Consider the following 72,089-nt stretch of genomic DNA (forward strand, 5'->3'; position numbering starts at 1 on the left):
AATTAATTAAGCTAATCAGAACCACATACTGAGTAAGTAAAACACCATGGTTCCATTAAAATATTTCTTGTGAAATGTCAAAAGTTTTCGCAAATACATTCACTTGTGTTGCTCATGTTTTGAACATACCTTAGAACCACTTAAATAATTATAGAAATAATATACAAATAGTGGCTCAGTTAAAAGTAACTCAGTAAAAAAGTTTTATGTAAAAACATTTTGTTTTAAAAAAAAATCTAATAGTGTAAAACAGTATGTAAATACCACCATCTAGTGGCCAAAAGATATACCACATCCAAAAAATACATAAAGTGTAAATTTACAATAGACTAAATGAATGTCAATATAAAACATAAAAAAGCATAAAATGCTGTAACCATATAGCACCAATACCTAACTATTGTAATGAATCTGCATAAAAGCACAATAAATAATTTTTACAGTGCAATATAAATTTAGCATAATTTGATGTTGATACACATTTTAACCAATAGGTTATAAAATCACAGTTTAGCTGCTCTAAGTTTTAAAAGAGAGGCAATGCTAATATACTCATTGAGCCCAGATGGCCTCCCAGAATCAAGGATAACCTGCCAAAAAAGTTCCCGGTACTCAAGGAGAGCCTCCCAAAGGACACCCCTGATGTCCATAGGAACTTGCTCAACCACAGAGAATACAAAATTAGCACCAGCACAAGTCAAGGTGTGCTTATACAAGGCATTTTTCTCATTAGATGTCCAGATGTCATAGTAGTGCTCATATATACGCTTGTTATGGTTATGGTTAGGGTTATTAGGGTTATTGCATTTGGGCAATGTACTGTTTAGGGGATGGAATAATAAATTGTAAGTTATAGGCATAACATTGTTAATTGTGGACATTAGAGTCAAGAGGTGTTAGTCTAAGAATAGAGAATTTGACAGTAGTTAGATATATACATTTTATTTGCAATTTATTCTTCAGTGTTTATTACTAAGGGTCAAGTGTTTTGCGGAGTGAGAAAAGGATGGGAAAGTGGTGATAACCGAGAGGGCTGTTTGTGTTAGAATTATTCTTATAAGGAGTAAGACTATAACCAGGATTCCTAGAGATGGTATTGTAGTAGACATGTTATTGAGTTCAGTGTTAGAGATAGTGAGTTCCCTAGTTTGGGGATGTGAATAGAATAAAGGGCTACTACTGTTGTCATTGGATTTGTGATGGCTTTGTTTGGTGAGCAGAGACTTCTTGGTGGAATGTAGTCTTTGTGAATACTTTTTAGGCTGGGATAGCTGTTAGCTTTATATACATGGTTGTGCATGTTGATAACGTGAATGTACATTCTCAAGGTTACTGCTAAAACTAATTGACATGACGGAAACCATATTTATAGTTATTTGCTGGTGTTTATAGTCAAATAGTATGACTGGGTGCTGATAACTCTCACATAGCTTAGTCCCAAAACAGCCAAAGATCTTCATGCTGTTTTTCTTACTCGTTACATGCTGTAACCCCCCCTTTTTTACTTCTGCATTTATTCACTACAGCTGCCTAGTGTGAAACACATTTGCGAGGTTCCCCTTATCTTGGATCTCACAAACTTGACTTACATAGCCAAGGATTCCTCCTCACAGGAACCCCCCCCCCCAGTCACCTGAAGTGCCTTCAACTGAATAAGTTGTAAATCAGTAATGTAGATTATTGTTATATTATTACCTCTCAATCTATATCTCCTTTACTACAGTTCAACAGTGGTGTGCACACTACCTGGGAAGCAACACTTAAATACCCACCCAGCTTATCAGTCCAACTGTTATTTCAGGAACGCTTTCCCACTAATAGTCTATATACAAACTAAGTGTTAGCAGCCCAACCCTCATTACAGGGACATTTGTCTCCTCTTAGTTCTATACAAATATTAAATACCATTCCCTGAACAACTGCAAAGAGGGCAACTGTAGTCAGATACTGTTTGTTGTACCTAAGACCGCATTTTATTTTGTTGTACTTGAGGCCACATTTTACCACTGAAGACGATACCAGAACCTAATACCTACCTGAAACTCTGAATCTGTCCTGTGGCTCCTTAATTTAACGGGCTGGCTGATTGTTTTTCTGGTCAGATGCAGGCTGCCCGTGTCTCTGCCTGCTCCATTCCCCAACCCTGCCCCCAAATATCACCTGCCCCCACTACTCCCACATTTATCTAGACATAGCCACACCCTGCATCCTAAACCAGCCAATCAATGAAGGAATACCCTCCCCACCTCAGCCAACACTCTGCCACACACCCACAACAACAAAACAACCACCCCTCCCCGTCACACCCAGCAACTCACTCTAACTACAAGCACTCAGTCTCACTCATAACTAACTTATTCTATTCAAACTCTGCACACTCTCAAGTCGCATAATATTCCATCCACAAAAATATCACTCACTGACAATCTCATGTCTCCACATAACTCACCTACTCACACTAACCTTACTCTACCATCTAACTGAACCACAGATCCCCATCTTCTATGAATACCACCCCAACTCCATCACCCTCGGTCCACCCCCCCAAACAACCCTCTGATTGCACCCAGACTTTATAATAGCACACAAATAGACTGCATCCCACTCAAATACCTCCAAACCAATTACAAAACTGAATCCTTTCTTAGACAGCACATACTAGCTACAAAACTTAGAAAAACCTTATTTAGCATACTATCAAAGCTAAAACTAAGCGGCGAAATCCACCCCAACCCTGGCCCACAACATAGAGATATACCAGTCAACACAAGCCCTTCACATAACTCCATTATACCACCCTACCCCATTGAAAACTCCCATCTGCTCCTCAATACAAATCTAAGAAGTATTTTAAATAAAGTCCATGACCTCCATACATTAACAGATTTATACTCCCCTGACATTACCATTATTACAGAAACATGGCTAAAACCACACATCAAAAACAATGAAATCCTCCCCACAGGCTAAAACCTATACAGGCTCACTCACCAAAATAAACATGAAGGTGGCATAGGTATAGTGTACAAACAAAACCTAGAACTAGAATTCGTCAATACCTCCCAACCTAAATTTAATAATGGTGAAATGCTCCTCAATAAAAACAAAAGTCTACTCATAGTGGCTATTTATATTCCTCCAGGAGAAAACACTAACACAGCTGAAGAAATACTTCACTGGCTATCTACAACCTTCCACCAAGAAACCATCATTATGGGCGATGTCAATACTAACTGGTCTGTCTATAATTCTAACAATCCATCCAATTTTATTAAGCTACAAGGTTTCTCCCAGCTCATACAAAAGCCCACAAGAATAGATAAAAGCTCTAACAAACAGTCCATACTAGACTGGACTCTTATAACACATCCCTACTAACAGTATGCCTCCCCAATACCATGAGTGACCACCTACCCACATACCTAATCAGAAACAATTTCACTGTGCCCAAACAAGCACCGTATAGGACAATCCTCAACAACAAAAATATTTAACACCCACACCTTTAACTGCCTCCTCCAACAAATTAACTGGTCCCTCTCATGACTCTACCACTAGATGATGCCGTGCAATACTTTAACACCACCTTCCTTAATGTACTAAACAGTCTAGCCCCCTGCAGAATCACTAGAATAAAACATTATCACACTCCCTGGCTAACAAGAAACACCAAAGACCTGCTAAAAGACAGAGACAAAGCATGGGCTCACTGGTTAACTAATAAAAACAATGACAACCTACTACTATTTAAGCAACTTAAGAACAAAGCCAAATCCCAACTAAAAGCTGACAAAAAAACTACTACACCACCATTCAACAAAAAATAAAAATAACCCCAAAAAGTTCTGGGCTACCATAAATACACTCCTACAACCTGGCAATGCTTCCACTCCCAGTCCCCCTACACCCCCCTCAAATGACAGCATTGCAACACAATTCAACTCCTTTTTCATAAACACAATTCACTCACTCATTAACTATGACCAAAACATCACTACCACTATCCCAATAACCAACAGTGAGAGTACATACTCCTTCTCCTTTAACCCTGTCCCAACCCACACCATCAAAAAACTACTCAGCAAGCTCTAGCCCACCAGCCTAGCTGCTGACAAGCTCCCATCAGAATTCTTTAAATCTTCCTCCAAAGTCATAGCCTACCCCATCTCCATCCTCATCAACCAGGCTATATCTGAAAACTATGTCCTGCTACTCTGGAAAGTTTCCTACATCACTCCCTTGCATAAAGGAGGTAACTGTACCGAACTTACAGACTGCAGACCCATCACAATTCTTTCACCCCTATCAAAAATACTAGAAAAACGTATCCATTTCCAGCTCCTAAACTACCTTTTCTCTAACAACCTCCTATCTAACACACAACATGGTTTCCACCCCCACCATAGCACCACAACTCCTAAGCTTTACCAACACAATAAATCAACTCATTAATCATAATAAATTTGTCCCATCCATCTTTTTAGATTTCTCAAAGGCCTTCAACACAGTTTCATACCAAAAACTACTGTCAGAACTGGCCACACTAAATCTCAGTCATTCTTCCCTAGCCTGATTCCACAGCTATCTAACCAAATGTCAACAAGAAGTTAGATAGCAACATGAGCTATCATCTCTGCTCCCCATCAATATAAGAGTTCCACAAGGCTCAATACTAGGCCCCTGCTCTTCAGAATTTTTACAAACCAGCTCCATGAAGCCCTCTCTCTCGCCCCAGACATCCAATATGCAGATGACTTAACCCTCATATGCACTGCTCCCTTGTTATCACAACTATAGGCCCCAACACAACAATGCTTCCTAGAAGTAGAAGCTTGGCTATCTAACACTAACATTATATTGAACCCAAATAAGACCAAACTGATGCTTTTTCTCCCCAACAAGACACCCAACCCCCACCCTCTATTCATATTCACTCCTCCAATGACACTACCATAACCCCCACCTTACAAACCAAATTACTAGGTGTTACAATTGACAGCAAGTTAAAACTTGACCTACACCTATCTCAAACTATAAAAAAAACACATAACAGACTAGGTTTTCTCTACCAAATCAAACCTTTTCTAACAAGACAATCTAGAATAAACATTGCTAGGACTCACCTGCTATAAACTCTTCTCTACGTTGCACCAGTCTTTACCAACCTAAACAAAAAAGACCTTGCTAAACTTGAATCAGGCTAGAACAAAATAGCCAAGTTTGACACAAGCTCCCCACATAGATCTCACCACTGCTCTGCCCTAAGTCAAATAAACTGGGTAGAGCTCCCACAACAAATAACCTATACCCAACTCAGTTTCACCCACCAACTAATATACAAACCAAATAGAACCCCAGTTCTTCAACAAATACTCCAAACCTACACCAACACATGCCAACTCCGGTCGTCAGACAAAACACTCCTCCAAGTATACAAAAGCAACAACAAAGCTGGTGACGCCCTCCTCTCCCACCACATTTCCAAACTCTAGAAATCAATTCCCCAACATATCCTTAACACTATCAACCTACATCAATTCAAAAATTGCTCAAACACCACCTCACTAGCAAATGGCTCTGCTGCTGTATCAGCCCAGGCTAACAGCAGACAATCTCACAACAGCCTGCCCCCTCTCTGATAATAGAAACCACCCAGACTCCTCTCCCACTTTTTTACCCTCACCCACATATCTCCCCTTCTCACTAACTTATAGTAACAAAGCTACCAGCACCTACCAGCTATTTTGACTAAGAAAACTACAACTACTGTGCTTAGTATCTACTGCTCCATGTTGTCACCACACACATGCTAAAATTAAGAACAACTCCTGCCATGAAAGAAAGAAGAAAAAAAATCCCATATAAATTTATGTAAAAACAACTGCCTTTTACCTTTGTAAAGTTCTTATTGTATAATCTGATGTATAATTATTTTATTTGTCTTACAACTGCATAATTATTTTATTCCTCATAAAAACTCTTGTAAACCCTTTGGAAATATACACTGAAACTTTTTTGGAGCTTTTCTCCCCGGGCCACCACTGAAAATGGGGTTCCACCCAATCAGACTTTCCCAGTCAACAAATGTAAAATAAAATAAATAAATAAATTGCAGGCTATACCTAGCTGTGATTACATGAGCCGATGAGATAATTCTAGCCAGATATTTTTTAAAGTCAATGCAATCATGAGCCCCGGGATTCAGTAAACTCCGTTTAGGCTCTATGTGAAGCCTACAGGGAGATTACATGTGTGCATATTCATTCCACCTGCTGAGTCTAAGTGAGGTTTCACTGCTGGAAACATTGTTGCTGGCCAGGAAAACATGTAAGCGAATGAGGATAGAAATTCTGTTTAAAGAAGAGCACCGACAGTCTGCGGTTTTGTGCAGAATGCCACAATGATCACCAGGGCTTCACAGATAGCTCTCAATCTGTTAGTTCAACACATCTGCACAATGAAACTGAAACATACCTCTCAACCTCTTAGAGCAAGAAATCTGGACAAAGCCATAAATAATGGGGGGGGCAAAGGGCCAAAAATAGGCACAGATTCTAATATTGCTCTTACTAATCTAGAAAGGTGATAGAAGAATGAATTTTCTGAAAAGCATGAAGTTTGAAACTGAAATGTCTGTCATTATTTCTAACATCAGTCAACAATGACTTGCCAATATTAGCCAAAAAAATAAAAATGTTATGAGGAAATTATCAAAAAAATGAGACAAAAACTGGACATTCTGCACAAAGTATGAACTCAAATGTATGTAATACTGAGTCACATCAGTCTTGATATCATCTCAGTGATATGGCAGAAAGCCTCAAATTGTCTAAGGAACACATCTGGACATCCTGGAAATATCTGGACAGTTGAGAGGTATGAATGTGAAGTATATGGTCTAAACACAGTACAGGACATTGTATCTACAGTGCAGAGTATTATGATATCCAATTCCTGGCTATCTGTACTGAAGCTGTGTAAATGATCTGTAACAGGACATGGACTGCCACATAAAATGAACACAGGGGAAGTGTGTGCATTGATTAGGGACATGCAGATGAATTGTAGGAATGAACACAGGGAAAGAGGACAGCTGAAACAACCTAATGTCCACCAGGTGAGGGCATGTCAATGCAAGATGATTGTAGCAGCAACACCAATCACATATCTATATTGTACACTTGTGTGATTCTCACACAAGGTGACATAACAGTGGGGAGGCTGTCTGTGTGAGATAATCATCCTTACATGAATAATGCAGAGGACATCTATCAGGAATCTTCCATACAACTGGGGTAGGGTGCATATTGTGAAGCTGTGCAAACTGATATGCTTGAACTGAGTGTACTCTCAGCCAAGGTCTCCAGCAAGGTCGGCACAGGTAAAGGATAATGGAAAACATTAAAAGAACCAACCACAATCATGAACAATACCAGAATAATACCACCAGTAATCCTATGCCTCTGAAACAACATATGGGATTTAGAGTGATAACAGATGAGTCTGCACACACATGCTTGAACAACTATTATGATACATCCCACTCTATGAGGGTAACTTTACACACTGTCCTGGCACTGTAACATCCGCAGGAGGTGTTGGGAGGGACACTGTTATACATGTATGTGAAAGTATGAGCAATACAGCCTAGTTGACTGATGTGCATGGCATATATATATATATATATATATATATATATATATATATATATATATATATATATATATATATATATATATATATATATATATATATATATATATATATATATATATATATATATATATATATTTAAAACACGTTTCTTTGAAGAACAGAAGTGCAAACCCATTTCAGTGAAAGTGCACTCAAACAAAAGTGCACTTTCATGAATTACACTCTAGCGAACACTGCTTCATCCAACAGGAAATAAAAGAAAACAAAACACTGCACCACCAAATCACAGTACAGTGGTGATAAGGAAATATTTCCTTCTCCCACTGTAGTGTGATCTTGGAGTTAGTATATATAAATACCCCATGTGGGAGGCTGCTCCCCACACTCCCGCTACTTATATATACTAACTCTGAGATCGCACTACAGTGAGGGAAAAGGATATATTTCCTTATCCCCACTGTACTGTGATTCGATTAACTGATTTTCTCAAAAGTGCACTTTCAGTTAAGTGCACTTTCTCTGAAATGGGTGTGTACTTCTGTTCTTCAAAGAAACATGTTTTCGTTGAATGGAAGTAGACCCATATATATATATATATATATATATATATATATATATATATACATATATATATATATATATATATATATACAATGTGTGTGTGTGTGTGTGTGTGTGTGTGTGTGTGTGTGTGTGTGTGTGTGTGTGTGTGTGTGTGTGTGTGTGTGTGTGTGTAGAAATATATATATATATATATATATATATATATAGATAGCAGAACAGGTAGCACACATGCATCTGGTGTAACAACTTGATTGGTGTTCTGCAACATCAGACAGTCATGTATATTTCACAAAAAGAATACCTAGGTATCACCAATAAGCTGTGTGACAGCTCACTGTGACAAAGGTGGTACACTTCAGTTATACATCACTGGAAGATATGTAGAGAGGTACATGAAAAAGAGAGAAAGGGTGCATTGTACTCAGTTATTGGTGTGATGGAGTCTGGGAACCATGAAGGTATTATGGCCTCTGATGTGGATATCCTTCACATACCTAGTACTTGTGTTGCATTCAAGGGAGTAGTCAGCAATGTGACCACATGCTGGTGAATGTCAAATTTACCATGTACCCCAGGACATGGGTCACATACCTATTGATCTGATTATAGAGTGTGATGTCCACATTACACTTGAGTTGTGTGTTTGTGTACCTGACTTAACAACTCTCCCCCATGTTTTCTTGTCATTGCAGGTATTGTCATGGCTGTGGCAGCAATATTTAGTGTGTGTTGATATTGTCTGTATTATATTAATATCACAGTTGGAGTCAATGATTGCCAAAAATCTGTAGGCCTTCAGTCAGCTGTTTGGACACAGGATGTGTATGCTATCTGTAATGTCCATCACTTAAATAATAGACAGGAAAGGGCCTAACAGACAGCCCTAATGTATGGGCCTGACCACCGGACCTGAGATATACATCACTTCACACATTTCAACATAGTGAGATGCCACGTATGTCATACACTGGTCTACCCATTTGGTGATATCGCTGTTTATGGCCACATATGACAGCGCTGATTGACTACCTCAGTGTGGATTTGTGTCAAATGTCTTGACCTGGTCAAGTTCTACAGGATGATAGTGCTGTCATCATGCGTGATCTCGATGGCCTTTCTGAGGACATCTTTCAGATGTAATAGACATGATTTAGCATTAATGACTCACACAGGTCTGTTACACACAGCTGAAATATTACTAGTGTCCATTTAGAATGATGATATGTTGGTCTACCTCACAGCTGAGGACAGTCAGGATGTCTCTGTACATGCATGCATCAGGTGCTGTCCCCCCAGCTCAGATGGTTGCATGTTGATGTACACCCTTCTACGGGAACATAGCCCATGTGGAGATGCTAAGTGTGTATTCAACCATATCTGGAAGGTGTATGTCCTGAGCCATGCCATAGGTGATCTGTGATGGTGTCACAGCCCATTGATTCTGTGTGATAGGCCTGGATGAAGGGAAGACAGTGCATACTGCTTATCCTGATCTGACCTAGGGTTTGAACACAATCCCCTGCACAAGTATCATTCAGAAACAATCCCAACTGGGGATAAACCATTACGTCACTAGATGGGTAACCAATTGGCTCACTGATAGAACACATACTGTGAAAGCTGGTTACTCAACCTGTACCAGTAGAGCTGTTACCATTGGCAAGTTCCAGGGACCTGTGCTTGACCCTTCACTGTTTGGACTCTATTTCTCGATAGTTCAGGCTAAAATATATGGCCTTTGGCTTATCAGGTTTGCTGATTCTTGCATATTGCCTGCAATCATTGAGCCCACCAATAATGATAACATAGTACAGGAGGAGGTAACACAGACAAATGATTACTGAAAAAGGCACACGATCTACAAATAAATACAGAAATTTATCTTTTATATGTTGTCCATCTGAAAAGTGGAATTCCATGTTAATCACAGCATTGACAACAGTCCTGCTATACTGAAACCCAGTGATACAAGCACTGGGAATACATGTTGATAGAAATCTGAACTTTAACCACCAAGTGTCCATACTGATATTAAAAGCCTGTGTTGTGCACATCATAAGTCATGCCATCACATTCAGCTGTTAGGACTGTATGACAGCAATATACTCAAATGTTATCAGAACACTAACAGAGTATAATGCCCTCTTTTGCATGTACCTCACCAGACACATGCAGCACCTCTAGAGACCACAGATCTTAGTTTCTCATCAAGAAAACACAGGAACTACAAACCATGGCATGATGTATGTGGATAGATTAAAAGCCATGTCATTGTAATCTGTCTTGCATAGGATGAGGTGACATCTACCTGGCCTCCAGACCAGTCTCTGACCCTGCCCTTTTGGGAGTACTGCATATCCACAAATCTGATATAGCTGATGACATCAGCAGTGTCTGTTGAGGAGAATATGCTAATAACAGTGTCCTACATGATGGTGTAAATGTAGAATGCTCTCTGTAATGTTAAGCAAGAGTGTACACACACACACACACACACACACACACACACACACACACACACACACACACACACACACACACACACACACACACACACACACACACTCACACACACACACCAAGTTGACTACAGTGAGAACAGAACCCCTGCCTATCTACGTACACAGACTACAGAACACAGTACTTTATGCAAGTGGCACAGTACAAGTCTTATTTTTACAAGAGTGCAGGTCATCTTATAGTAGATGACATCAGCAGGTCATGTGGGAGGCAAGAGGTTGGGAGGCCTGCATGAAATGGATGTTTAGGCATGTGCAAGTATCAAAATACTGTCAATCCATGGCATTGGATCAGTAAAAATAGGATACACACTTCTGCTCTTCTGTCTACACACACACACACACACACACACACACACACACACACACACACACACACACACACACACACACACACACACACACAGACACACACACCACAAACTGACTGCAGTGAGAAAAGAACCCCTATACTGCTATAATGCTGGTCAACTTATAACATATGATATCAGCAGACCATGTGGGAGGCAAGAGGTTGGGAGGCCTGTATAAATTCATAGTTTCATAGGAGGCTACTAGCCTAATGGCCCTAGTGTGTTTACAAGTCTAGTTGTGTAAAAACATAAGTACCCTTATTGACCATAATTAGATGGTCATTATTAGCAGAGTGACCTTGTGAGCAGCATCAACTGGTCCTGTACATGAGGGACATGGGTGCCACCCAAGAGATGACTTTACAATCACCCATCCAGTTGTCAAGGTTGGGCTTGAACATGGTCATTGAGGAGCACTGTTCCACATGCAGAGGAACCTATTACAGAGAAGTGTCTATCACTGGGCTATATATCTGTGTGCCCAGCATGTTCTGTTTATGTCACAGGCTAGGTTTAGAACACTGGAGCAAGTTATTCTTTTCCCATTTGATTTGCAGATGTCCAGCATTTCCAGTAGGGAAGGGTGTGAGGCTGCTCTGTAGGCCAGGCATAGGTCACCTCTCAGCAGCCTGTATGAGTCTGAGTACAGTAACAGGTCTTTCAGTCTTGCCTTGTAGGTAATGTTTGGAGACCCTGGATTCTCCCAGTCACAAAAGTCTGTGTTTCCTCTAATTGCTGCATGTGTCTTGTGAGGTACAGACAGAGGGGATCATTGTATTCAATCAGTGGTCTGATGAGGGTGAAGTACAGCAGAGCTATGACCTCCATGGTTTTTGATGTGATGTATGATATCCATATGTATAAACTACACAATGCTGAATGTGTGTCTCACCATTATGGACACATAGTGATGAAAGTGTAGATTGCTATCAACATGTATTCTTATGTCTCAAAACACTGTATTTGAGCTTAGAGGGTTGCTATGTATATCATAATTAGCAGGGGTGCTTCACTGACAAAGGAGACAATGAGGCATTGCTCACTTCAAGGTTCAGTTTGTGAGTTTGGCACCAATAATTTGTCTGTATCAGCCCTTTCTATAATATGTTAACATCATTAGGGGACTCTGTATGAGTGTGTCCTGTTCCCAGTCATCTGCAAAGTTGGTAAACCAACTCTACTGTTGCCTGTGCTTCAGGGAAGTAGTTTCCAAAGAGTTGAGGTCCCAGCACAGATCATTGTGGCATTCCACTGGTAAGTGGGCTAGTGGTGGAGATGCAGTCCCCAACTTTGAGAGTGTGTGTTCTATCGGTCAACCAGTTGGCTATCCATCAAGTATTGTATGGCCTAATTCCCAGATGGGAGATCTTCACTATGAGACATGAATGGGCAATAGCATCAAAGGCCTTGGATAACTCAACATAGGCATTATGTCCTGTTATCCTGTTAGGTCTTTGGGGTCAGTATCAGAGATGTCCACAAGGTTCAATAGGCAAGATCTACCCTTGACAGAAACAGAATGGGTTGGGTTAAATGTGTTGAAGGTCACCTATGTCCCCTGTGGATATGGTCCATGCTGATTCCTTCCCTTGCCTTGCAGATAAGGTTTTTTAGATTGTAGTTCTGCATGTTACCAGATTGATGTACATTGCATATCACACAACACTTGATATTACCTTTTGTAATGTAGGTGATATATGTGTGGAAAAAGTACTGAGACACCACTGTTAGTGCTTGAGGTGGGTAGCAGCACATGGATGTATTGTAAATATGTGACATATTGGTAGATAGGGCCTTCAATTTGTAATGTTTCTAAATGTAGTTTCATGTCATAGACAAGAAATGGACAGTAAACAGCAGTAATACATAATAATATTTACTTTTTCATACCGGGACAAACAGTGGGTTTGCATGACAATTAGCAAAATATATACGCATGTTTGCACATAGCTAAGCAGTGCATACACGCAAGATGCAGTGCTAAATTCTGACACAGTATTGAGTCTGTGCAATACATGCTTTTGAACTGACTCTGTGACAGCATGTGTTAATACAGTGATACATTCCTTTTTGGGCCCAGATGGTACTGTGTTTGATTCCAGATCTATCTTTTACTTAAACATTGATAATGCAATAACATGAATTCTATATAGTATATGTGTAGCTGTGTGTTGGAATAGTGCAATGTCGTTAAGCAACACTACATGGAGGTAACCACATCATTTTGCTGCCACATACCATTGTTGTGCTTTGGTGCATGATGTGCACCTCTGTGCAAACATGGAGCCCAAAAAGTGAAAGGATCTATTGTTTTTGCAGCAATTTATTTGCGTTGTGTGATTCTATTTTTTGAAAAGATTATAGTGGTGAAAATGGGATAGATAGGAAAGTGGTGAAATGGGGAGAAAGCAGGGGCAAGAATAAAGGGAATGTAGGACAGGAATGTGCAGGAGCAAGGTAGGAAAGAACCATAGCTATCCATTTCTTTAATAGTGTAAACTGAAAATATGTGCAGAATATTAACTGAATTTGGACTATCACCTCAAGAGAGAGAGAGAGGTGACCAGTATGCAATCATTGAACCAAATCAAATGTGTCAAGAAGGCACGTGCAAAATGTAGAGTGATGTATGGGATGATTTTTTTTTTCTGTGGGACAGGTGCCAATTTATTTTTTAATTTGAGAGAGCGAGGAATGTTGGGGAATGGATGTAGGTATGTCTGTATCAGATAAGCTGGGTAGGTGAGAAAGCAATTGCAGACAGATAAGACAAACAAAAACAAGACACAGTGATGGTGATGGACACAAAAGGTTGGGGAACACCATGACAGAGTGAGGGCAGGAGCAACCTGAGCCCACAGCTATCAAGCTTGGAGATAGTGAGAATCGAGTTCTCACTCACTGGACTAACATCACTGTCATCTTACTCCACAGGTGACTGGAGTGCTTGATGTTCTCCTTCACCTCCTCATAGTATGGAATATGAGGGAGATTAGCCTCTCCAGCTAGTGTAGGCATGTACCAGTGTGTGGTGAACCACCCTATTCACCATCCCTGCCAACTCACTGAGGATGATGAAATCACCACCTCTACCACTGCTCCCAGAGGGTACCTCTGGACTAGCCTCTGAGGCAGGGCTACCTGAGGGTGGAGGTAGTGTAGGGGTAGCAGAGGTAGTGTTGCCAGATTGGCTCCAAGATGTGCTGGGCATTGATGCTGCAGCTGATGGAGCAGGGGCAGGCTGATCCAATGGGGCTGGCCTTCCCTGCTGTGCTGTAGAGCATTTAGTAATGTAGTACACATGGATGACATGGACACATTTTTATGACACATAATAAAAATAAAAAAATAAATTGAATAAAATAAAAATAAAATACAAAAATAATAAAATTAAATAAAAATTAAATAAAAAATATTTATAAAATACAATAAAATAAAATAATAAAATAAAAAAATTCTAAAAATAACATAAAAATAAATAAAATAAAAAAAGAAAGATAAGTGTTGGGGTGAGAGAAAAAAGAGATAAGATTATTGCCATCATATATGACATAAATGCATTAATGCAATTATACAACTCTTATTATCTTTTACATTTCAAGTCTGCCTACTAACAGATGCACACTATACTACAGATTGCTGCAAGTAATTCTTGAAATGCACATATATTGCACATATGCATGATCTAATTATACAGATTACAGTTTACAGCAGGGCATTTGTGCCACTGGCATAGAGATTTTAATTTAATACAAATATTATTGAAGAAATAACATTATGGCGTAGTTGGAATTGTGGTATTTGAACCCACAACTTCTGACTAAAGTCTAATATTGGACTCTTACAACTGGTTTGTGCTACAGACTGATGCACGCATGCTTGCATTTATAGTTGGGATATGCATGCTGAATTTGATACAACTCTATAAAATACCAAAGAAAGCTATCTTTAACTTTTAATAATACAACAACATGTTTCTTCTGCTGCATACATACCAGTTGCTTCCTTCAGTCTTCTCTCCAATCTAGCCCCCTGGGCCCAGACATTGAACTCCTGATCACTGCCAGCTGGGGAAAAACAAAGAACAGAAGACCATTGTGCATACCAGTCTTGTTTGTATTCAACTTTCTAAGTCTTACAAGTACTCTCTTTAGTTGATAGTTACACAGATGTGGGATGTCCTCAGTCCTAAATTCCTCCAGCCAATGGTCAAGAGTATCCTTATTCCTCCTTTGTAGGTCATTACAATGATGCCCACATTGATGTCCAGTGTGTGGAATACCAGTGGCACTGAATACAACCTGGGCTAACCTACCCCATACATCAGACTTGTACTGGGAGCCAGAATAGTCCTCCTGCAGAAGCCTTTGGCTGTAGTGCTTTACCAAGAGTTAAATAAATATCCTAGACTCCTGGGCACCCCAACTCTGTGCCCTGAACCTGGAACCTTTCCAACTATTGCCAACCATACCTATCAGCAGAACTAGAGAAATGGAAACTGATGCTTCCCACCAATTCCTATTATTGCTTTTACTGGAGTGCATACAACAGCAGCAGTGCCAAGCAGTGAGGGATGAAATAATTGCAAATGGAAGATTAATCAGATAACATAATAATAGTGTGTCATCCCTCGTGCATATAATTAAGTTCAGCTCCACTATCTAAAGTGTTAGAACTGATAGTGAATATGATGGGAAGGGCAACATTAGTAAAAGTGTATGAATATCCTGCATTAGAGCCCAGGGACATGTCTATGGGAGTCCTACACTTACGCTTATTACCACAAGAAAGTTGAAATAATAGTTGTTCATGTTTCAGTTCACTGCTATCACTTGCAATATCACAACAGTAAAATAAAATTGCACACCCTGTACTAGAAACCAGGACAATCTGTATTCAAACCCTTCATTTACACCTGCTGCCACAGGACTAGTTACATGACATTCCATAACTTAATAATCATTTTTAAGGTCTCTTTGTTAAGCACCACGCAACACTGCTTAGCGGGTTTGAATGGTGCCTAATAGAATTAATTGAATGTATCTGTTTTCTATTTTTAGCTGTCTAGGTCCCGTCTCCTTCCTGGGTGCTCCTGTTGTCCCATTTGCACAATACAGTGCTTACCACAAATGAGATAAGAACAGACAAACCTGGATTGGATGTTAAAGATACAACCTTTTTGAATAGTCTATGCTACTTTCATTTACAAGTCTTACATTCGGACACTTTGTAGATCTAACCTGAACCCACCACTGGTATGACCCTGAGCCATATTGTTGTTTTTTCCTTCTCCCAACCAGTTATCATTCATTCCACAAATTTTAAAACAAAAACTGAAACACTGAGGCACTATGTTTGCCTGCTACATGCCTGCATGGATCCCATGTTTTTGTGGGCAGGAGTTCTGGGTGAGTTCACAACTCATTTGCATCTTCGCTGTCGCCAGTCTTGAGCATATACCATAATAAATTAAAAAGGTGGCTTCGAGCAGTGGGGCAAGGAGTGTTGAGGGAGACTTGTTTATATGTGGATAAAACTTAACACATATTTTGGGGACAGGATTACTGAACATCAGAAGGTATGCTTGCATTTATGCTTTACATTTTACAGCTACATACTCATATAATGGAATGTGTATGAAAAAAGTGTGAAGCTTAAAGGCTGCAGCTACTTTTATAGATAAAGCATTATTTAGAAATGTTTACTATGGGTACATGTGTGTTTGTCATATTTGTTCAAACATTGCTGAATATACCATTAAATGATAATGGTCTGGATAAAGTAGTGTGGATGTTTCAGGGAAAGTTCCTTTGATAACACCTTCAGCATTTCTAAGATGGCTTGTTAGCAAAATGTGCAATTTGTCTGTTCTTTTTTGGGGGTTGAATGAGAGCAAAGCTGGTTTGTAATTTATGGGCACTTAACATTTTTATTTTCACATCTCTAGACTGTTTTACGTTTCTCCAGTGGGTAATACTGGAGGCTACCCTTACTGTTCAATCTGGGAACAGTTATTTTATAGTTATGTGATACTTATGTGTATTATTCTTCTGTTGTCTTTTAAGACAACTAGTAGTATGCCACCCAGGCATGTCAAGCCTTGGAGAACCCCTTCACTGATGCTGAGAATCAGGTGATAGTGGATGCTCTTAGGCAACATGGTGCCTTCCTGCTTGAAAAGGGACAGGGAGATATGGCAAGCAGAATGCAAATTTGGTGCCAGATTGTGGATGATGTGAATGATGTGGGTGGCCATGGCAGAACTCATGAGCATGTGCACCACAGGGCCACTGACATGATCCCATCTGCATGGAGGAAAGCAGCTGCAGTGGGCCATGACCCGATATTTACCATGGGAGGGCCTTCCATGGAGCCACCACTAACACTGCATGAAGACTTCCTGGCCAGTGTCAGGGGCTGCAAGCATGTCCCAAGAGGAGATTCCAGGAAGGCTTTGTTATCTCAACAGTTGAATACTATTGCATTGTAAAACAATTGAAATCAATGCATTAGTTCTGTGTCACAAGACTTTTTTGTGGGAGGGGATTGAAGATTGCTACAGTTAATAACACATGCTGATTGATTAGCTTAGGTTGGAGTTGTCAGCCAAGTTCTTGTTGAAAGTATAGTTAACAGACATATAAAGGGGTGAAAGTATTACCCCCTGTGTTATTGTTAATTATGATGATGTTTCCCTTAACTTTTCTTAATGTCTTCAAGGACCATCTGGCTTGAAAAGGAGAATACCATCTGCAGATGGTAAGCCAAACATTTTTATGTCAGTACTGTTGAGCAATTTAAAGAAATATTTTAGTGTGTGATGTTGATATCAGTCCTGTTGTGTGTATTGTTGTACTATCTGCAATGGTGGTGCCACTGTTAATTTGTTAGCACTTACCAGACTATAATTGTGTAAATATTAATTTTTTCCTGTGTTTGTTGCTTTTCATCACAAAAGATTATGACAGTGGATGCATGGGACCTCTGCCACCTGATGTCAGTGTATTAGGAGACTCTGATGATGATGGTGGCCAAACAGAGGCACAGCCAGGGGGGTTCAGAGGTTGAATCTGACACTGAGGTTGACATACAGCCATACCCTCCAGTTCTATTGGACACAGCCAGAGCCTACCTATTCCAATGAGCCCACAGATATTGAACAGATGGAGGATGAGACACAATCAGGGAAGTGTGGTTACTGCGGCTTCAGTGCCTGTTGACTGTGGCTGTAGCCAAAGTGTGGGTGAGATGCCAAGCAGGAGGGTTGTTAGAGGTACTCAGAGGATGCCTGCTGTCCCTCCTCCACCTGCAGGTGTCTCTTCCTGTGTAACTCAAAATATGTTTAGGGCTGTCGTGGAGGCACAGGCATGTTCTCGTAGGTGCTCCTGACAAATGCTCAGGGTTGTAGATGTGGCACAGGCAAGCATGTGACTGCCTCCACCATGTTGCCAATTCAATGGATCATATGAATGACAAATTGGAACATGGGGTATCTGTGAAGGAGTGAGGGGTCTCTGTCATGGAATGAGCATTGTCTGTGATGGAATGTCTGATGAGAGGGGAACAGCATCCTTGTGGGCATAGGTCAGCCACATCATTTGCTGTTAGTCAATGTGGCCATGCCTGATCACATCCCAATAGTGGCAGTACTTCCACTGCTCCATCAGTGGGTGAACTATCTACACCTATATGTGGCAGGTCATGGGGTCATGGTCCTGGGCATCCCTGTGAAGGGAGCTCATCCAGCAGATATCAGTCGCATTCATGTAGCAACAGTGCATCTGACCATGGGCATGGATGTGCCAGTGCAACTCCTGGCAGAGCCAGTTCTTGTGGTTGGGGATGACAATGATGAAATGCCACCTCTGTCATGCACAGCTCACATCTGTCCAACATACCAAGATGTAGAGCTAGCACAGGGCTTGGCTGTGTTCATGCAGACACTCACATATTTTACCTGGGGACCCCTACAGACACATACACAATAGTTACATGGTTCAACAGTGCAGCTTAAAACTTATTTTGTCTCACTGGCCATTTGTTGGTTTAGCCAAATGTCTGCCTACTTCTCTTTCTTACTCACACACAATCACCAACCTTTTGCATCAGCCTAGGTTTTCTGTCCCCCCACACAGCATCCTGTGCAAGTGATGATAACTCATATCCCTGTTTATCTTTCAGATGTAGGGATACATAAGCTTTGTGTCTGATGCTCAGGGTCCATAGTTGACCTAGTGCTTGGTATATCTGCATCTGTGGTGTTGAACTACCTTTCACTTATATTCACCTTGGAAAGTTAGACAGTTGATAGCATCAAAATTTCCCAACTTTATTGTGAATGATCTTGTGAGGGTTGTGAAGTCAGAAACTGCAATGTGTATCATTACTTTCTAACTTCTGTGTTTAATGATTTTCCAGTACAGATGTATGGTGCTAAACTGAGGGCATGCAGTGATCATCAGTACTTTTGAGAGGTATGATTGTGTGACTCTTTAATGCCTGAGGTCTACTGCTTAATAATGGACACATATAAGGAGCTCTCTGAGCATGTAGTCCAGGCCGGTATGACCCTGACCTTGAGTAGCATCTTACCCTCACCAAGAATGATGCCACAGTATGAAGACAAGATTATCAATTTCAACAATTGGCTTAAGTATTGGTGTCATTCAAAGGGGATCCAATGCCTGTCAGCCTGGGATGACATGCTCGACAAGCCACGATGCTTAGCTAGGGACGGTTTGCACCTGTCACCCCTGGGCTTTCGGATATTGGCAAAGGCTCTTGCTACCCCCATAGTGCCTTTTTTAGGCAAGGCTCAAAAGACAAACCCACCTCCATAGGTATCACAAAGGATACGAAACTAAGAGTAATGCTACTCAACGCCAGAAGTCTAAACCTCAAGATGTATGCACTCAAACTCTCCTTAGCATGGAGAACATTGATATCTGTGCAGTAACAGAAACCTGGTTCAAGGTCTCGAGAGCACCCCAGCAATACCAGGTTATACCTCATACCATGCTTTTCAGCCCCAAAACTTGGACCGAACCACAAAAGGAGGGGAGTATCAATATTCATCAAAGATACCCACACCTCCAGGTTGGTGGCACAGCACGAAGCATCAGAGACTATCCATGTGCAACTAACAGTGGGTAAAACTGCCTTCCAGTTTATAGCCTGCTACAGACCACCCTCCCAAACCCAGGAACCCCACTCAGCCTTCCTGAGAACACTGGAAAATATGAAGGTCTCTCCAAACACCATTATATTGGGTGACTTCAACTACCCAACCATAGACTAGGAGCATTACTCTAGCTCCAACACCCTAGCCCAAAGGTTCCTAGAATTTATAAACTCAAATGCTATGGAACAACTTGTTACCACTCCCACAAGAGGGGAAAACATACTGGACCTGATCATCACCAACATGGGGACTCTATGCTCCAGACCATAAGTGTATCCCTCACTGGTAAGATCAGACCATAAACTAATCTAGCCAAAGAAAATCTACTATGTCGCTTAGAATAGGAGAAAAAGAAGAATACTTATTGACTAAAAATTCTATTCTCTTCATTCAAATGAATTTATTCTCCCCTAAAGTCATAGGCTTTCGTCCGTCTTCTGACAGACCAGGAATCAGGATTAAGCAATTACTCACTACCATCTTTATGGAGACCTCAGAATAGCCTCTTTTCAAGAGCCTGTTCCTAAATTCAAAAAATTCAAAGTCTAGAGAATTAATCTCAGAAAAGTGCTCCAAGGTGCGCTTAAACTCACCATAAGGTAGTGCTTTTGGGTGCGACTAGTGGCACAACAATATACCACATGTTCCAAGAAAGCCACCGAACAGGAAACTATAGGGGCTGCCAGGAGGTCAGCAAGGTTTTTATGTATCTTCGTAGCGCCAGAAAAATCCGGGTTAGCTGGGTTAGTATGAATTTTTTTAACTAATCTGCTAGTTAAGAAACCCAGTCTCTCTCCAATAACTCTGAATCGAAGAACTTGATAAGTCATCAGAAAACGTATAGGTATCAGTAAGTAAGTATTTGATTTCCAAACATTCAAAGAACTCAATGTGTTAATGGGGGTGAAACATTTTTTATTTTCTAAAAAGTGCTTTCAAAATACAGAAGCAGAAACGCTCTTTTAAATAATAACCTGTCTGAAAGAGTATTTTTTGGTGGCACAAACTTGCTTCCCCAAACAATACCTGCTCCATATCAGAAGTGACCACAAGGTCACTTAAATTCATTACTGCGCTTCTTCAGACTGTATGAGACATTTGAGAAAACAAACAAACAAAACCAAAAAGTCTCTCTGCACTGGAGCAAAATGCTCCCTTCAACGCCGCCGCCGCACGAATTCTACTTCTTGATTTTTTGATTTTCACTACCCTGGCTTAAAAATTCCACTTACTACTTGTTCTTCCATCTCCTGACCACTGGTACTTCAGTATTATCCACTCTTCAATCTACGAACTTTCCTTTTCCTACTAGTACCCGTGAAGATGAGACAGAAAGAAGAACTTTAACGAATCTCTCCTCCATTTTCCGGGTTCCGATGTACCACTTTTTTACTGCCACAAATATACTACAATATAGTACTAAAATCATTGATATCCCTATTCAGTTTGTTCTTCTTTCTCTCTTTCTGGAAACAATTTCATTTTCAAATTTACTAGTTACCTACCATGGTATCATCATCTAAAAACCCTCACTTGGAATTTCAGTGAGCAAACTTTCTCCTCCTCTCCTGAGATTTGGGAGCTGGATCAGTTCCCAAATTCTTCCAGTTACGCTCTAATAAGTATTTTGAGCCAGCTTAAAGAACACTGTAATGAGGCAGCCTCCATTCCTTCAAGAAATTCAGTCTCATCATCAGTAGTAAATTGTGTAGGCAGTTTGTCCACCAAGTCCCCCTGGGTGTGATCGAAAAACTAACATATTTTTCTAACAAGCGAGTGTCATAAAATAAGGAGGTTTCTTTGAACCTTAACTTTTTAAGTTCATCAAACCTCTTATCACGATCAGTACATACTGGAACTCCCCATGGATCAGATGCCGCCAATTTATCGTCCCTTTCCTTGCACAAATCGGCAAAACGGAAACCTTCATCACTGCAGGCTAAATTTGCCATGATGAATAAATAAAGACCTGCTCTCCACAAAAGGAAAACAACACGCCTCAGAAATTATAAAAACCAAACATAAATTGTTCACTTAAAAAGAAGGTCAAGAGAGAGAGAGAAGGTTAGATGCACACAGGTCACCATTTCAATAAATGCTCCAGCCAGTTCTTAATTACCACTGGATATTAAACAAAAATCTCAATTTACCACAATTTTTCTTAATTAATTAATTGGTTTAAATTTAGAAAACAACTTGACTATTTGAGATATGGTGTAGAATTATTGTTTTTAATTTAAATTTAGAAAACCATATACTTTATTTTCTATGGTAATATGATTATAATACTGTTTGGTACTATGCACCATATATACCCTTTTATTTTGTGAATGATGCATATCTGTGTTTTAGTTTTAATTAATTAAGAAAATTTGTTTTGTGAATTGCATTTGTTGAAATTATTATTCCTTTCTTGAAGGCTGTGGAAAATGAAGCTACCAATGATTGTTGGTGTGCATCTAGTTCCTGCTTTCTCTTCTTTGGTGGTTTTCGTGAACAATTTATGTTTGGTTTTCATAAACTAATCTCACTGGGTATTCACATCCCAACCCCACCCTATGCCCAGAAAACCACAGTGAAAAACTTCTCTGAAGCAAATTTTACACTCCTCAAAACCGAGGTGGAATCCTTCAAAGCCCCCGGGCCTGTGGATAATATGGCCCAGACCACAAAATCCTTTATAAACGCATTCTATGAACACCTTCAGGAATGCATGGATCATGCAATCCCAAATAAAACCAAGACCCAATCCTCCAAAGGCAGACATCCTGCCTGGTGGACCCCAGCCATAAACAAACTATACAATAGAAGGAGGAAGCTACTACATGTCAGAGCAAAATCCCAAAAGGGAAGGCATCTCTGATCAGTATTAGCAAAAACGTACAGGCACTCATAAAATCGTCTAAGGCCAGCTTCAAGAGAAAAATTGCACAGGACACTAAGGATAATCACAAGGCTTTCTTTAGTTATGTTAGGAACCTGGCTGGGAATTCCCAGATATGCTCAGAATTAGTCCAAAATGACAAAAAATACACCGAACCCACAGACATTGCCAACATCCTAGCTGACAGGTTCAGCAAACTCCCCAACCAAAAGGGCTAATATCTAGCCCAGCAGAGTGCTGCCCCCCTGACATCTCAGATGCTCAGGTAAGAGCTGCCCTCTCCAAAGCAAGAAACACAGCATCAATGGGACCAGACGGTGTCCCGGCTGCCCTACATGAACTCCAAGAAGAGCTAAACCAAAACCTAAAACTACTATTCAATCTCAGCCTTACTACAGGATATGTACCCAAAGAGTGGCGTACAGCAACAGTGGTCCCTCTCCACAAAGGTGGTGCCTCAACGGATCCTGGAAACTATCGCCCATAAGTCTCACTAGCTTGGTCTGCAAAGCTATGGAAAGGATCATCATGGACCTTATAAATAAAGATATTGGGGACCTACAGACACTGGATCCTACCCAGTTTGACTTTGTTAAGGGCAGATCCTGCCTCTTAAACCTGGTCGATTTCTTTGAAACAGTCACCAAGGCCATTGACAAGGGGAAGGTGGTCCACACAGCCTACCTGGACCTCGCAAAAGCCTTCGATACAATACCCCACTCGGGCATTATAGATAAGCTCACCAGCTTAAATATAAACTCCTATGTCACTAGATGGGTTGCAAACTGGCTCAAGGACAGAACCCACATGGTTAGAATAGCTGGAGCCATGTCAGAGTCCAAACCAGTTACAAGTGGCATCCCACAAGGCTCAGTCTTGGGACCTCTCTTGTTCGGTATATATTTATCAGAGGTACAGGCCAACATGGAAGGACTGTGGCTGACCAAGTTCGCAGATGACTGCAAACTGGGCGCCATAATAGACTCTCCAGCCAACACAAGCATCCTCCAAAAGGGCCTCATAGAAACAGACAACTGGTGCCAGAGCCATGGCCTCAAGCTAAACGCCAAAAAGTGTATAGTCATCCCTTTGGCAAAACAAAGTGCCACAAATTACCACATAGGTGGTAATCCATTAAGTACAGAAGAAGTAATTAGGGACCTGGGGACCCAAGTTGATAGCAATCTCTCATTTGAAAACCACGTGGCCAAAGTGGTTAGAAAAACATTTTATATAACCCACCTAATCATGAAGGGATTCACATCTAGATCAGGGAGGTCATCGTGCCTCTTTACTCATCCCTCATCAGGCCCATAATTGAGTACAATGTCCCTTTGGGATGTACCTTACCAGACACCTGCAGCAACTGGAAAGACCCCAAAAGTACCTCACCAAGAGGATCAAGGCTCAAACAGATGCCGTATGCTGCCCGGTTAAAGAAACTCCAGCTCTACTCAGTGGCATACCGCCTGCTCAGAGGCAATCTGTGCCTGACATATAAAGCCATGTCCAACCTGGAATTAATGGACATGCTGCACCTCAGAAAATCCAAATCCCATCGAGCTATGCTCGAGGGACTTAAACCTCAGCACTGAAATAAATAGGACATGCTGGAGGGACAGATTCATAACCCAGAGGCTCCCTTCACTCTGGAATAAAATCCCAGTCCAGGTTAGGCAGAGTCCCTCATTGACTCTCTTCAAGAGGAATCTTGATGAGTGGATGGGAGATCGTAGGTTTACCCCGGGTATCACTTCTGTGTCACTGTTAGACAGAGGCACAGTATACTAACCTTGAAAAAGGGCATAGCAAAATTAATTTAAAATGGGTGGCGAAAGCCAAACATATTCTGGCTAGGCTTATAAATGCCCTAGGGCAGATAGCCTAGTATGAACCTATGAACCTATGAACCTATAAGTCAAACAAGTCTCTGCTGTCATGTGTTAAAGTCATTTGTGTACAAATCTCCCACCTTTTACTTGTTTACAGTACCAAGTAATGAAAACAAGGATATGCCACTCATTCATATTATTACACAATACACTCCAATTTCAAGACTTACCTTGTAAATGCAGCAGTTGCCACAGTTTTAGTTCAGGGCTGACTCTGTCTGATGCAAGCACTACACAGCCAATACATGAGGAGATAAAGGTTGCGTGAGTTGCCTGGCATCATTGTTACTATATGTATGTGTAAAGGAGGAAGGTTTTAGGCCCCTAGGTGGTGAGTGAGTGTGCTATGTGTTGTCTCTTAGCAAATGCAAGGGCATATTGAACATGCCTATGCCTGCCTTCACCTACAGCAGCTGATGGTTCCTCCTCTGACTCCTCATCCGCCTGTGGCTGTGGTGACCTTGGCATTGGTGGTGAGATTTGATCCCACTGAAGCTGTTTTCTCAGGATGATGTTGTGTAGTATGGCACATACATGAATATTTCAGTATATGTCCATGGATTGCATTTCAGGGCTCCCGCAGATGTATCTAGGCACCATAACCGTGACTTTAGCAGCCCAAACACACACTCTGTGACATTTTTGGTTTGAGCTTCTGCCTTATTATGGCATTCTTGAGCGGATGTGTGTGCATTTTTGATGAGTGTCATCAGCCGTAGTTCCAGTGCCTAACCTGCATACCACAGTAAATGACCCTGTGGAATATCCTCCTAGCGAACATCTGGTACAGTTGGAAGTTTTTTTTTTTTTTGAGAATTTAGCAGAAATGGGGAGCTGTATAGCCAAGTTTAAATGGAAAAAGACTCTGGAGTTTGGACAGTTTATCAGCTATGGAGAAGAGAGCTGAGTTGAGTTGTCTGCATACTGAATGAGGGATACATGCATGGAGGCTTTGTGGAGGTCAGGCAGGGTCCTAAGAGAAATCCTTGTAGTACCACAACAAAGAATGGATTGCTTAGTGTCTGTTGGGTAAATAGCTGTTGCACCATTGGAGGCTGAAGTGGGAGGGAGAACTACACACTATAGTTTTTAGAGCAGTTTACCATGTGAGAGAATGTCAAAAGGCTTTGACAGATCCACGAATAGTGAGGAACAGATTTGCCATTGTTTCTATTAAAGTAGATGGCATTGACAAAGTCCAAGAGAGCAGTGATTGTGTTGTGATTTTGTCTATATCACAGTGTACAATAGTGAATACTGTTAACTGTGAAGTGTTAACAGCAGGTGAGTGTTAATGTGTTAAGTTGCCAGACAATTAATATAGACAAACTCCAAGTTCAATATTAAAAATTTTAATCCAACCATTCAAAGTAAAAACAAGAACAGAATAGCTATCAGTACAAGAACAGGAACATCCAGTCTTTCACTTCCATTAACTCTGTCTCCCTCCTTCCACCCTCCTCTATTTCCACCTAGTGGTACAACATCAGAACACAAAATATTTCCCCCTTATTTAACTCACTCACTTCGGAGGAGCTCAGAAAAAGCTGCCTGCTTAAAGGGGCACTAGCTCAGATTTTTTGCTAGAGGAGTTTGTTTACATTTTAGTACTCTGTAAGTCACATATTCAGCTAGAGGCAAGGTTTTCAAATATAGCAATAACCCACGCCTGGGTGTGGGTAATGCTGGATTTACCCATGGTTGGCGTGGTTTGGTCCCGAGGAAGCCGAGGACCAAAAGCCAACTGTGGGAAAATACACCATTACCCACACCCAGAAGTGGTTATTGCTATTATACATGACATTATTTAAGAAAAGAAACTATTACTTTTCTTAAATAATGGCATAGTATAATGCCTGTTTACTGCCCTTCCGCAGATGTCTGGCATCCTAGTTCTGATGTACTGCGTCTGCGCGGTACATCAGAGTTGTCAAAAGCAACGGAGAAAGCAAGATCTCCGTTGTTTTTTACTGTTTAGCTATGTTAAATGGGTTTAACATAGCAAGACGTTTTAAAATAAGCAACGGAGATGTCCGCTGCTTATTTTAACTGTCTCGCCATATTAAACCCATTTAACATAGCGAAACAGTAAAAAGCAACGGAGATCTTGCTTTCTCCGTTGCTTTTTAAAACCTGCTATGTTAAATGGGTTTAGCATAGCGAGACAGCTAAAATAAGCAACGGAGATCTCCGCTGCTTATTTTAAAGTTGTCTCGCCATGTTAAACCCATTTAACATAGCTTCAGACAGTGTTTAAAGTAGAGTTATACTAATGGAAAAAGTCCGGCGACGGACCTTTTCCATTAGTATAACTCGATTTACAATGTGCACGCTGGCCAATCAGCATGCACGTTTTGGGGGGGGTCATGGTATAATAGCCTTTTTAGCATACTGCAGGTCAGATTACACAAACTCTCAGTGGGGGGTTTTAGAGGAAATGCTTAGAACTTGCAGCTGCAGTTTGTCCTTTTGTATTTTCCTTCCCCCACTCATGAGCAGTTAGATTAGCTGAATGACTGGATTTTACTCAGCTAGAGATGCTATCTTCTTGTCGCACATAGACCTGGAGCCTCTTTAGCAATGAAGTGATAGCTACTTTACTATGTACTTGTTTTTGCAAATAAGTATTCAAGCCTAGGCAGTAGTATTTTTCATGCTTGTTGCTACAAATGTTTTTCCCTCCAGTATCATTTATTTTTCATACAACCTGTTATTAGTGTTGCTGTGTGTGTGTGTGTGTGTGTGTGTGTGTGTGTGTGTGTGTGTGTGTGTGTGTGTGTGTGTGTGTGTGTGATGTAGGTGCACTTTTATAGTCATACAGATTTCCCCTCATTTTACAGCACAGCATTACTTTGGACAGTTGTGCCTTGCAAAGAAACATGTTGACTAACAAATGTCCAAATATTCTAAAATAATAAAATATGTTGCATCTTTTCTCTAAAAATGTCATGCAGCTTTCCAACTGAATCTAATCACTGCTCTAAAAATATTTTCTCATTAGCTGATGCTGTATGTTGTCCTTCATAAATCACACCATAACTATTTGCGTAGCAAGTGATTCCATCCTACTGGATTTCTTTTCTCACTTTTTTCTATAATAAATTGTGGAAAAATGTTTTCAACTTTCACATCTTTCTTGCCTGTTTGACTGCAGTACAGTTAATTTACACTGATTAGCATTTGAAATCTGACACTAAAGGGTGGCTGCAGTGGTGTAGTGGTTAGCATTGCTGCCTCACAGCAAGAAGTTTTCTGGTTCAATCCTTGGCTGGGGTGCCTCCTGTGTGGAGTTTGCATGTCCTTCATGTGAGTTTGCTCCAGTTTCCTCTCAAAGATATGCTACAGGTGAAATGGACACTCTAAATTGACCCTAGGTGTGAGTGTGTGCCTTCTGTGGAAGGTTGGGCACTGGACTGGCAACTTGCCACTGTAAAACTCCTCTGCCAATCATGAGCAGACAGGTGACCCCTAACTGGGAAAAGCCAGAAGAAGCAATAGAAAGCTGAAACAAATGCAGTCTATACATTTCACCACATACTTTTCAGTACCATTCCTAGTATATTATAGTAGGTAATTACAGGGGTACTTTTACTAAGACAGTAAATATTAAGTGCTGAACCAAAATCTCATTCCATTGATAACCCTATATTTTGACAAGTTAGAATAGCTTCTTTTCTATGTATGTATGTATGTAACACAATCTACATTTATATTCATGCGGTTTGAAAATAACATCCTCTTCGTGTGTTACTGACAGACTTGAAATTCTAGGCATTTTTGAATGTCTATAAATTTCAGATATGATACATATCTGATAATGCAGATCACAGTTCACAGACCTATGAATCATGTCTGTACATCGGCTATATGATAGCATCACATAACACAGTATTTAGTACAGAGAAGTAACAAAACCTAAAAACTTATACAGATGCAGTACTGTCATCTTGGAAGACTTAGCAGGACATGAATGAACAACAACATTTACATAAGGCCTGCCAGTACACTTCTGGATGACCCAAACCATACAAACACACCCTAGCCCAGAATATTCTACTCACACAAAGTATATTGTCTAGACAGCTAGACTGCAGATATCATGCCAGTGACACAACAGTGTTCCCACTCATTATGTCACCTCTGGTGACTGCTCTCATTGCTGTGACTGCATATCTCATGCCAGTGACAGAACAGTGTTCCCACTCATTATGTCACCTCTGGTGATTGCTCTCATTGCTGTGACTGCATATCTCATGCCAGTGACAGAACAGTGTTCCCACTCATTATGTCACCTCTGGTGACTGCTCTCATTGCTGTGACTGCATATCTCATGCCAGTGACAGAACAGTGTCCCCACTCATTATGTCACCTCTGGTGATTGCTCTCATTGCTATGCACTGATGATAAGCGCTACAGTGGTATACCCCAAACCTGAATGCATCAAATGAAAACAAGGACATGTTGTTTCAGTCCAAGGATAGGACTGCCATCACCTTGTCAAATGTCTGCAACAGTACACACAAGGTATGGTCAGTGTGTTGATGTCACATTTTAGGTCTATGCAAATGTCTGACATAATGCAGTTAAACATTAAAGGGTAATGTAGCCATAATGACTTATTATGGAGTACAATAATATTATGCCAGGCAGTACAACATTCATACACTGTATACATAGTTTTCTGTCATTACACTTTCTCAACAATGTAAACAGTTCTGCTGTTATCCTACAATGTGGAATTATGCTTTTGTACATCTGGATGCTGACTAGCCTGCATCACATTACTGTACTGTCCTTGTCGTCTACTCTGTTATCCACACCCTCATTGTGTAACTACCTCTAAATGTAATGAATAATGTGCCCTGAGCATATATATATATATATATATATATATATATATATATATATATATATATATATATATATATGTGTGTGTGTGTGTGTGTGTGTGTGTGTGTGTGTGTGTGTGTACAATGAATAATCAAAGAATTTGTGCAAAACAGAAAACATTGAACAAACTCAGTGGTAATTATCATTATCACCACCTAAATCATCTAAAATAGTAATGGCAAATGTAAAATATGATTAGTGACTCCATTTGTACCTGCATATTTACATATGTATCAATATTAAATTCAACACACATACATACATACATACATATGTGTATGTGTACATGCATGCATATATTGCAATCTTTAAGCTTTTTTGCCTGAGTAATGTGCTTGCATATGCCTATGTGTATGCATGCACATAGGCAATTTATTCACATAGGTATACAGCTTATAATTAACAGACATGGTTGATACTAGCATCCATAGTCACACATACCAAAATACAATATTTTCATGTTCATCCACAAATATGGCACTTATGAAAGTATATATTAATGACCACACAAATTCACACTCGTGATTATTCTACATATATCTCTGAACTGGATATGCTCTGAATGCATACCACACACCTATACAGATTTTTGCCTCTTATTTTTGGTCTGTTTCACAAAATTGTGCTTTTCTGGCAAAACATTGAGGACTGTAGTCAGAAAATAATGACAGTCACTTGAGTTTCAGACTTTATACCCTGCAGGAGAACCATGCTAATGCAAAACCTGTTCTATCAATTTAAGTTTGTAAAAGCAATATTTAAAAAATGTTCCTATGTTTGGGTCTTTGTCCTTCCATTATTTATGGCTTTGTCCAGATTTCTTGCTCTAAGAGGTTGCGATGTATGCCTGCATGATAACACTTAAACGTTTAGTATTACACGTTGTGCAATTTTTAATTTCTGAATACCCGCCTACTGTGTTTTATGTCCTGTAAGAGCAGCAAAAAATGTACACAGATTACATGGTACCTTTTAGCAAACATTTAGTTGTGCATTTTAATAAAAAAGTAAAACAAATAGATTTGTACTGTACTCTCTAAGGTACCCTGACTTAAACTTAATCTCTGCAGGAAATCATTTAATTTATACCCGTTATTCAGCTTTGTGCTTGTTTGTTTACCTATTCATTTCAGTTTGGTAACCAAGAAAGTGGATTGCCTGACAGACTCTTTTCAGTCACAACTTGAACTCCATGGTACAAGACAGAAACAGAAAACGAAAATACAATAAAGTATTATATACCATTTTCTGAAGGAATGTCAAACAGTTTGGCAAAATGCAGAAGTGGAATTCAAGCACGATAACAGATAAAGATAAAAAGAAATGACGTGAGAGCAAGCTATAGCTATAACTTTGAAGACCAAACTAATAAACCTGGACAGGCAAACAATGTGAGACAAAATCCAGAACATTTTGGAAAAAAATTTATATAAAGGCATTGCGCATAATACACAAATGCCACAGATACAGTCAACCTGCTGGCTATACAGATAGGCTAAAACCCCTGTCCCTGTACTCAGTCTCATACAGACTGCTCAGAGGTGACCTGTGTCTGGCATATAAGGCCATTTCAGACCCAGCCTTGATGGAGTTCCTGCATACCCATAAGCCATACTCCACTCATGCAACCCAAAAGCAAGGCCTTAAAGGAGTACAGCACCCACAGACTCACAAAACATGTTTAAAACATCATGGCATGATGTTTCCTACACTTTAACAGCACTGTGGGATTATTTACAGGATTTTAAATATTTTTATATGTAATTCCAGATTCTGACCACCTGGAGGCCAGCATATTGATTTGGTTTGAATAAATCAGGTTGCCATTCAGTATCTCAGAAATAAATGTTTGGCTCAAAAATGTTACATCATGCAGGCCTCTGTTTGCCTAAAGCTCCTGTCATTTCATAGATGTTGCATGCGTACAAAGTATTGAGTATAATAGAACAGTGTAAGTAACATTCCCTGCTGCTGAATGACTACTTAAAACAGAAACAGTGCAAATGTCACAGAATACACTCAACGTGCTGTTTACTGCTGCCTTTTTTTCTAATTTAGTTTAAATGGCACTAATTTGTGAGACAATGAATTCCAGTCCATTTACTTCTCTCCTCCCCCGTAACACTTAGCTTCCCTAGCTGTCAAAGTCCTGAGGATAATATGACATGGTAATTCCATTGACTGGCAGATCTCAGCAGGGTGCTTCACTCATGTAATTTAATCTTTGCTCTAGCACTTCCTTTGTTAGAGTGGACATTTTTTTTTTTTTTTTGCTGCACTATAGCCATGGCCTTACTTGACTGCATTCACATCCAGTTTATGTAGCAACTCCTGTAAGGTCTTGCACTAAGGAGCTAAAGAATAAAATATTTATACCATTAACCAGTTTAGATCTTTATTAATTTAAGTGATAAGGTATCACTTTATGCTTCCACCTTGTTAAAAATTGAGATTTACATGTGCAAAGTGTGTTGGTATGCAGTGTTTGCCTACATATGTTTTTACTCCATTAGTTGGTTTGCAAAAAAAAAAAAAACTTTTGCAGTGCCCCTGGATTTGTCTTTGCACATACAAACCACATTGCTATATTTTCCCCTTCCTTTTTCTTGTGTCCAGAAGTCACTTATAACAAAGTATAATTTTTATTGATTTCTTTTTTTTAAATAAAGGACATCAAGGTTAATTTACCTTGAATCAGATAATGGATGCCACTGCAAAGAATCACTGTTGAAATATTTGTGCATGGACAAAATCCCTTACTAAATCTATTTGCCAGCCTCCAGTTCAATTGTTGCTATGGCTTTAATATACTGGTGTGTTTGCTCATGCCTTCCAAATATCCCCACCATTACATACCAGTTTTGCAGTGTAGTAACCACCTGGCATGCCCATACACCTTTAGCCATCAATATGCAGCTACTCCTGTTCATGTGAGTATGTTAATTCGTTTTCAGACTTAAGGTATGGAAGCTGCACTGAATAAATCTAGGTGCTTGTTCAGGTTTCACATGGTGCTTGCTTAGAGCTACTCTCACGTTAAGCCACTATGTATATGTTGCACTGCCACCTCTGATACCAGGGTAATGTTTTAATCTTTCTATTCCTGCACTGCACACTAGCAGTATCTGGTGCAAATACAACAGAGAAGTATGTAAGCGATACACCACCTAAGCATCATATATGTAAATAAAAAGTGTTAATATGGTGTGTTTTATTTTTTATGTTCAGGAGTTTCTTACTTTACTGATTGCTCTTTCATACACACACGCAGGCACTTCAAAACTCTCCATGCATTCCTTTACTGTTCGCGCTATCATACACACACACAGGCACTTCAAAAGTCATACACACACCCTCCATGCATTCCTTTACCGATAGCTCTCTCATACATACATGCAGGCACTTCAAAAGTCATACACACACACTCTACATGAATTCCTTTACAGTTCGCTCTCTCATACACACATGCAGGCACTTCAAAAGTCATACACGCACTCTCCATACATTCCTTTATTGTTCGCTCTCTCATACACACACGCAGGCATTTCAAAAGGCATACAGAGACTCTCCATGCATTCCTTTACCAATTGCTTTCTCATACACACATGCAGGCACTTCAAAAGGTATACACACACACTCTCCATGCATTTCTTTACAGTTCGCTCTCTCATAAACACACACACTTTAAAAGTCATGCACACACTCTCTGTGCATTCCTTTACTGATCGTTCTCTCATACACACACACAGGCACTTCAAAAGTCATACACACACTCTCCATGTATTCCCTTACCGATTGCTCTCTCATACACACATGCAGGCACTTTAAAAGTCATACAACACTCTCCATGCATTCCTTTACCATTTACTCTCTCATACACACATGCAGGCACTTCAAAAGTCATACACACACACTCTCCATGCATTCCTTTACCGATCACTCTCTCATGAAGGTCCTACCAAACACCCTGATATTGGGCAATTTCAATTACCCTACCATTAACTGGGAAAACTACTCAAGTAAAAACTCCCAGGTCCAGCACTTCCTGGAATTTATCAACTCAAATGCCCTGGATCAGCTGGTAAACTCCACTACCAGAGATGAAAACATATTGGACCTGGTCATCACCAACATGGGAGACAGGTGTTCTACACCAGAGGTCAACCCATCACTGGTTAGATCAGATCATAAACTAATCACTCTGGATGTCCACACCCCACCACCACCCCAAACTAAGGAAACCACAGTAAAAAACTTTTCTAAAGCAAACTTCACCTTACTTAAGACAGAGGTGGTAATTTTCACAGACCCCACGCTGAAGGATAATGTTGCTCAAGATGCAGAAACCTTTATAAATGCACTCTATGAGCACCTACAAGGATGCATGGATCGTGCCATCCCTAGCAAAACCAAGACTCACTCCCCTAAGAGAAGGAAACCAGTCTGGTGGACCCTTGCCATAAACAGGCTATACAATAGAAGGAGGAAACTAGTTCAGAAAAAAAGCAAATCCCAAGAAGGAAAGACATCCCTGATCAGTATCAGTAAGAAACTAAGGTCCCTCATAAAATCCTCCAAGGATAACTTTGAAAGAAAAATAGCCAAGGATTTGAAAGATAACCACAAAGCCTTCTTTAGCTATGTCAAGAATCTAAGTGGCAACTCGCAGATATGCTCTGAGCTAGTGCAAAATAGCACAAAATATACTGAACCCACTGATATTGCCAACATCTTGGCAGATAGATTCAGTGCAAACTTCATCCTCCTCTCACCCTCAAAAAGGCCCACAACAATACCGGAAAAATGTAGCGTCCCAGAAATCACAGACGCACAGGTGAAAACAGCCCTTTCAAAAGCCAAAAGCACAGTGTCAATGGGGCCCAGATGGTGTCCCAGGCTGCATCTTGCATGAACTATAGAATGAACTAACCCTCCACCTAAACACACTGTTCAACCTCAGCCTCTCCACAGGCTATGTGCCCATAGAATGGTGTACAGCAACAGTTATTCTGCTCCACAAAAGAGGGGCCACAACTGACCCTGGTAACTATCGCCCCATAAGCCTGACTAGCCTGGTCTGCAAGGCTATGGAGTGCATCATCATGGAACTCATTAACAAAGACATTGGGAACCTCTAAACACTTGAACCAACCCGGTTCGGCTTTGTTAAGGACAGATAATGCCTACTAAACCTAGTTGACTTCTTTGAGACTGTCACCAAGGCCATAGATGAGGGGAAGGTAGTTCACACAGCCTACTTTGACCTCGCCAAGCCTTTTGACACCATTCCCCACTCAGGAATTATAGAAAAACTCACCAGCCTGAACATAAACCCCTATGTCATCAGATGGGTTGCCAAATGGCTTACAGACAGAACTCACACGATAAGAATAGCGGGCTCCAGGTCCGACTCTAAACCAGTCACAAGTGGTATCCCACAAGGCTCGGTCCTGGGACCCCTACTGTTCAGCATATACTTCTCAGAAGTACAGGCAAACACAGGAGGACTATGGCTAACCAAGTTCACCGATGACTGCAAACTGGGAGCCATAATTGACTCACTGGCTGACACAGACATTCTCCAAAAGGGCCTTACTGAGATGGACACCTGGTGTCAAAGTCATGGTCTCAAGCTAAATGCCAAAATATGCATAGTCATCCCGTTTGGGAAAAACAAAACACCCATGAATTACCACATAGGTGGCAGCCCCCTTAATACAGAAGAGGTAATAAGAGATCTGGGGACCCAGGTAGATAGTAATCTCTTCTTTGACAATCATATTGCCAAAGTAGTTAGGAAATCCTATGTAGCCCATCTAATTACTAAAGGGTTCTAATCTAGAAATAAATAGGTTATAGTATCCTTCTACTCATCACTCATCAGACCCATCATAGAGTACAATGCCCCATTTGGGATGTACCTCACAAGACACTTCCAACAGCTGGAAAGACCACAAAAGTACCTCACCAAGAGGATTACTGGTCTCAAACATATGTCCTATGCAGCCCGACTGGAAAAACTCCAGCTGTACTCAGTGGCATATTGCTTACTCAGAGGTGATCTCTGCCTGACTTACAAAGCCATGTCCAACTCAGAATTGATGGACATGCTCCACCTAAAGAAATCCAAGTCACTCCACCTAAAGAAATCCAAGTCACTGCGAGTCACTCGCTCTTGTGAGCTAAATCTCACCACAACAATAAATAGAGCATGCTGGAGGGATAGATTCCTGTCACAGAGTCTCCCCATGCTTTAGAACAAAATTCCTAACTACATTAGGCAGAGTCCCTCACTAACACTGTTCAAGAGAAACCTTGACGAGTGGATAGGTAACAGAAAATACACCCCTGGGATAACTTCATTGGCTCTTTTTGCCAGAGGCTCAGTTAATTAATAAATGGGATGGCAAAACTGGCGCACTCTGGCTAGGCTTATAAATGCCCTAGGGAAGATAGCCTAGTACCTGCCTATGAACCTATGAACCTATACACACACACGCAGGCACTTCAAAAGTCATGCACACACTCTCCATGCATTCCTTTACCATTTGCTCTCTCATATACACACGCAGGCACTTCAAAAGTCATACACACACACTCTCCATGCATTCCTTTACCATTCGCTCTCTCATACACACATGCAGGCACTTCAAAAATCATACACACACACTCTCCATGCATTCCTTTGCTGTTTGCTCTATCATACACACACGCAGGCACTTCAAAAGTCATACACACACTCCCCATGCATTCTTTTACCATTTGCTCTCTCATACACAGATGCAGGCACTTCAAAAGTCATACACCCACTCTCCATGCATTCCTTTACTGATCGCTCTCTCATACATACACGCAGGCACTTTTACATTCATACACACACTCTCCATGCATTGCTTTACTGTTCACTTTCTCTCTCACACACACGCATGCACTTTTACATTCATACATACACTCTCCATGCATTCTCTTACTTTTCACTCTGTCATACACACATGCAGGCACTCCTACATTCATACACACACACACTTCATTCTCTCTCCACGCACTTGCAATCACTGCCCAAACAACACAAGAATCAAACCCACCACCCTTATGTCTGCAGAGAGACATATTTTAGATTAAAAAAAATTTGTAGGTGGCAAATGACAACCGATGGGAGAAGCACAGCAATATAATTGAGTGTTTGTCAGTGTGAGCATATGATTATGATCTAACAAGCCATTACTTTACACTCACTAAGCTGTTTAGTGAGTATAAAATAAGAAATAAAAAGTAAACAGCTAAGCGAGTGTAAAATAATGGCTTGGAAGTTTGTAATCACACAGTCATGCACACACAAAAGTTCAGACATCACAGGGCCATAAAGAAAAATGGCTATGATTGGCAACCAAGACCATGTGGAACAGCTGGCAAAGGAATGCCACAGGAAAGGAAATTACATAAAAAAAGTACAGGGCATTAAAGGAGTAAAGCAGAGCCAATTTACAGATTGAAGTGGGACTAATGCATCAGGCAATGGACAGCAAGTTTTTTCATTACACCTTCTCACTGAACAGATTACAAGATGGCACAACCACTACCCATATTGAACAGGAAATCTTTAAGGTAGTCAATGGTACTGCTCTTTAGGAAAGTTAGAGAAAATAACTTCGGAAAGAAGACACCTTTATAGTAATAATTGCCAATGGCAACCAACACCACACGGAACAGCTGGAATGCTGCAACAAAGGCAAATAAATATAAAAAAGTACAGTACTAAAGCACCACAGTTCAATACTAAGTGCATACATGTATCCACAACAGTTGTTTGGTCAGCAGGACCCAAGCAGACAATGTTTAAACATTTTTGGATGCACGTGTGAACTTATGCAGCACAGCGACTGCAAAGCCAGGAGAAATGAAGATGCCACATTAAAGAGATACTGATACTTTGCATTCAAACAATGTATTTCTTCAAAAAATTCATACTCACCAGTATAAATCCATGAGGGAAGCTGATGCAGAAAGATATTCACACAAGGTTCCAATAGGGAAATACAGCATACTGGAAACACAACGCTAAAAAGAAGTACCCTACCTCCTGCACTTGTATTTGAGCACTCAGGCTGGGGGAAGGACAAGGGAGCCATGACATCATAGAATGGGTGGGTCTCATTATTTTAGTAAGAATCAGATGATGGCCATGGTGATGTCACTTTGGGGGAGGTGAACTTTAAAAAAAAAAAGTACCTGCAGTGCCTGGCCTCGATGATGTCAGTAATTGGGTGACTCCAGCAAGCTTTATTCAAACGCGAGAGAATAATTTTGTAAGTGAAACCATCACAGTATGAGAAGGTAGGCTTCTGTTACTAAAATAAGGGGAATTATAAAAATTGTAAATGCTTTATTGTTGTTGCTTTACAGAGGACAATGTAAATAGGGAGGAAAAGGGCCGTGAAGTTGAGGAATGCATTAGAGAAACCTGTTCTACTCCTTTAACCTGGTCTGTGACATTAATAGAACTTGTTGGCAGGATAAATATATGTCCCAAAGACCCTCCCCCCATCTGTGGAATAGACTCCCACTCAATGTCAAGCAGAGTACCTCTCTAGCCCTCTTTAAAAGGAACCTGAATGACTGGATTGGAAACAGAAAATATACCCCTGAAATCCCAAATGTGTCCCTGCCGGACAGGGGAAACAGGTGTTGACTTTGAGAGAACATGGGTGTAATTCTTAGCTAGACTTATAAATGCCTCTGGGTCAATAGCCTAGTATCATCCTATGATCCTATAAACCTATAATAGAAAATTATATACATCTACAGTATATCCATCTCTCTCTCTCTCACACACACACACACACACACACACACACACACACACACACACACACACACACACACACACACACACACAAAATGTAGGACTGAAAACCTACAAACTAACAAATTGTGTAGAATGTAAAATATATTCTCCAACACACCAAATAAATACATTAAATACATTTACAAAATGTTATTCAGAACAGTTTTGGTTGCAAAAAGCTGGTGAGAAATTTTGCTGATAATATCCCGTTAACTTTTATGCTGAAATTAAATTAAATTACATTGAAAAATAAATACGTACATTGGACACAAAGTTCAAGGATGAAATAGAATCAGAAACAATGACCTGAGAACACTTTGGCATGAAATTACAGTATCATTGTATTTGCTATTCATCAAGTCATTAAAGTATGGGGAGATTCCCCAAGATTGGAGATGTGCACTTGTGCAACCCATATTTAAGGGATAGGGGACCAGGACAGATCCAGAGTCACAGATAAACCATAACTTTGGAAACGTGCACATGTGCAACCCATATTTAAGGGACAGTTGAACAGCACAAACCCAGAGTCACAGAGACTCATAACTTAGGATTGAAGACGTGCACTTGTTCAACCCATGTTTAAGGGAGAGAGAAATAGGAGAAACCCAGAGTCACAGACACCCATAACGTAAGATTAGAGACATGCACTTGTTCAATCCATATTGAAGGGACAGGGAACAGGACAAACCCAGCATCACAGACACCTATAATTTAAGATTGAAGACATGCCCTGGCTCAACACATATTTAAGGACAGGGTAACAGGACAAACCCAGAGTCACAGAGACCCATAACTTAAGATTGGAGACATGCACTTGTTCAACCCATATTTAAGGGATAGGGGAAATGGACAGATGCAGAATCATAAAGACCCATAACTTTACTTTATTTTTGTGGAAAAACAATGGAGAATGTTATTTGCACAATGTATCATCAGAATTGAGAAGACTAGCCTACGGATTCACTATATTTCTGTACAGGACTAGCTTAGTCCTACACGGAAGCGGACGTTTAGGAGCAGGACGGCAGCACACCAGGCATATTAATGAATGCACGCTGCCTGAACTCCTAAACAGACACAGAGTACGAGTGCAGGGGGTGTGTCTGAGAGCAGAGCTCACAGAATATACATGCTCCTGCAATCAAGAACAGCAGTTTAGGAATAAGAATGAGTGAGACCACTCATAGGTGTTCACATACCCCCAGCAACATCCTCCCAAGTTTATGAGAGCAATAGTTAATATATAAAATGTAAACAAGCTTCTTTTTTTTACCAAACAGATAAACTTTAACTGTAGGTGTGCAAGTTTGCCCATTGCTTAACTATGTTTATTGCAGCTTAAATGACACACTAGGATAGCAATCAAGATATATGCAAATGAAGCAGTACTGCAATAGTGTAGTGGGCAGAGCATTAGCCTTGTGAGCAGTCATTCCCGGATCGAGTCGCACACCATTACATTCCATTTTCCATGTCAAATCACTTTATGAACAAAATGTTTTGTTGCATAACCTACTAAATAACATATATTTGTGAAATGGAATACTGCATTAAATGCAGATGTGAGGTGTCATTGTCATAATGTTGTAAAATCCACAGATAATCACAAGTGCCCCATACAGTATATGTACACATGAATCAGGGATACAAATCAAAGGTACAATGTGTAATGAATGATAAATCCATGGAGTTTCCAAATCCACCACCTTCCAAAAAATCATTTTACATTACTGTCTAAATTAGTGTGGTGGAAAGCGGCAGTAAGCACTATTAAGCAAGAGTAAGCATATTTAAGCAGTGGTAAGTGGGTTTAAGCCTGTTTGTGTGGGGGTAAGCAATGCACACACAGGTTAAGCAATATTAAAGCTAACTTTCTGTAAGCATATTTAACTGGAGGTTAACACTGCTTACCGTTGCGCAAACCTGCTTACAATTGCTTAAAACTGCCTTAATCACTCTGTATGCAACAGTAGCTGTTCTAGCCACAAACAAAATAAACAGCCTTTGCAGATATTGAACCCAGGACCCTGTACACTATAGTCACATTAATTAACCACTAAGCAATCACAGCAGTACATAGGATTGAGGTATCACCAGACAGATCCTCACTATAGGAAAATCAAACTGAACATGTGAAAGGAATCGATATACAGTTTTATGTTGTATAACCTACTACATAATATAAATATGTGAAATGGAGTACTGCATTAAGCCCAGATGTGAGGTGTCATTGTAATAAAGTGTTGAAATCCCCTAATAAACACAAGGACCCCATACAGTGTACATACACAAGAATCATGGATAACAAACGCATATATAACATGTAATGAATAATAAATCAATGCCAAAAATCAAATAGTATGCAAATTAAAAATTAAGCAACACTAAGCATTGCAGAGCTCATCTTAGTAGCCGTAAGCAATGTGTAGGCCAGCTAACTCATTTTGCCCATTGGTACACCCATTTAAGCAATGCCAACCTCAGGTAAGCATGTTTCCCCATAGCTTATCATTTTCAAAACTGTCCAATCACAGCAAACTGCCAGTAATTGGCCCTATTTAAACACAACAGGCAGAAATACATCTTATAACTGGTTGCGGCTTCCTCCTGTAGGCACTATGATGACTGGTATGGGAGAGGGTGGGCGCTTTCACTCACAGCGCTTGGGCATCCAGGAGTCCAGAGTTATGGCAGAACTCCTTGTGAAAGAACATGACCAGATACTTCTGCAGGGCCAGTACCAGGGTTACCAATACAAAGAGGAAGCCTGGGACCATCTCGCTCGTGCTCTCACCAATGCCACTGGCATACCCCGAACTAGTGAGCAGGTCAGGCATTACCATGCTGACCTGAAGTGGAGAAAGGGGATCTGTTGGATCAGTAAATCCAAGAGGTTAGGAGGACGGGGGATGTCCCAGCCGTGTGTAAGTATCAAGCCACTACCTGTTTAATAATTGCCAACTCATGTATATTATGGATAGGTGTGGCTAAATATTCCTCTTATGTCTTTCACAGTGGCAGTTGAGTGGGCTGTGAACCAGGAAGCCCATGCCTGTAGATTGCAGCAGTTGTGACGTGAGGGAAGTTAGTAATACTCTTGCATGTACTGTCATAGGAAATAAATATAAACGTAGCAGTAAGTTAATTGCCTGTATAAAGCCTGTATTGTTTAAGGCATGTACTGCATACACCAGAGAATATGGCAGGTGCAGTCTCATATAGGTTGTATGTAAATAAAAGCATAATAGTCTGACAATAAAGGTCTAACTGCTGGACTGCATGTGTTTACTCTGGTATCATATGGTAATGTAGAGTTGCAATCTCTTAATAGTACTGTTGTATTAAGCACTGCTACCCACACTGTGCTACATAAATAAACTGTGTAGGAATGTCTGCATATGAGTGTTGTAATCAAACGAGGTCACATAGTACAACTGAGAAAGACTTATACAGAAAAAAGTGAAAAGACAGACAACATAATCCAAATAGCACACTCAACTGAGACATGAACTGTTGTATTTTTAGCACACGCTGCCATGGTTCAAATCCTGGGAGTGGTAGTAGGCTGTATGCAGATGCATATCCCACAACTGTACAGATATGTCCAGAATGTCCAGTAGATTGGCCTATATTGGCTGCCTGTCACCCTGCCCCCCCTGTCAAATCAGTGGGATGATCCCAGACATTTAGGCAGCAAACAAAACAGGGTTTATTACTTCAAGCTTTCGAGGTGAAACTCTTTTTCAAGAAAAAGCATTTCAACTCGAATGCTTGATGTAATAAACCCTTTTTTATATGGATGGTTGTGCTGTGCCTTTTGTTACTGGATTTAATCTCGTGTTGGTTCATCAGTATGTCTAGCTATTCTACACCTGTTTCTTGGACTTTGTTAGGCAGCAAATAAGAAATACAACTGATTGTCAGACATCTATAAGAACAAACCTGTCACTCTAACAACTCCACAAAATGTTATGAGAGTAATAAACCAAGTATGTCCCATCTCCAGCCCAATGTTGTGAAGCTGTGACCAGAGTGAGTGCAGTAACACAGTGAGACGTATGTGTATAATACTAATGTGGAATCTGGTAATATGTGTGGCAACATTCAGGTAGGGCTAACAAACATTGCCCCCACAGGTCAGTATGATATGAAAACTGTGCCTAGAAATAAAAGATTGATATCTTGTACTGGTACTGTTTACTCTGGCATTGTATGGCATTGTTAGTGTTGCAGTTGCTCTGAATAATAAGGTATTACTCATCACTGTGACCCACACTGTGCTACATAATAAAACTGTCTAGGAAATCCTGTATAACAGTGTAGTAATTACAAGTTCATATTGTAAAACCACAGGAGTCTTATAGACAGAAATCAAAGAGATACATAGCAATATCTATATAGCACACTCAACTGTGATGGAGACTGTTTTATTTTTAGCAGAGACAGCCATGGTTCGAATCCTGTAAGAGGTAGTAAGTCGTATGCACAATCATACCCCACAAATGTACAGAATTGTCCAGAATGTCGAGTAAATTGACCCATATCTGCCAGCTGTTACCCTGTCCCCTGGCATATCAGTGTGCTAATCTTCGACATGTAGGCAACATTTCATGTCATATAACTGACTGTCAGGCCTGAACATATTTGGAAAATGTCAATAAAAACAAACCTGTCATTGTACAAATCACCAAAGGTTTAAGTGGGCAATAGTCAAATTATGCTCTGGTTCACCTGCATGCTGTCAAGACATGCCCAGAGTGTGTTGAATAACAGATGGACAGGTATATTAATGTACCTACATGCTGTTGTAAAGGCCACTGTGGCTCCATGGATGTAGGACTTTTGATCGAAAGATAAAAAGCTCGAATCCATTACCACCAAACACACTAACAAAAGCGCTTTCATAAAAAAGCACTTTTGTTAAAGTATGTTAAAAAAACGCAGAAAATCTACTTGAATGCAGTGGTGCAAGCTCCCTGCACCCCCCGATGTGGGGGGCTGCGACCCCCCACTTTAATATTCTCACTCCAAGGTCGCACTACAGTGGGGAAAATGAAATTTTCCCTTAATGCACCGTAGTATGACCAGAACAACAAGCATACTTACATGAAACTGCTGCTTCGGTGAACAGCACTTTCACGCAAGTATGCTCACCAACTTGGGATTCGGTGAAAGATGCAGTCGCGCATCTGTACAGATCCCGGTTCCATATATGCATGAGTCCTGTTTGCTATGCAACTGTTCCAAATCTGGTCTTTCAAGTTAGTGGGAATATCTATGCATGCTGTTATACCTGATCCTGGAAAGTGTTGACTGTTACTTACCCACATATGTTGTAAATTTGAATACCATAGCATGTTTTGGAAGGCCGGTCCCAGCGGTCCCACCTGTCCCACCTCAGTTGGCCATGGCACTATGCACCAGCATGTCTGAGGTCCACTCTGGGACCTCCACGTCCGCTGGTCCTGCACCACCTTTGGGTGGAACCGCCTCAGGGGATGGGGCTCAACCCCACCTGGGAGTGGGCGTGGACAGGACACTGTTATCCATCGCCAGGTCCAGGGTATGGTGCATAGCGGGCTACGCCAAGAGTCTGGAGATCTGCTACGCCAGCTTGAGAGCCACGTGTTGCAACTAGAGGGTCAGCCTGGCCCTCCTACTCAGCCCCAACCACAGCCATCTTTGGGGCTGTGAAGGTGCAGTGGTGACTGCCCATGGGTGGGGTCTTCAGTCCCACTGTATCTGTTAAATACACTGACCTCTGGACTGCAGAAGGGCACTCATGTTTTGATCAGATGAAGCCCACATAAATATGGACCCAACCCCATAATATGTGTGGGGGCCACAACAGCACTGAAATGATGGCAGGAATGGCAGCATGACATAATCACAGGCCACTACATAACAACCCCTGACTGAATGTCATATGGACAAAGGCTGGTATGTAGGTGGAGGATAGAGGCCGGAACACAGGCCCATATGTTAAATAGTGTTGTCATACACTGAGCAAGTTGCTGTTGTTACAGGATAGTCTGAAAAATACCCTTAGTCAGGAATATGAAGTCAGATACATAAAAGGGATGTAGCCATGTATGATAGCACTCAACACACACACACTGCCAGTAATATATCTGACACAAGACCTGTGTGCTGGACAGACAAAATATAACAGACCATCATGTGGATAGGCCCACAGTTGAGAGCTATGCAGACCGACTGCACTCCATGTTAAACTAGTATGTACACACAAACCCTGTAACACTGGTGCTATACAATGCATATAACAAAACTACTCACACTCTGTCTGTAGTTCTGGAACCTTATACAAATATGCAGCTGGCCAGAGTCTGGAAGCCCTCTTGTAAGAGGTATTGCTACCTGCTGTCTGCAACACTGCTGCTCACACACAGGAAGGATGTCCACCATACAGGAAAGGTAAAGGGACCATGCCCACCTAATGTAGGGATTTATAGTAGTGGGTTACCATGACAGTGGTAATTGGAAGTACTACACAGCATGCTGCATGCAGGTAGCAAGTAAAGGATACTGATTGGTGCTGAGGCCACCACCTGATCATGTGCATCAGCTACACAATCCATGCTGCAATCTATTCAAAGCAGTTCAATCCATTTACTGGAGAGAGTGAGAGAGAGAGAGAGAGAGAGAGAGAGAGAGAGAGAGAGAGAAACAAACAAACACAAAATCTAAGAAAGAAAGCAGGCAGGGTGAAGGCCAAGGCAAAGGAAAAAAAAACAATAAACAATACCTTACAAGCAAACGATCCAGAACAGACATCATTCACGCAACAGGTATGTGAAGTATATATGCATGTAATTGACTGCACTACTTGGTCCATAATAATGGGATAGATGATGTGGAATGATTTATATGTGCCATCAGGTGTTGTTGTAATGATGTTCAGCTGAACAACTGCTATGGACAATAGAGTCTGTCCCTGTGGGTAGTGGGCCATATCCGTCAACTGTGCAGAGCAGCACTGATTGACCAGATGTAAGCCATTATAGAGAGTGTTGTGTAATGGAAAACATGTATATTACTGTGGCTAATAGCTGGTGGTAGAAGTAATGCCATTATGAAAGACACATGGGTTCCAGAGCCCACCACTTGCAGGACACTCAAGTTAACATGCAATGTAGCATGCTGAAATGCCATAGGTATGTAATAGGCTTACCTGCAATCTGTCTCTATATATACCCCCCCCCCCCCAATATTAGGCTGTGTCCATATGTGGCACCTGTCTCTGTTGTAGCAAGCCAGAACAGTGCAGCTGTGCAGGAAGGAGAATTAGAGATGGTGGACCTGATGTCTGAATGTACCCCAGATATATATGTGTGTGTATATATATATATATATATATATATATATATATATATATATGCATATATATATATATATATATATATATATATATATATATATATATATATATATATATATGCAAACACATATATACAACATAATATATATCTGCACACACACACACACACACACACACACACACACACACACACACACACACACACACACACACACACACACACACATATATATAGATTTCTGGTGTCATTCAAAGGGGATACAGTATCTTTCCACCTGGGATGACATGCTTGATAAGCCACATTGCTTCACAAGACATGGCTTGCACCTGTCCCCCTTAGGCTTTCGAATACTGGCCAAGGCTTTTCCTGCCCCCATAGTGCCTTTTTTAGGCAAGGCTCAAAAGACAAACCCACCACTGTAAATAGCACAAGTAACCAAAAACTCAGGGTAATGCTACTCAACACCAGAAGTCTAAACCTCTAAATGCATGCACTTGAGGCACTCCTCAGTATGGAGAACATCGATATCTGTGCGGTAACAGAAACCTGGTTTAAGGCTCTAGAGAGCACCCCAGCACTACCAGGCTATAACTCATATCATACTTTTCCGCCACAGAACCCGGACCCAAACACAAAAGGTGGGGGTGTATCCATATTCATCAAGGATACCCACACCTCCATGTTGCTTTGGCAGGCTTTTCTGGCTGTAGAGAACTCAGCACAGCTCCTCTTGGTATCCAGCAGAGTTCCTAGAGCAGAAGAGGACAGAAAAAGCAACTTTCCAGATTTTAAGTATTTTTTCTTGCATTTTTCGACCATTTGTTTTATTCGACGACTGTTTCTGTCTATTTTATAGTGGTATTACCTGTTTTTCCTGTTTTTATAAGCTTTAATTGTTGGTTGCACTTCTTAGTTTAAGTTTGCTTAAAAGTTAAACTACAGGCTAATACACTCAAGTGTACTAGCTTTTGATAGCATTTAATCGAAAAGCAAAGCATTTATTGTGTTTTCTGTTCTGTCTGTGAAAAAAACTTGAAAAAAAACAAAAAAAATATTCTTGTTCTCCTAACTTTCCTGGCTAGTTTGTTCCAATGATCATATTTTGCTGATCCCTGGGCTTTGTCTTGGCTCCTGTACTTCTCCATTTTCTTTGTTTGGTCAGGGGGAGGTTTCTTTACTCACCAGTGGGAGTGGGGAGTACTGAGCTGCCTGTTTGTCCTCAGAGGAGTGGTTTAAGACAGTAACTTGTAGTTCAGTGGCCATTTTGGGTCATTTCCTGCCTTTTCCAGCCCCCTGCTATAAAGCACGCTTTAGAGTGCTTTAGTGCGATTTAGCGCGGAGTTGCCACTAGAGCAGCATCGGCAGCACCGGTTTAACAAGGTTAAACTTTTCTGACTCCATAAAGTCTGTTCTTCATTTTTCCCTTAGAACTGCTCTACTAGTAACCTAAACAGTATATCCCTTGACTAAAAAGCACAGCACTTGTTCCTAAAAGTTTTTTTTTTTTCTCAAAAAAAAAAAAAAAAAAGCTCAGCACTTGTCACTTCTATATTATACAAAGTCCCTCACTTGCGAAACCCCCTCAGGAGTACCCACTTCCTTACTAAGTCCTCTCTTATTCAGTCTCATACTTAACTTCTTAATTTTTCTAGCATGTCAAAGGGCCAGATGCTGGCGTCCTCTCCTGCCCAGTTGGTGAATCTGGGAATATTGAGGCAATGTTACAATTGTCTCATGTACACAGACAACCCTCTCCTCCTCCCACATAACACAAATACTTGTGAGAGATGCAGCTATTTAGCCAAACTGGAGGCTGAGCTCTCTCAACTCAGGACTGGCAAGACCAGACAGGAGGAGAAGGCAACTACACACACCACAAAACCAGCCTCACATAATGCTACCACACCACTGAATCAAACACATAAACACACAAAGACATACTCGAGGCTCTGAGTAAAATTTACCTAAACAGCAGAGGCCTCCAAAGCAGACACCCAAACAACTGCTACCTCAAGACACCCCACAAGCAACACATAAACCACAAAATCAGTGTGCAAAGCAGTCACAGCCCTTAAGGCCAAATACAACACCAAACATACTTGTCATAGGTGACTCCATAGTCAGACACACTGACGTCCCACTCACCAGGCTGAACAAGGAGAGGGTCACAGTAAGCTGCCTATCAGGCGCTAGAATCCACCACATAACACAAGCACTCGGGTCACTCCACGGCAAGTACAAATATGACACTGTCATTGTCCATGCTGGTGTGAACGACCTGAGACGTACCTCCCTGGACTACATGAAAAGAGACATAGAGGAGCTCTCTGATTATGTAGCCCAGGCAGGTATGACCCTGACCCTAAGCAGTATCCTTCCTTCACCAAGAATGATGCCACAATATAGACACAAGATGATCAGCTTTAACAATTGGCTTAATGTCTGGTGTCATTCAAAGGGGATCCAGTGTCTGTCTGCTTGGGATGACATGCTTGACAAGCCACGCTGCTATGAGGGACGGCTTGCACCTGTCACCCCTGGGATTCCGGATATTGGCTAAGACTCTTGCCACCCCCATAGTGCCTTTTTTAGGCAAGGCTCAAATTCTAAACCTACCACCCTAGAAAATAAAAATGGGAAGAAACTGAGGGTAATGCTGCTCAATGCCAGAAGTCTAAATCTCAAAATGCACGCACTCGAGGCCCTTCTCAGTATGGAGAACATCGATGTCTGTGCTGTAACTGAAACCTGGTTCAATCCTCCTGAGAGCACCCTGGCACTATTAGGTTTTACCTCATATCATGCGTTCCGGCCCCAAAACCTGGACCACACCACAAAAGGAGGGGGTGTATCCATATTCATAAAGGATACCCACACCTCCAGGTTGGTGGCAACGCACAAAGCTTCGGAAACCATCCAGGTGCAACTAACCATAGGCAAAACTGCTCTACAAATTGCAGCATGCTACAGGCCACCCTCTCAAACTCAGGAACCCCACACAGCTTTCCTGAAGACACGGGAGGGTATAAATGTATCTCCAAACACCATCATATTGGGTGACTTCAACTACCCGAATATAGACTGGGAACATTACTCAAACCCTAACTTTCTAGCCCAATGGTTCCTGGAGTTCATAAATTCAAATGCCATGGAACAGCTAGTCACTGTTCCCATGAGAGGAGAAAATATACTAGATCTCATTATCACAAACATGGGGACAAAATGCTCCACACGAAGTATATCCCTCATTGGTGAGATCTGATCATAAACTAATCTCACTGGAAATCCACATCCCGCCCCACCCCAAACAAAAGACCACAGTGAAGAACTTCTCTAAAGCAGACTTCACACTACTCAAGACTGGTGTGGTATCCTTCAAGGCCCCTGAGCCAGTGGAAACCACAACCCAAGCTGGAAGCCCTTACAAATGCCTTCTATGAACACCTCCAGGACTGCATGGATCAGGCAATCCCAAATAAAACCAAGACTCTTTCCACAACGGCAAACGCCCAGTCTGGTGGACCCCAGCCATTAACAAACTTTACAATAAGAGGAGAAAGCTATTACATGATAGAACAAAATCCATAAAAGGGAAGTCACCCCTGATCATTATTAGTAAAAAAATACGAGCACTCATAAAATCATCTAAGGCCAATTTTGAGAGAAAAATTGCCATGGATTCAAAGGACAATCATAAGGCCTTTTTCAGCTATGTTAGGAACCTGGGTGGAAACTCTCAGATATGCTCAGAATTAGTCCAAAATGATACAAAAATCACTGAACCCACAGACATTGCCAACATACTGGCAGACAGGTTCAGTGCAAACTTCACCCCCCTCTCCCCCCATAAAGGAGAGATAACTATCCCAACGGAGTGTAGCCTCCCAGACATCTCAAATGCACAGGTGAAAGCTGCTCTCTAAAGCTAAAACACAGCATCAATGGGACGGATGGTGTCCCGGCTGTGTGCTACATGAGCTAAATGAGGAATTAAACCCGCACATAAGGCAGCTGTTTAATCTCAGCCTTACTACAGGATACGTGCCCAAGGAGTGGCGTACGGCAACTGTGGTCCCACTCCACAAAGGCGGTGCCTCTACAGACCCTGGTAATTACCACCCCATAAGCTTAACAAGTCTAGTCTGCAAAGCTATGGAGAGGATCATAATGGAGCTCATAAACAAAGATATAGGGGACTTGCAGACATTGGACCCGACCCAGTTTGGCTTCGTCAAGGGCAGATCATGCCTTTTGAACTTGGTCGACTTATTCGAAACAGTCACCAAGGCCATTGATGAGGGAAGGGCAGTCCATACAGCCTACCTTGACCTTGCAAAGGCTTTCGACATAATACCCCACTCGGGTATTGTAGAAAAACTTACCAGCTTAAATGTAAACCCATATGTCACAAGATGGGTTGCAAACTGGCTTAAGGACAGAACCCACAGGGTTAGAGTTGCTGGCGCTATGTCAGACTCCAAGCTGGTCACAAGTGGTGTCCCACAGGGCTCGGTCCTTGGCCCCCTATTGTTCGGCATCTACTTCTCAGAAGTACAGGCCAACTTGAGAGGACTTTGGCTGACAAAGTTTGCAGACGACTGCAAACTGGGCGCCATAGTGGAAAGTGCATCGGACACAGATATCCTTCAGAAGGGACTCACGGAAACAGATAGCTGGTGCCAGAGCCATGGCCTGAAGTTAAACACCAAAAAATGTATAGTCATACCCTTCGGGAAAAACAAGGTAACCCCAAGCTACCATATAGGTGGCAATCCACTAAGCACAGAAGAGGTTATCAGGGACCTGGGGACCCAGGCTGACAGTGGCCTTTCTTTTGACACTCACATTGCTAAAGTGGTTAGAAAGACCTTCTACATTGCCCACCTGATCATGAAGGGATTCACATCCAGATCTAGTGAGGTCATTGTTCCCCTGTACTCTTCACTTATCAGACCAATGATCGAGTACAATGCCCCATTCGGGATGTATCTCACCCAACATCTGCAGCAATTGGAGAGACCCCAAAAGTTCCTCACCAAAAGGATAAAGGGACTCCAAAATCTGTCATATGCTGCCAGATTGAAGAAACTCCAGCTCTATTCAGTCACATACCATCTGCTCAGAGGTGACATGTGCCTGACATACAAGGCCATGTCCAACCCGGAATTAATGGACATGCTCCACCTCAAAAAATCCAAATCCACCAAAACCACTAGAGCAAGCGACTTAAACCTTAGCACGGATATAAATAGGACGTGCTGGAGGGATAGATTTATCACTCAGAGACTCCCTATGCTGTGGAATAAAATCCCAGTCCATGTGAGGCAGAGCACCTCGCTGGCTCTGTTTAAGAGAAATCTTGACCTGTGGATGGGAGATCGTAGGTTTACCCCGGGAATCATCTCTGTGTCACTGCTCGACAGAGGCACAACAAACTAATGGGCACAGTATTTTTTCATATAAGGGGTGGCGTAAGCCACAAAACTTTGGGCTAGGCTTATAAATGCCTTAGGGCAGATAGCCTAGTATAAACCTATGAACCTATGAACAATGCCTCAGAGATCATCCAAGAGCAACTAACAATGGGCAAAACTGAAATTCAAATTGTAGCTTGCTATAGATCACCCACCATGACCCATGACCCCCATTCTGCATTTCTGGAGACACTGGAAAATATGAAGGTCCTACCAAACACCCTAATATTGGATGATTTCATTTACCCAAACATTAACTGGGAGAACACCTAAAGTACTAACTCCCTTGCCCAATGCTTCCTAGAATTTATAAACTCGAATGCCTTGGATCAACTGGTCAACACCCCCACCAGAGGTGACAACATATTGGACCTGGTCATCACCAACATGGGCTACTGGTGTTCTACTTCGGAGGTCAAACTCTCGCTGGTTAGGTCAGATCATAGACTAATCACTCTGGATATCCACACCCACAATCAAGGAAACTGCCATGAAAACTTTTCAAAAGCAAACTTCACATTACTTAAGACTAAGGTGGAAAGGTTCACAATGCCCATGCTAAAGGACAACACTGTACAAGCTGCTGAATCCCTTACAAAGGCACTTTATAAGGGCCTGCAAAAATGCATGGATTGTGCTATCCCAAGCAAAACCAAGACTCACTCCACCAAGAAAAGGAAACCAGTCTGGTGGACCCTTGCCATAAACAAGCTATACAATAGGAGGAAAGTAGTACAGAAAAGAGTAAAATCCCAAGAAAGAAAGCCAACCCTGATCAGTATCAACAAGAAACTATGATCCCTCATAAAATCATCCAAGGCTAGCTTCAAAAGAAAAATTTCTAAGGACTACAAAGATAACCACAAAGTGTTCTTTAGCTATGTCAAGAGCCTAAGTGGAAATTCTCAGATCTGCTCTGATTTAGTACAGAATCGCACGATATACACTGAACCGACTGCTATTGCCAACATTCTAGCAGACAGGTTTAATGCAAACTTCATCCCCCTCTCACCCCCTAAAGGGCCCATAACCTTACCAGAAGAATGTAGAGTCCTTGCAATCACTGACACATAGGTAAAAAAACAGCCCTATCCAAAGCCAAAAATATAGCTTCAATGGGACCAGACAGTGTCCCAGGCTGTGTCTTACACGAGCTCCAAAATGAACTAACCCCTCACCTAAACACACTGTTTAAACTCAGCCTCTCTACATGCTACATACCCATAGAGTGGCACACAGCAACAGTTATCCCACTCCACAAAGGTGTAGCCACAACGGACCCCAGGAATTATCGCCCTATAAGCCTGACTAGCCTGGCCTGCAAGGCTGTGGAGCACATCGTCATGGAATTCATTAACAGAGACACTGGGAACCTTCAAACATTGGGCCCTACCCAGTTTGGCTTTGTTAAGGGCAGATTATGCCTCCTAAACCTGGTGGACTTCTTTGAGACAGTTACCAAGGCTTTAGATGAGGGAAAAGAGGTCCACACAGCCTACCTAGACCTCGCAAAGGCTTCAACACAATTCCCCATTCTGGTATTATAGACAAGCTTACCATCCTTAACATAAACCCCTACATCACAAGATGGGTTGCCAATTGACTCATGGATAGAACCCACACAGTGAGACTTGCAAGCCCTAGGTCTGACTCTAAACCAGTTCCTAGTGGTGTCCCCCAGGGCTCAGTCCTGGGACCCCTCCTGTTCGGTATATACTTCTTAGATGTACAGGCAAGCACAGCAGGACTCTGGGTGACCAAGTTTGCAGGCAACTGCAAACTGGGGGCCATAATTAACTCTTCAGCTGATACAGACACCCCCCAGAAGGCTCTCACTGAGACAGATACCTGGTGTCAAAATCATGGCCTCAAGCTAAATGCCAAAAAGTGCATACTCATCCCCTTTGGAAAACACAAAGTACCCATGAACTACCACATACATGGTAGTCCCTAAATACAAAAAATGTAATAAGGGATCTGGGGACCCAAGTAGATAGCAATCTCTCCTTTGTTAATCATATTGCCAAGGTGGTTAGAAAATCCTTCTATGTGGCCCACCTAATCACAAAAAGGTTTGCATCTAGAACAAAAGAGGTTATTGTGCCCCTCTACTCATCACTCATCAGACCCATCATAGAGTACAATGCCCCATTTGGGATGTACCTTATCAGACACCTGCAACAGCTGGAAAGACCACAGAAGTACCTCAACAAGAGGATTACTGGCCTCAAACAGATGCCCGAAGCAGCCCGACTGAAGAAACTCCAGCTGTAGTCGGTTGCATACCGCTTACTCAGAGGTGATCTCTGCCTGACATACAAGGCCATGTCCAACTTAGAATTGATGGACATGCTCCACCTAAAAAAAAACAAATCCCCAAGAGCCACACACTCTAGTGATCTAAACCTCACCACAACGATAAATAGGACATGCTGGAGGGATAGATTCTTGTCCAAGAGACTCTGCCTGCTTTGGAACAGGATTCCAATCTACATTAGACAGAGCCACTCACTAACACTCTTCAACATAAACCTTGATGAGTGGATGGGAAACAGAAAATTTACCCCGGGGATCACTGCAGTGGCTCTGCTGGACAGAGGCACAGGGAAATAATGGCTCTGCTGGACCGAGGCACAGTAAACTAATCTAAGGGGGTGCTGAAAGGCAACACATTCTGCTAGGCTTATAGAGGCCCTTGGACAGATAGCCTGTTACTTACCTATGAACCTGTGAACCTATATATATGTGTATGTCTACAAATTCACACACTCACACATGTATATAAATAAATGTCCCCTATATTTCTGCTGCATGCTATGTGTGAGGAAACATCACACATATCAATACACACACACACACACACACACACACACACACACACACACACACACACATATATACATATATATATATATATATATATATATATATATATATATATATATATATATACAGCAGTTAGTGTGTGCAAAATGGATGGTTATGTGACATGTGAACCCCTTGTTGGGACCACATTGCCCTTGTCTGTGAAGGTGAGAATGGGAATTTTGGGAAGGATAGCAGTTATATTTGTGGTGAAGGGTTGGGTTGGTAGATAGAGAGGACAGCTAGCCTACAGGGGTGGTATATGACACATTTGGTGGGTAAACACTCTGGATGGTGGGTGTTGTCTGTGATGTGGAAGCCCCATGAGCCCCCATATGGAAACAATGGGAACAAGGCTCCCAGCCTTTGCCAGTCACAACTGCAGCTTCACGGCCCTGAAAGTGCCTGGGCTGGAGGCTGAGCAGGAGGAGCATGTGGATCCTTTGATTGTGTACTGAGAGCCTCAAGGTGATGTAGCACATCCCCCAAGTCTCTGTGGAGCTCCCTATGCAGCAGACCCTGGACCTGACCTCGGGTGACAGAATCATGTCTGTATGTGCCCCTGGAGGGGGAACACCATCACCTCTAGTGGTTCAACCTGAAGGTAGTGCAGGACTAATAGATGAGCAGACCCCAGGGTGGGTCCCACATATGAGGTGGCCTGGTAACATGGCCAGATGAGGTGGGAGAGGTGGTTCTGCTGGCAACTGTTTCCTAAACATGCCAATGTGTCACTGTTATAGAACATATGTGGGTAGTAATAGTCCACACAATCCCGGATCATGTCCAAAAGCATGCATAGATATCCACCATAACACATAATGACAAATTTGCAGCAATCACATAGCAAACAGACCATATGCATATATGGAACCATACTGGCCCTTACACTGGCATGCAAGTGACATTGTCTGTAACAGGCCAGCAATGATAGTGTCCCCACATGGAACATGGCTACAAACACATAGAACAAAGCATAGTACAAATCAATAAATGTCCCAATGGCAGGTAAGCTGTAGCCATACCTATTGAGTTGTGTGAACTGTTTGTTATCACAGATATGGTGGGGGGAGATAGAGATGTGTATTAATAACTATGGTAACCTTGCTGTATGAGTTGCTCAGACCTGTTTCCATTTTTATGTCTTTCAGGCAAGATGTCACACGGCAGGTTACCTGTATATTCAGGGGATGAAAATTAGGTCAATATCTACCACCTGGTACAATACTACCAGCTGCTGTTTGGAAGGACAGCCCATGAGCAGCAGGAGTAGACCGCCCTTTGTAACAATCTTGTCCACAGGGTCAATGATGTTGGCCTGCATAACCGCAGTTATGAGCAGGTCCGGCATCATTACAACAACCTGCTTTGCAATGCCTGCCAGCATGCTGTTGCAGTCTGGGGGGATCTCCTCGCAACAGGGGGGTCATGCCATCTGTCCCCCCAGACACGTGTTGAGGAGCTCCTCGTCAGCCTCCTGGCACCTGCCCGCCTGCACTCACAACAACTGGCAGAGACCATAGTGGAGGTGGGTGCTAACCACACACCGGCTGAAGAGCTTGCAGATAAGGCTACAGGGCACATCAGTAGACCAATGTTGCATATCCATCTGCATCTGTACAGGTCGATTATGCATATGTGAGATGACATATATATAGTCTGTTGCTGCATAGTAGTAATAAACGGATGTGCATAAGCTGTAGTATTCTGGCCTTGTACTTCTGTTGTACTGTAATGCTTCACCCACTGTGGACCAATGTCACAGATGTGCCTACTGACATCACATCTCTCACACTCTTATGTAGTTCCCTCTGGTATACCAGCAGGGCAGCAGCCTGTAGCTGGCGAGTATGGTTTATGGTCATGCTTGCCAATACATCAGTCATGTAATGACTATGGTATATTCCATACACACATCTAACACACCTACCTATAATGCATGCCATACATGTTCAAGTAGTATTGCTGTGTATCTGAAGGGTATGTCAGACTCCTGCAATATAACTAACATCCTGTCATTGCAAAATGTGTCCACACGGATGACCATAATGGTGGGACAAATGGCCTACAGTAGGTAGATGTGTGAAACATCATTCTTATACAGTGCTACAGCCGTGTATATACCAGTATTACAATGGCAACTCTTACAGATCTACACTATGGCATATCATAATACACCGGTCCACAAGCCTTAAAACCTGCAATGTGGTTCCAACATGAGTAATGAGTGTGTAATATGGAATTGTAGATTAGGGCAGCAAATATGGGGAATACATACCTTAACAAACCCTGGAAGTGTGTGCACACACTCCACATAAAATATAGTAAAAGCAGCTATTGAGGTACTGACTGTATGCATTTGTCATGGATATGCACCTTTCAGCAAGTACACATCATCAGTGTCACACCACATATTGGTCGTCTGTCCAAGACATTTGGCCATCAAATGTGCACACTTACCTGCAACAGAGGCAGGCATGACTTGCACAATTTTTACATGACATGGCATGGGCCTGATACCCAGCAGTTAGCACACATGAGCTGGACATGCAGCCATACCTCACCATTGCATATGCCATGGCAAAATGTGCAGACACTCATTTATGTGGCAAGGATGTATAGGACAGGAATGATGTAGGAAATAGATGGCCATCCAAGACAAATGATGTCACATGTAACAAACTGGTCATGCGGGCTGCCCAGTAACATGCTATAACACTGAGGTGGGTTACAGAAATGTATAGCAAGTACTGGCTATGCATGTCCCATGTCAGCAATTGCCTGGACTCTGCAAGCATGTGGCCTATGGGTTAGGGTAATCAGATCTGACAGTTGTACCACAGGAAACATCAGCCAGGCCTCTCTTCAGATAGTGTATGCGTAACAGAAGAGATTCCCAAAAGTCATACATTGCAATATGTACTGGTGTACCATGACCATGTTGGAAACCTACAGACAGTATCATGTAAGGTACATGTGCTGCACAACCAACGCCTCACCCCACCTCAGGACCACCATCCCCATCTGTGCCGTGTCAGTGACAGTGTACACCTGTATGTTTGCCATTCATTAGCTGGGACTAGGCTGTTATATGTAGTGTTCAGTGTTTGGTACACTGCAAACTAACACATGTGTAGGTCATAGTTTTCAAGCATCTGCAAAAAGGCTGAAGGTGGGTAGGGGGTGTCATCATGATACATCAGTGCACTGCAGCTGGGATCCTAAGGATGCTATGAATGGCTGTATCTGCACACAGTCAGGTTCAGGAACTGTGGCAGATGGAACCCTGACTCCACAGCAATAGTGACAGCAGTGTGTGTGAACTCCAAGGGATGTGCACATGAGTTGACCTTGCAGTCATGCAGAGTTGGGGGACATGTGTAGGCAGACTGAACATATACTGGCAAATGCAGATGGCCCATGCCAGTATATCCCTGCCAGGAATAGTGACGGCTGTAGTACACATAACAATAAGTGCAACAAAACATCATGATAAGGGTGTGCACACATATACACCCATGGAGTGTATGCATCATGGTCAGCATCTGTGCACCTAACACATTTCTTAGACACGGGATGTGAAGTACAGGACATATGTCACATATCTGGCTCATGTAATGTTAACATATGCAGTGATGTGGTCTCATGGCATATCAAGGAAGAGTGCATCATACCAATAAGGGTGTGTACACTCCCCATAACCATGGTAAGATTTGACGGATGTCAGTGTAATAGTATTGTATTGGTCATACATGCACCGCTGATGTTGAGATCTGTAAATCAGACATCAGGCATTCACAAATGACATGTGTCCACATATCATCCCAGGTATGTGTTGGACAAACACATAGGGGCTGTGAGCATTAGAGCAGACATGACTGACACATTAATACACATTCAGCAATGGTGTGTACACCTGTGAGGTATGGTGCACAGTACATGGCAGAGTGCAGAACAGATGCACAGCAATACTGTGTACATGGGTGCAGTGTTTTCCAGGGGAAGGGGCATCACCTACTAACACAGCCCATGCATCACACACATGTATACTGTTGCTAGCATGGATTGACTATAGCTGCACTGCAAGTACCATATGTTATGCATGTTTACAGATGGGTAATTGGGGGTCTGTGTGTACTATCGTTGTGCAACCTCACCTGTAGGTTTGTTTGTGTGTGTGTGTGTGGGGGGGGGGGTACTTTGTCTGTAAGTGCAATCTGGTGGAGTGGAGGGGGGGTTGATGCATGTAGGATGTGTGTGCATGTGTGTGTGTTTGTGTAGGTGTCCATGTATGCACATGTGTGATTGTGTGGTTGTTCATACATCAGTACTCCCCTTTGGAATTATGCAGTACATGCACACGAACTGACACATGAGACACCAGGAATACTTGTCTGATATGTAATCACAGGACAGCTGATAGTATAGTAAGGTCTGTAGCATGGAACATGCATTGGGAGGGAAACTAGACACCAGGTTTACAGTTAAAACTGCAATAAGCAGAAAGGTGAATGACTACCCACGTATGCAGTACTACAGATGCATTGGGGAATTACTAGACAGCACCAGGGAGTGTATCCATATATTACTGTTGTCCACATAATAAGTTGATTGAGCAGGAGATCTTGCATCTACTGAGCAATAGTTATGTCTGACACTTCAGTGTGTGACATTATGGAGTGAACATAGTAGCCCCTGACATATGGGGGCCATACTCATGATGTCCAGACATACCCAGGGTGAACACTGGATGACAGCAGTGATGCCTTGTAAAACCTACTCCAATCAAATCAAGGTGGTAATGGAGTAACAGGTCTTGTGTTGGGATCACTTATTTAAGCATTTGGAAGAATGATACATTAATGAGTGGTATTAATGAGTGTGTTACCAAGTGTGATGCAAGATGGGAACTTAACGTGAATAAATATGGTACTGTCTGTAAACTCAGGGACAGGTAGGTATTATGGTGGAATTACAGGGTGTGTGTGTGTGTGTGTGTGTGTGTGTGTGGGTGTGTGTGGGTGTGTGGGTGTGTGGGTGTGTGGATGCGTGGGTGCGTGGGTGCGTGTGTGCGTGTGTGTGTGTGTATGTGTGTGTTTATGTGTGTACTGTTATGCAGTGACGTACAGGTCTTAAAGTGCATTTCTTGTTTTCCCCTCACAGATGGCGAGGTGAGTCAGTGTCCCTCCTGCATGCAATCTGATGTTGGTGTCCATACAGACACTGAAAATGATGATAGGACTGTTGATGCACAGGCAGTGTTGTCAGAAGCTGAAACTGCTCATTTGTTTGACATCCCCCTGTTATCCACCCCAACCCTGCACAAAGTCACAGTGCTTATAGATATCTCATTACCAGTGGCCATAGCAGAGGGACAGTTGGCGGTTGGTGGTTGTGCATGGGAGAGTGTGGCATCTATGCCTTCTGTGTCTGGGGAATACACATGTACCTGCAAATATAGCAGGCTATACAGGCATGTCACAGCACAGAGTAACAGACACCTGTGAGAGTGCATACTTACAACCAATGTGAACACAGTCACAGCCACATATGGTATGCAAGCTTAATATGACACTATATGGACTGTCTGATAAACACCATCCTATGTGTCACTCACACACTACCCTACATAAACTGGGTCATGACACAGTGTGGTCCAATGTCTGCCTGTGGTATGGGACACTTGTGTGTTTGGCACTACAAACATGTGAGCTGGTAGGGTACCATACACTGGAGCAGCATTTAACATCAGACAGAACGGGACCAACAATGACATCTACCACAGTCTGTACACAGGCCAAGGTACATATTCGCAATACACATACTGTTGACAATCACAAAAGGTACACAGACACCACTACTGTATACACAGTTGCAGAATGCTCAGGTTATGTCTTCAGAAATAACCCCTACTATACATAACATGTCTAGCAGTCTGATATCTGACTGGCTTGTTATCAGGTATGAGGTCAATAAATAATGGTGTACAAAACATATGCACTTCTTACTGCATGACATATGTACAAATTTTGACAGACTGGTGGCTGGAGCCACAAACACTGGGCCAGTGTTACCAATATGGGCAACCGGTGTTCCACACAAGAGGGCAATTCTTTGTTGGTCGGATCCAACCACAAGCTAATCACTCTAAACATCCACATCCCACCCCCAACCTCATTATGGAAACCACTGTAAAAAATTTCTCCAAAACCAACTTCACACTTCTTAAGACAGAAGTAGCAAACTTCACGACACCCATGCTGATGGACAATAGAGGTATGACTGCTGAAGCCTATACAAATGCACTTTATAAGCACTTACATCAGTGCATGGATCATGCAATCCCTAACAGAACCAAGATGCTATCCTCCAAAAAAAGGAAGCCAATCTGGTGGTCCCCTGCCATAAACATACTTTACAACAGAAGAAAGAGACTGTTGCAAAAAAGAGTAAAATCCCATGATTGGAGGAACTCCCTGGTCAGCCTCAGTAAGAAGCTGAGATCCTTCATAAAATCCTCCAAAGCTAGTTATGGAAACAAAATCACCACTGATTCTAAAGACAACCACAAAGCATTCTATAACTATGTCAAGTACCTCAATGGCAATACTCAGATCTGCTCTGAGTTACAGCACAATGGCACTAAACATACAGAACCAACTGATATTGTCAACATCCTAGCAGATAGGTTCAGTGCTAACTTTACCTGACTGTCACCCCCTAAAGGGCCCATCTCTGTATCGGAAGAATACAAAGTTCTCATAATCACAGCTGCACAGGTAAAAAACACATTCTCCAAACCCTAAAACACAGCATCCATAGGACCTGACAAAATCCCAGGCTGCATTCTATATGAACTACAGAACGAATTGGTGCCCCACCTAAGTACCATGTTCAATGTGTAAGCCAGCTAACCCATTTTGCCCATTGGTATACCCCTTTAAGCAATGCCTGCCAGCATGCTGTTGCAGTCTGGGGGGATCTCCTCACAACAGGGGGGTCATGCCATCCGTCCCCCCAGACACGTGTTGAAGAGCTCCTCGTCAGCCTCATGGCACATGCCCGCCCACACTCACAACAACTGGCGGAGACCATAGTGGAGGTGGGTGTTACCCACACACCGGCCGAGGAGCTTGCAGATAAGGCCACAGGGCACATCAGTAGACCAATGTTGCGTATCCATCTGCATCTGTACAGGTCGATTAAGCATATGTGAGATGATATATATATAGTCTGTTGCTGCATAGTAGTAATAAACATATGTGCATAAGTGTAGTATTCTGGACTTGTACTTCTGATGTACTGTAAAGCTTCACCCACTGTGTACCAATGTCACAGCTGTGCCTACTGACATCACATCTCTTGCACTCTTCTGTAGTTCCCTCTGGTATACCAGCAGGGCAGCAGCCTGTAGCTGGCAAGTATGGTTTATGGTCATGCTTCCCAATACATCAGTCATGTAATGGCTATGGTATATTCCATGCACACATCTAACACACCTACCCATAATGCATGCCATACATGTTCAAGTATTAATGCTGTTAACTGCAGTGCATCACAGTGGTGGCCATGATGGTGTATCTGAAGGATATGTCAGACTCCTGCAATATAACTAACATCCTGTCATTGCAAATGTGTCCACAGGGATGATCATAATGGTGGGACAAATGGCCTACAGTAGGGACATGTGTGAAACATCATCCTTATACAGTGCTACAGCAGTGTATATACCAGTATTACAATGGCAACTCTTACAAATCTACACTATGGCATATCATAATACACCGGTCCACAAGCCTTAAAACCTGCAATGTGGTCCCAACATGAGCAATGAGTGTGTAATATGGAATTGTAGGTTAGGGCAGCAAATATGGGGAATACATACCTTAACAAACCCTGGAAGTGTGTGCACACACTCCAGATAAAATACAGTAAAAGCAGCTGTTGAGGTACTGACTGTATGCATTTGTCATGGATATGCACCTTTCAGCAAGTACACATCAACAGTGTCACACCACATATTGGTGATCTGTCCATGACATTTGGCCATCAAATGTGCACACTTACCTGCAACAGAGGCAGACATGACTTGCACAATTCTTACATGACATGGCGTGGTCCCAATACCCAGCAGGTAGCACACATGAGCTGGACATGCAGCCATACCTCACCATTGCATATGCCATGGCAAACTGTGCAGACAGTCATTTATGTGGCAAGGATGTGTAGGACAGGAATGATGTAGGAAATAGATGGCCATCCAAGACAAATGATGTCACATGTAACAAACTGGTCATGTGGGCTTCCCAGTAACATGCTACAACACTGAAGTGGGTTACAGAAATGTATAGCAAGTACTGGCTGTGCATGTCCCATGTCAGCAATTGCCTGGACTCTGCAAGCGTGTGGCCTATGGGTTAGGGTAATCAGATCTGACAGTTGTACCACAGGAAACATTAGTCAGGCCTCTCTACAGGTAGTGTATGCATAACAGAAGAGATTCCTAAAAGTCATACATTGCAATATGTACTGGTGTACCATGACCATACTGGAAACCTACAGACAGTATCATGTAAGGTACATGTGCTGTACAACCAATGCCTCACCCCACCTCAGGACCACCATCCCCATCTGTGCTGTGCCAGTGACAGTATACACCTGTATGTTTTCCATTCATTAGCTGGGACTAGGCTGTTACATGTGGTGTTCAGTGTTTGGTACACTGCAAACTGACACATGTGTAGGTCATAGTTTTCAAGCATCTGCAAAAAGGCTGAAGGTGAGGAGGGGGTGTCATCATGATACACCAGTGCACTGCAGCTGGGATCCTAAGGATGCTATGAATGGCTGTATCTGCACACAGTCAGTTTCAGGAACTGTGGCAGATGGAATCTTGACTCCACAGCAATAGTGACAGCAGTGTGTGAACTCCAAGGGATGTGCACATGAGTTGACCTTGCAGTCATGCAGAGTTGGGGGACATGTGTAGGCAGACTGAACATATACTGGCAAATGCAGATGGCCCATGCCAGTATATCCCTGCCAGGAATAGTGACTGCTGTAGTACACATAACAATAGGTGCAACAAAACATCATGATAAGGGTGTGCACACATATACACTCATGGAGTGTATGCATCATGGTCAGCATCTGTGCACCTAACACATTTCTTAGACATGGGATGTGAAGTACAGGACATATGTCACATATCTGGCTCATGTAATGTTAACATATGCAGTGACGTGGTCTCGTGGCATATCAAGGAAGAGTGTGTCATACCAATAAGGGTGTGCACACTCCCCATAACCATGGTAAGATTTGACGGTTGGCAGTGTAATAGTATTGTATATGTCATACATGCACCGCTGATGTTGAGATCTGTAAATCAGACATCAGGCATTCACAAATGACATGTGTCCACATATCATCCCAGGTATGTGTTGGACAAACACATAGGGGCTGTGAACATTAGAGCAGACATGACTGACACATTAATACACATTCAGTAATGGTGGTACACCTGTGAGGTATGGTGCACAGTACATGGCAGGGTGCAGAACAGATGCACAGCAATACTGTGTACATGGGTGCAGTGTTTTCCAGTGGAAGGGGCATCACCTACTAACACAGCCCATGCATCACACATGTGTATACTGTTGCTAGCATGGATTGACTATAGCTGCACTGCAAGTACCATATGTTATGCATGTTGACAGATGGGTAATGGGGGGGGTCTGTGTGTACTATCTTTGTGCAACCTCACCTGTAGGTGTGTGTGGGGGTGGGGGGGGTATTTTGTCTGTAAGTGCAATCTGGTGGAGTGGAGGGGGGATGATGCATGTAGGATGTGTGTGCATGTGTGTGTTTATGTAGGTGTCCATGTATGCACATGGGTGATTGTGTGGTTGTTCATACATCAGTACTCCCCTTTGGAATCATGCAGTACATGCACATGAACTGACACATGAGACACCAGGAATACTTGTCTGATATGTAATCACAGGACAGCTGATAGTGTAGTAAGGTCTGTAGCATGGAACATGCATTGGGAGAGAAACTAGACACCAGGTTTACAGTTAAAACTGCAATAAGCAGAAAGGTGAACGACTACTCACGTATGCAGTACTACAAATGCATTGGGGAATTACTAGACAGCACCAGGGAGTGTATCCATATATTACTGTTGTCCACATAATAAGTTGATTGAGCAGGAGATCTTGTATCTACTGAGCAATAGTTATGTCTGACACTTCAGTGTGTGACATTATGGAGTGATCATAGTAGCCCCTGACATATGGGGGCCATACTCATGATGTCCAGACATACCCAGGGTGAACACTGGATGACAGTAGTGATGCCTTGTAAAACCTACTCCAATCAAATCAAGGTGGTAATGGAGTAACAGGTCTTGTGTTGGGATCACTTATCTTGGCATTTAGAAGAATGATACGTTAATGAGTGGTATTAATGAGTGTGTTACCAAGTGTGATGCAGGATGGGAACTTAATGTTAATAAACATGGGACTGTCTGTAAACTCAGGGACAGGTAGATATTATGGTGGAATTACAGGATGTGTGTGTGTGTGTGTGTGTGTGTGTGTGTGTGTGTGTGTGTGTGGTTGGGTGTGTGTGTGTGTGTGTGTGTGTGTGTGTGTGTGTGTGTGTGTGTGTGTGTGTGTGTGCGCGTGTGTGTGCGTGTGTGTGTGTGTGTGTGTGTGTGTGTGTGTGTGTGTGTGTGTGTGTGTGTGTGTGTGTGTGTGTGTGTATGTGTGTTTATGTGTGTACTGTTATGCAGTGACGTACAGGTCTTAAAGTGCATTTCTTGTTTTCCCCTGACAGATGGCGAGGTGAGTCAGTGTCCCTCCTGCATACAATCTGATGTTGGTGTCCATACAGACACTGAAAATGATGATAGGACTGTTGAGGCACAGGCAGTGTTGTCAGAAGCCGAAACTGCTCATTTGTTTGACATCCCCCTGTTATCCACCCCAACCACGCACAAAGTCACAGTGCTTATAGATATCCCATCACCAGTGGCCATAGCAGAGGGACAGTTGGCGGTTGGGGGCTGTGCATGGGAGAGTGAGGCATCTATGTCTGCTGTGTCTGGGGAATACACATGTACCTGCAAATATAGCAGGCTATACAGGCATGTCACAGCACAGAGTAACAGACACCTGTGAGAGTGCATACTCACAACCAATGTGAACACAGTCACAGCCACATATGGTATGCAAGCCTAATATGACACTATAAGGACTGTCTGATAAACACCATCCTATGTGCCACTCACACACTACCCTACATAAACTGGGTCACTACACAGTGTGGTCCAATGCCTGCCTGTGGTATGGGACACATGTGTGATTGGCCCTACAAACATGTGAGCCAATAGGGTACAATACACTGGAGAAGCATTTAACATCAGACAGAACAGGATCAAGAACAATGACATCTACCACAGTCAGGCCAAGGTACATATTTGCAATACACATACTGTCGACAATCACAAAAGGTACACAGACACCACTACTGTATACACAGTCGCAGAATGCTCAGGTTATGTCCTCAGAAATAACCCCTGCTATACATAACATGTCTAGCAGTCTGATATCTGACTGGCTTGTTATCAGGTATGAGGTCAATAAATAATGGTGTACAAAACATATACACCTTTTACTACATGACATATGTACAAAGGTTGACAGACTGGTGGCTGGAGCCACAAACACTGGGCCAATATTACCAACATGGGCAAACGGTGTTCCACACAAGAGGGCAATTCTTTGTTGGTCAGATCCGACCACAAGCTAATCACTCTAGACATCCACATCCTACCACCAACCCCATTAGGGAAACCACTGTAAAAAATTTCTCCAAAGCCAACTTCACACTTCTTAAGACAGAAGTGGCAAACTTCACGACACCCATGCTGATGGACAATAGAGGTATGACTGCTGAAGCCTATACAAATGCACTTTATAAGCACTTACATCAGTGCATGGATCATGCAATCCCTAACAGAACCAAGATGCTATCCTCCAAAAAAAAGAAGCCAATCTGGTGGTCCCCTGCCATAAACATACTTTACAACAGAAGAAAGAGACTGTTGCAAAAATGAGTAAAATCCCATGATTGGAGGAACTCCCTGGTCAGCCTCAGTAAGAAGCTGAGATCCTTCATAAAATCCTCCAAAGCTAGTTATGAAAACAAAATCACCACTGATTCTAAAGACAACCACAAAGCATTCTATAGCTATGTCAAGAATCTCAATAGCAAAACTCAGATCTGCTCTGAGGTACAGCACAATGGCACTAAACATACAGAACCAACTGATATTGTCAACATCCTAACAGATAGGTTCAGTGCTAACTTTACCCCACTGTCACCCCCTAAAGGGCCCATCTCTGTACCAGAAGAATGCAAAGTTCCCGTAATCACGACTGCACAGGTAAAAAACACATTCTCCAAAGCCTAGAACACAGCATCCATGGGACCTGACAAAATCCCAGGCTGAGTTCTATATGAACTACAGAATGAAGTGGTGCCCCACCTAAGTACCATGTTCAATGTGTAAGCCAGCTTACTCATTTTGCCCATTGGTATACCCCTTTAAGCAATGCCAACCTCAGGTAAGCATGTTTCCCCATAGCTTATAATTTTCAAAACTGTCCAATCACAGCAAACTGCCAGAAACTGGCCCTATTTAAACCCAATAGACAGAAATACATCTCATAACTGGTTGCGGCTTCCTCCTGTAGGCACTATGATGACTGGTATGGGATAGGGCGGGCACTTTCATGCACAGCGCTGTGGCATCCAGGAGTCCAGAGTTTTGGCAGGACTCCTTGTGAAAGAACATGACCAGAGACTTCTGCAGAGCCAGTACCAGGGTTACCAATGCAAATAGGAAGCCTGGGACCATCTCGCTCATGCTCACACCAGTGCCACTGGCATACCCCGAACTAGTGAGCAGGTTAGGCATTACTATGCTGACCTGAAGTGGAGAAAGGGGGATCTGTTGGATCAGTGAATCTAAGAGGCTAGGAGGGTGGGGGATGTCCCAGCCGTGTGTAAGCATCAGGCCACTACCTGTTTAATAATTGCCAGCTCATGTATATTATGGATAGGTGTGGCTAAATATTCCTCTTATGTTTTTCACAGTGGCAGTTGAGTGGGCTGTGAACCAGGAAGCTCATGCCTGTAGATTGCAGCAGTTATGACGCGAAGGAGGTTAGCAATACTCTTGCATGTACTGTCATAGGAAATAAATCTAAATGTAGTAGTAAGTTAATTGCTTAAGAAAGGAGACCAGGGTTCCACCTTGCTGAATGTTTCACTAAACCAGTGAGGAGTCACACAACAGAGTGGCTCCACAGGGTCATTAAGTACTTCAAGCTGCCTCCTGGGTTTTTTGAACCAGCAACAACCTGCCCATAAACCCTCTGGGCTTATTGGAATTCCAAATGTTAATGCTTGGACGAGTAGACCATTCTTGTTCACTAATGGTGAAGCCGCCAAAACACAGGAGGAACCGGCTGGAGGGAAAACGTGCCTTACTACTAAACTGCATTTGTTTGACCAAAAATTATTAAAATTACAGAAGTTGCAGTTGGAGCAAGCCTACCTCTGTGAATGCATCAAACTCAAAATTGTACCGAAGGGCTTAAGAGTTTGGCAGTACCCGATGGGTTTGCAAGATGGTTCACCTTTCCATCAAAACCTGTTATTGTTATTTGACCAGCATGGCAAGGAGTTACTGGAACTCCTTTGCAAACACTATCAGAAAGACTTAGACTGCCTGATAGAAGAAACTAATGCTTTGGACCTTTCGATCAAGGCAGATACAGACTTTGAAGGCTACCGCTTTGACCATGATCGCATTTTTTCCAGTATAGATTTACACTTGGAAAAATTGCAGTCAACCAAAATGAGAAAATTAGATAGGGACATTCTGGCATATCAGGAGGGAACAACTTATCTGAAGCCATCACAGTCACAAGCTCAACACCTGATTGGTCGCCACCAGGGGTTGGAAGACCCACCAATGGAAGGGGAGGTTCCGGAAAGGTTACCAACGAGAAATAACAATACGGTGACTAGAGAACCAGAACGGAGGAGTGAGAGGTTAGCTAACAATCAAAATACTTACAATAACAATCAGCAGCTGAAAAATAATGAAAATTTTCAGAACCGAGTTCTGAATCACACTCCCCGGAGAGGGAACAAGGTACCGAACAAACAGAACAAAAGGAACAACAGCAAGGGGAGACAAGCGAGATGGTAAACAACTATGAGGATAGTGAACGGCTGACCTGTAAGGTACTTGTTAACTCAACTAATGACTTTAAAATGTGTAACTTTTCTAACTTGGACATAGCCCCTGAGTTAATAGAAGTATTAGCAAAGGGTTATACTTTCGTACCATCAGCACGGGCAGACATAGAGACCATTCTGATTGACTTAAAAATGTTTGTAAGAAAACTGAATTTACGTGTACTAATGGGTAATAGTAAAATAATGAGTGGCCCATACAGTATACCAAGCACATATAACCCACCATTACATACCATGTTAAGTTTGTTTGAGCAAATTTGTAAATTGGATATACGAAACAGTTTACAAAACACGAAGGGACACAGAGTAAACAAATTGAATGTTAACAAAAATGAGTTATTTTTATTAAAACTACTAAGGGAAGCATCAGTACGGATAATGCAACCTGATAAAGGAGGGGGGTTGGTGATTATGGATACTTTGGACTACTCTGAGAGAATGCAAAAAATGATAAACAGTGACACATATGTAGAAGTGTCAAGAAATGAATTAAACTTGGCCTATGCAAGAATAAGAGCATTTCTATATGATATGTTTCTGGAAGCAAGGATAGAAGTGAATTTATTTAATTACTTATCAATGTTAGCACCAAAAATACCTTGCCTTTTTGGCATCCCCAAAATCCATAAGAACCTCTATGACCCCCCAATTTGTTCCCTAGTAGATGCTAGGAACAGCATTACGTATGCTTGTTTGAAGGTGGTGGATGAAATCCCAAAGAAGTATGTAATCTTGGAAGAACAAATATGTAAAGATTCCTGGTCATTCTTAACAGGTATTAACAAAATACCCTACAATGTGAAATAGAATTGTTTGACTATAGACGTTAGGGTTCTTTACCCCTCTATTCCACACAACCAGGGTTTGGATCATACCCTTTCCTTGCTCAGGGATAGGGCAGCCCCACATGATGAACTAAGGCTAGTGGAAGATTTGTTGGACCTAGTCCTATCTTATAATTTTATTACTTTTAACAGCACGTATTATAAACAAAAGGTAGGAGTGGCCATGGGTTCACCATATGGGGCTAGTTTTGCTAACCTGGTCATGGCACATTGGGAAAGAGAGTGTTTACTATCAGGTACACAGTGGCAGGCAAAAATAAAATATTATACAAGATTCTTGGATGATATATATTTTTTTTGTTTGAAGGAGAGGCTATGGATGCCCAAGAATTTATAGCATACTTAAATTCAACTACTGATTTTTTAAGATTTACATCATAATTTTCTAAGGATAGTATATCCTACCTGGATGTACATCTTAAGAAAGACAGAACTAACAACTGTTTCACATCACAAATTTTTCGTAAGCTTACATACTCTAACACATTCCTTCATTTTACAAGTAACCATCCATTATCACAAAAGAGATCGGTAGTTAAAGTCCAATTGGTGAGGGCAGCCAGAATGACTACTAGGCCGGATGAGTTTGTTAGGGAATGCGGGTTTTTGTACCAGTTATTTTTCAAAGGGGTTATCCCACATCCCTATTGCAGGACTTAGCAGAGGAAGTACAAAGTAAAAGGGATACAGGAGTTTACCTTCCACTCTTGACAGGGGAAAGTGTGGTTCAGGACATTACACCAGCAAGGACGAGAGAGTATAACTCGTGTAGTTTTATTTTTCAATACAGTATAAATGTAACAGCGATAATCATGCTAATCAAGAAAAACTGGGGCATAATTATGCAGGACACATTATTATGTGATAAACTGGAAAAACAACCAGGTTTTATTTTTAGGAGGGGGTGCTAACCTTAAACAAATTTTGGAAGAACAAAAACAACCATATTCAGTGAGGAAAGGCATGTTTAAATGCCAAATGTGTAACTACTGTAAATACATAGATTTGGGTTCAAGTTTTGAAGTTAGAGGCAGGAAATTTACAACTAACTACAAGTTTGACTGCCAAAGTAAACAGGTAGTATATCTGACAAAGTGTTTGGAATATCCGGCCTTCTATGTTGATAAAACTGACAGAAGGCGAAGGGAACGGATTTACGAACTTATATATAAGTAGGAATAAATTAGAAAACGCTTTGGCCAGAGATATAAATGAACAGATAAACCATAAATTCATTTTTAGGGTCATTGACTGTATTCCCCATGATGTGAGAGGGGGACCCTGCACGTTGAAACTGGAAAGATTGGAATTGCTGTGGCAATTAAGGTTAGATGCTGCTCATTTTCCAGGTATAAATGAGATATCTTCGTTGGCCTGTATTTTAAAATTGAGGAATTTAACACGCTGATTAAGAAATTTATGGAGTAAATTATCAGCAGACTGTAGATTAAATAAATTAATAGAACAGTTTATAAGCAGAATGAGCAACATAGTATTCCTTCTCACAATAATTCCAATAGCATTTTTAAATGAAATTTTAAATGAAATTTAAAAAATATTTTTTTCCAACTTTCTTCCTTTTTTTCCCTTTCGGTACATGTTTTATATATAGATACAATTTATGTTGTATATATATATATATATATATATATATATATATATATATATATATATATAGATATACTTTATGAGTTTATGAATTGTGATGGATTGTTTTACATGTCATAGGGTAGTATAGAATTTTTAAACAGAGTATCTAACATAGAATAAAAATGACTCATTAAAACAAGATAGTTTAATGAAGTTTTTATGTAAATGCATCAATTGTTTTTAACATTTCTATCTTTGTACATTATATATATGTTTTGTATTATTCTGTATACTTTACATACTCTAAATATAGACATGGGACATTATATAAATTAGGGCAAGTTGTTGGTAATAAGACATCGAAGGGTTAAGTAGTAAATTATGTAAGGAATTTTAATCTGATAATTAAGTGCCCAATGGGTTTGGATTCATAAATCACATGATTTTTAAAATGGATTTAAACTGCAGAGATTATTCAGCACTTTTATCTGAAGAAGTTCTTTGTAGTGTCAGGAGAACGAAAAGTGAGTGTACTGTTGTTTGTTTAAATTAAACTAAACTTCATCAATACTGGGTGTTTTTGGACCTTTGTGTGTTGGTCTGCCTGGAAGCAGTGATTTTTTCTTGGACTTCGTTAGTTTGTTTCTGTTTTTGGATTCTCTGAGGTTAGTAATACTCTTGCATGTACTGTCATAGGAAATAAATCTAAACGTAGTAGTAAGTTAATTGCCTGTATAAAACCTGTAATGCTTAAGGCATGTACTGCATACACCAGAGAATATGGCAGGTACAGTCTCATATAGGTTGTATGTAAATAAAAGCATAATAGCCTGACAATAAAGGTCTAACTG

Source organism: Protopterus annectens, chromosome 13.part0 (assembly GCF_019279795.1).
Source record: "Protopterus annectens isolate FY-2018-M chromosome 13.part0, PAN1.0, whole genome shotgun sequence".
NCBI classification, from domain to species: Eukaryota; Metazoa; Chordata; order Ceratodontiformes; family Protopteridae; genus Protopterus; species Protopterus annectens.